Here is a 63,006-nt window from a genome sequence, read left to right as displayed (position 1 = left end):
AGTCCCTCCTGCAGAAAAGCACCTCCACAACATGATGCTGCCACCCCCGTGCTTCACGGTTGGGATGGTGTTCGTCGGCTTGCAAGCATCCCCCTTTTTCCTCCAAACATAACGATGATCAGTTCTATTTTTGTTTCATCAGACCAGAGGACATTTCTCCAAAAAGTACGATCTTTGTCCCCATGTGCAGTTGCAAACCGTAGTCTGGCTTTTTTATGGCGGTTTTGGAGCAGTGTCTTCTTCTTTGCTGAGCGGCCTTTCAGGTTATGACGATATAGGACTCGTTTTACTGTGGATATAGATACTTTTGTACCTGTTTCCAGCATCTTCACAAGGTCATTTGCTGTTGATTTGCACTTTTCGCACCAAAGTACGTTCATCTCTAGGAGACAACTCCTTCCTGAGCGGTATGACGGCTGCGTGGTCCAATGCTATTTATACTTGCGTACTATTGTGTGAACGTGGTACCTTCAGGCATTTGGAAATTGCTCCCAAGGATGAACCAGACATGTGGAGGTCTACAATTTTTGTCCTGAGGTCTTGGCTGATTTCTTTTGATTTTCCCATGATGTCAAGTAAAGAGGCACTGAGGTTGAAGGTAGGCCTTGAAATACATCCAAATACATCCACAGGTACACCTCCAATTGACTAAAATGATGTCATTTAGCCTGTCAGAAGCTGTCAACTTAGTGTATGTAAACTTCTGACCCACTGGAATTGTGATACAGTGAATTATAATAATCTGTCTGTAAACAATTGTTGGAAAAATGACTTGTGTCATGCACAAAGTAGATGTCCTAACCGACTTGCCAAAACTATAGTTTGTTATTAACAAGACATTTGTGGAGTGGTTGAAAAACGGGTTTTAATGACTCCAACCTAAGTGTATTTAAACTTCCGACTTCAACTGTATAAGTCTTTAGGCAGTCAGAGGGCTGCCAACCTCATWAAGGGAACAGTGCTCATCTGGAGCTTGTTCCCCTAGCCCTGCTGCACCACAATGACAAAGATATAAAGTCAGGACTTTTGCTTGGCAAGTCCCACCTAAGAAGTATGTCAAAGTTTTGAAGTGGGGACTCTAAGTTCGCAAGCCTCGTTAATTACTTTTTTTGCAGCGTAGGTGCTAGCTGTCTATTGGAACAACATGTAACAGGGTTGGTTATGTTTCCACTTGCCACTGCAAAAATATGTATTCAATGTTTATGTATCCCTACTGGTTGGTTGAATTTACATACTCTATCATTAAGGTGTGCCATTGGTCATGCTTGCGAAGGTCAATTCTTCCCAGTCTGATATTGACTTGCAAGCTACGAATCCCGAATCTACAKCCATTAACATACTGTTGTCCTGCACATCTACTATGCTTCCTTGTGTCTATCTTCAGAATAAACACCATTCAACTGGGACCGCTGGCTGGGCATTCTCTTCTTTAAAATCACAATGCAAGAGAGTTACGAAGTACTTCTTGTCATCGCTGGATATCTGTTACATACACTACTTTTTTGACAAAAATAAAATAYGGGTGAATTAGGCCATTTCTTTTCCTTTTTGGCATCAGACCTGCCTAATTCTCACTTAACTCTTTTTGTGTTTAATAGACTAAATTATATATTATGTTAACATACAGATGTARGATCTTAATTTGATCAGCGTGTTGCAGGAGAACATTCCTGCAATGCAGGTTTTAAAAGGGCTTCTGAAATGAGTAATTTCCRCTTTGAAATGTCAGACTTGATTTTTCCTCACAAAAAATGTATCAACCCCTACAAAAATGTTAATTAATTATAATTCTCATTCCCTGTTGTTGCATGATTATACTCAAATTAAGATCCTACATCTATGACCCCAAAGTGATGACATTTCAGATTTACATATGATAATTYATCGCGAAGTAGTTTGGATGTAGTGAATTACTTTTTCAAAGYAATCTAGAGGCGAAAGAAACGCACACCTATTTAGGCGARGTGCTRGCTAGCGGAATAGAAYACTTAAAACATAAAGGAGAGCCGCACACTCTAGGAGCTCAGATGCAAAAATATTTATGTCCAACGTTTCGACAGACAAGCTGTCTTCATCAGGGTATAATGACAAACACTGCGAGATGACTCATTTATATAGTGTCAAAAGACACACACAGGTGTCTGTAATCACGGCCAGTTGTGGCCTGATATCATTGGATAATTCTCAAATATTAAAATAACATACAAAAAACATAGATGGATAACATACAATCATAGATACAATTTGGCTACATAAGCCTACAAACATTTACAATAGCAAAATCACAATAATCACAAGAATGGCTTCAGATCAAAGTCTATGTTGAGACCGAAGGGAGCAAGGGTCTTTAAATTAAAGATCCAGGCAGCCTCTCGTTTTATCAATAAATTGTCGAGGTCACCCCCTCTCCCAGGGAGGGTGACATGTTCCATGCCAGTATAACGTAGAGACGAAATCGAGTGATTTTCTTCCAAAAAGTGGGCCGCAACTGGGTAAGTCGAGTTTTTGCACCTAATGGTGCTACGATGCTCTGAGATACGTACTTTTAATTGSCGCTTTGTTTTACCCACATCATTTTTACCACAAGGACAAGTTATAAGATAAATAACTGCCTTAGTGGAGCATGTGATAACACCTTTGATTGGGATCTGTTTCCCTGTTTGGGGGTGTTTGAAGGATCTACATTTATGAGTGCCGTTCCATTGAGCACAGCCGTTCCATTTGTAGTTTCCATCCATCAAAGTAACTTTAGTTAAGAAATGTATATTTTGCGAGGGTAGTTTTAGTGTAGTTTAACTTCTTCCAGAGTGAAGTAAATGGTAACTTAATAAACTATTCTTCCAGAGTAGCTTCTCCACACTGCATTTCATGGGTGCACRATCCATTGGTCAGGCTGTGCAGTTCAATATGAATKTTCAATACACACAATATACTGACTGGGATGGTGATTTYCCACAGTTAAAGTCTTGCAATAAGAGCTAAAACACTAATATTTTTGTAAATTCTACATAGTTGTGTTCTGTGGGTGTCACTGAGTGGTTGATATCCCATTTCATGGGTGAACAATCCATAGGTTAGTCTGTACAGTGCATATAAGTATGCCCCCAATGAAATTCTGAATTCAAATACATCCCCAGTGTGATTTCAACTGATTTCTACYTTTTGGGGGTTCAAATGAACTAATAATTGTATCTTGTTCATTTGTATATAATTATAGTCCAATTGTGGCATGTTTTGACTTTTTATCCGTTTGCATCAGTTTCAATTGAATACTTTTATTTTGAAGGCGAACCGCCGATTCCACTATATGCTAATGTTGCTCACGACACACACGTGCTGCGGATGGTTAGTGTGAACCTTAACGTTGCCCCTCTGTGAACCAATACGAAATGTTTCAATTATGTGCGGAAGAGGATAAAGACAGTTACTGTAACAAATTAGGTGAGTAAGGACTTTWTACATTATGATGTTCAGAGAAAAATTTCGACTCCTGTGTATGACATCGTAACAGCGTCACCGGGGTGTTGTTTGGAAATCCAACAAAGACTGTCGGTGATAACGTAATTCTACCTTTGTTATAGACACGAAACGACTTTATATATAAACTTAAACTGTATTTTGTGGCTTATTGCTTCATTATCAGCTTGTGCATTTTGTTGGAGCCAAAACACGTGCCATTCAACCGGCACCTAGCACACGCATTTAGACTGTTAGTCTTTTTATGATTTCACAGCGATTTAATTTTACACCAGTCTAGGTAGGCAATTGTATATCACTTTCCTATAAATCGTTGCAATGTGGATAAATTGTTAGTGACGATAAATAATGATTTCTGGATATACACTTGTTAATTAATGTCAAGGGATGATATTTCAATATGGAATGAATATTTGGAAARATGTAAAGTAGGCCTTACAACATGTATTGTAAAAAAAGCTAATAACAGGTCATTTGAGGGAGCTCAAACAATGGCACACAGAAGCACATATTGTGGGCCTTCAAATGCTCACCTGTCTTGGATTATCTGCAGTCTGTAATAACACATCAGTTGGCAACATGTCATTCTATGCAATTGCATTTCTACAAATAATGGATTTTGATAGTGACGGGGGAAGAATGTATATAGTTACATTTCGCGATATTATTTTGGACGACATATCCATACTTTGACTCCAAGTATCGATTTCGAAAAAAATGTTTTGCTAGTTAGCGTTAGTTGGCTCTAGTGCCAAAAWCAATATTCTTCTGTCTGTTGGCATTTTACCTGCCCTGGGGGAACCTCAGGTAGGCTACTGTCCAGAACATCATATAGGACTGCCAGCCAGGCCACTTAACATTGTCCACTGAACCTCATGGAGAAAATTATAAATTAAATGTACACATCACATTGATGCCATCAGAACCCTGTATGTGAGTTGGACAACAAGGCTAAATTGGAGTGTTTTTATTTCAGAGAGGTGAAACTGTTCACAAAATTGCTATTTTTTTCCAAAAGTAAMGGCCACCACTACATGTCTCCCCCCTCCACCCAATTATAACACCTGAGCATGGATGCCCTGACATAAAATGATGACATCATCTTGTCTCTCTGTGACACTGTCTGTCCCCGGGGCTGGACATCGGTGAGGTCACTGGTATGTTCTGCAAAGTGTTATTTTTGAAGTTACTCACCAGATCATAACAAACACAAATAGCCCTCATGCTAATCCTATGCTAAGACTGTTCTACTGTCTTAGCCTTGGTCTACTTTCAAAACATTGTTGAAGAAAGTCAACATCTCTTACAAGGCTGACRTAAAGAGGGACACGTAATGTAATTACCCTGTGTGTAAAAATGTTGCAAACAACTTGACCTCTAACTTCTTTGTCGAGTACTTGGTGTTGATTAGGGTGCTAACAAATGCTTGTTTGTCTGCTACGCACCACCATGTTTGTAAATCAAATGTCATTTTTTTAAATGTTGAGTGTCTCAACTGTCCTTGGATCCTCTGGCAGCGCAAATCACCCTCTGATGAATTTCAGATACATCACTCAACGTCTTAATGCTCTTTTAAAGAGGGATGGTATTTGTTCCCAATTTTTACAGGGACCATTCTTTGATATTTTCTCTAAGAATGACTCCCTGTAGTTCCAGGTAAAGAGCGGTAATGCCCTTGGAGGAGGTTATTTGGCCTTGACTCAGGGATATAAGTTTGGCTCAGGTTTGGCCGCATAGAAATATAATTATTAGAACTAGCATCTCCAATTTAGTGTACCCATCATGGTACATACAAATCGCAGTGGTGACGGGCCTTCTAGTAATTATATTTCTATGTTTGGCCCTTTTTCTAATGTATGCCAGTCAACACTGCCTGGACAACGCAGCCCTGCMTGGACAATGGTAGCTTTGTCTTCAGAAGGTGGGAGCACTGACTCACTGTACCTACATAAGGCTGAGGGTAGGATCTGAAAACCATCTAGAAGAAAAAGAAACGCACACCTTTTTAGGCGAGGTGCTGGCTAGCGGAGTAGAAAACTTGAAAATAAAGGAGAGCCGCACACTGTAGGAGCTCAGATGCAAAAATTTAATTACCAACGTTTCGACAGCCACGCTGTCTTCATCAGGGTATAATCACAAACACACAATCATGGCCAAGAGTGGCCTAATATCATTGGTTAATTCTCAAATATTAAAATGACATACAAAAAACAAATGGATAGCATACGATCATAGACTCATTTTAGACTACACAAGCTTACAAACAATTACAATGGCAAAGTCACAATAATCACAAGAATGGCTTCAGATCAAAGTCTACGTTGAGACCGAAGGGAGCAAAGGTCTTTAAGTTAAAGATCCAGACAGCTTCTCGTTTTAACAATAAATTATCAAGGTCACCYCCTCTCCTAGGGAGGGTGACATGTTCGATACCAATATAACGCGGAGACGAAATCGAGTGGCCTGCCTCCAAAAAGTGGGCCGCAACTGGGTAAGTCAAGTTTTTGCACCTAATGGTGCTACGATGCTCTGAGATACGTACTTTTAATTCGCGCTTTGTTTTACCCACATAWTTTTTACCACAAGGACAAGTTATAAGATAAATAACTGCCTTAGTGGAGCACGTAATAACACCTTTGATTGGGATCGATTTCCCTGTTTGTTGGTGTTTGAAGGATCTGCATTTATAAGTGCCATTGCATTGAGCACAGCCATTACACTTGTAATTTCCATCCAGTAGGGACGCAAATAGACGTTGTTCAGGAATCGGCCACCAAATTCTCTTATTTTACTCCTCTCCTCAAAGCCTTACATTAAACTAGCCATACTATTTAACAGACTGGTCATCATCTTTGCTTGTTCTGGAGGGAGACCTAAAACAGACTCTGGTAATCTCTTACTGAAATGCATTACCGTCCAGTGTTCAGCTGGGCATTACTATTCTCCCGTACCCCCATTTCTACACAAGGACTGTTCTGTTAGTGGTATGCTTTCAGATTTCTGCAGCCCAGACGATCAGACTAAGTTGATCAATCTACCTGGGGAATAACATAAATTAAGATTCAGGAGGGGTGGCAGGTAAGCCTAAAGCTCTCTACCTGCCTACTTTAATACTATGTCAGGCAACTGTCAGGGAAACACTTTGATGTGGTAAAGTTATGTTGCAGTTCATTCAGGCAATGCTTCACCATGTGATTATAATTCTGTCTGACATTTTTGGAGATTATGTTTATATATAGATATAGATATACACACACACACACAGTGGCAAGAAAAAATATGTGAACCCTTTGGAATTACCTGGATTTCTGCATAAATTGGTTATAAAATTTGATCTGACCTTCATCAAAGACACAACAATAGGCACACACAGTGTGCTTAAACCAATAACACACAAATGATTGTATTTTTCTAGTCTATATTGAATACATAATTTAAAAATTCACAGTGTAGATTGGAAAAAGTATGTGAACCCCTAGGCCAATGACTTCTCCAAAAGATAATTGGAGAAAGGAGTCCACTAACCTGGAGTCCAATCAATGAGATAAGATTGGAGATGTTGGTTAGAGTTGCCCTGCCCTATACACAACACTCACAAAATTTGAGTTTGCTATTCACAAGAAGCATTGCCTGATGTGAACCATGCCTGAATCAAGAGATCTCAGAAGACCTAAGATTAAGAATTGTTGACTTGCATAAAGCTGGAAAGGGTTACAAAAGTATCTCTAAAAGCCTTGATGTYCATCAGTCCACGGTAAGACAAATTGTCTATAAATGGAGAAAGTTCAGCACTGTTGCTACTCTCCCTAGGACTGGCCGTCCTGCAAAGATGACTGCAAGAGCACAGCGCAGAATGCTCAATGAGGTTAAGAAGAATCCTAGAGTGTCAGCTAAAGACTTACAGAAATCTCTGGTACATGTTTACATCTCTTTTGACGAGTCTACGATATGTAAAACACTAAACAAGAATGGTGTTCATGGGAGGACACCACGGTAGAAGCCACTGCTGTCCAAAAAAAACATTGCTGCACATCTGAAGTTCGCAAAAGAGCAYCTGGATGTTCCACAGCGCTACTGGCAAAATATTCTGTGGATAGATGAAACTACAGTTGAGTTGTTTGGAAGGAACACACAACACTGTGTGGAGAAAAAAAGGCACAGCACACCAACATCAAAACCTCATCCRAACTGTAAAGTATGGTGGAGGGAGCATCATGGTTTGRGGCTGCTTTGCTGCCTCAGGGCCTGGACAGCTTGCTATCATCGACAGAAAAATACATTCCCAAGTTTATCAATGCTTTTTGCAGGAGAATGTAAGGCTATCTGTTCGTCAATTGAAGGTCAACAGAAGTTGGGTGACGCAACGGGACAACGACCCATAACACAGAAGTAAATCAACAGAAKGGCTTCAACATAAGAAAATACGCCTTCTGGAATGGCCCAGTCAGAGTCCTGACCTCAACCCGATTGAGATGCTGTGGCATTACCTCAAGAGCAGTTCACACATCACAAGAATATTGCTGAACTAAAACAAGGGTTCACATACTTTTCCCACCCTGCACTATGAATGTTTACACGGYGTGTTCAATAAAGACATAACTCATAATTGCTTGTGTGTTATTTGTTTAAGCAGACTGTGTTTGTCTATTGTTGTGAGTAGATGAAGATCAGATCAAATTGTATGACCAATTTAAGCAGACATCCAGATAATTCCAAAGTGTTCACGTACTTTTTCTTGCCACTGTACACTACCGGTCAAAAGTTTTAGAACACCTACTCGTTCAGGGTTTTTCTTTATTTTTACTATTTTCTACATTGTTGTCACGTGCGTCGTATGAATCAGACCAAGGCGCAGAGTGGTATGCGTACATTCTAATTTATTAAAAGAATGAACACTGAACAAACTAACCAAAAGCTATACAAATGAGTGCTGACAGGCAACTACACATAGACARGAACCCACGAACACCAAAGGGAAAATGGCTACCTAAGTATGATCCCCAATCAGAGACAACGATAAACAGCTGCCTCTGATTGGGAACCATATCAGGCCACCATAKACATACAAATCACCTAGACCTACAAAAACCCTAGACAATAAAAAAAACTAGCGTACCCACCCGAGTCACACCCTGACCTAACCAAAATATAAAGAAAACAGAGATATCTCAGGTCAGGGCGTGACAAGAAYAATAGTGTAGAATAATAGTGAAGACATCAAAACTATGAAAGAACACATATGGAATCATGTAGTAACCAAAAAAGTGTTAAACATATCAAAATATATTTTATATTTGAGATTCTTCAAATAGCCGCCCTTTGCTTTGATGACAGATTTGCAAACTCTTGGCATTCTCTCAACCAGCTTCACCTGGAGTTCCCACATATGCTGAGCACTTGTTGGCTGCTTTTCCTTCACTCTGTGGTCCGACTCATCCCAAACCATCTCAATTTGGTTGAGGTCGGGGGATTGTGGATGCCATGTCATCTGATGCAGCATTCCATCACTCTCCTTCTTGGTCAAATARCCCTTACACAGCCTGGAGATGTGTTGGGTCATTGTCCTGTTGAAAAACAAATGATAGTCCCACTAAGCCCAAACCAGATGGGATGGCGTATGGCTGCAGAATGGTGTGGTAGCCATGCTGGTTAAGTGTGCCTTGAATTTTAAACAAATCACAGACCGTGTCACCAGCAAAGCACCCCCATACCATCACACCTTCACATCCATGCTTCACAGTGGGAACCACACATGCGGAGATCATCCGTTTACCTACTCTGCATCTCACAAAGACATGGCGGTTGGAACCAAAAAATCTAATTTGGACTCATCAGACCMAAGSACAGATTTCCACTGGTCTAATGTCCATTGCAAGTGTTTCTTGGCCGAAGCGWCTTTCTTCTTATTATTGGTGTCATTTAGTAGTGGTTTCTTGGCAGCAATTCGACCATGAAGGTCTGATTCATCAGTCTCCACTGAACAGTTGATGTTGAGATGTGTCTGTTACTCTGAAGCATTTATTTGGGSTGCAATTTCTGAGGCCTCTAACTCTAATGAACGTATACTCTGCAGCAGAGGTAACTCTGGGTCTTCCATTCCTGTGRCGGTTCTCATGAGAGCCAGTTTCATCATAGTGCTTGATGGTTGTGAAAGCTGGCGCCGACAGAGAGTGCTGCCTCACTTCTAGTTCTTAGGAAACTTTGCAGTATTTCGTTTTTTTTATGTATTATTTCTTACATTGTTAGCCTAGAAAATCTTAAGTGTTATTGCATACATCCAGGAAGAACTATTGGATATCAGAGCGATGTCAACTTACCAGCACTACGACCAGGAATACGACTTTCCCGACGCAGATCCTTTGTCCGCTCCAGCCAAGGGCGTTTGAACTGATTCCAGGGGCCAACCCAAAACAACGCCGCCGGAAAARAGGGAGACTGGAGCGGTCTTCTAGTCAGACTTCGGAGGTGCACACACCACCCACCACTTTCGAGTATATTACTCGCTAATGTTCAATAAKGTCGACAAAATCAGGACACGGGTTGCTTTCTAGATTGACATCAGGGATTTTAACATACTCTGTTTCACGGAAGCATGGCTCTTTCTGCATATGCTGTCGGAGTCGGTACAGCCACCTGGATTCTCAGTGCTCCGCGCCGACAGGAATAAACATCTCTCCGGGAAGAAGAAGGGCGGGGTGTATGTTTCATGATTAACGACTCATGRTGTAATTGTAAAAACATACAGAAACTCAAGTCCTTTTTGTTCACCTGACCTACAGTTCCTCACAATCAAATGCCGACCGTATTATCTCCCAAGMGAATTCTCTTYGGYTATTGTAACAGCTGTGTATATCCCCCCTCAAGCCGATACCACAACGGCCCTCAAGGAACTTMACTGGACTTTATGCAAACTGGAAACCATATATCCTCAGRCTGCATTTATTGTAGCTGGGGATTTTAACAAAGCAAATTTGAGAACAAGGCTACCTAAAATCTATCAGCATGTCGACTGTAGCACTCGCCCTGGGAAAAACACGAACACTGTTACTCTGACTTCCACAATGCTCACCCGCCCTCGTTTCGGAAAATCTGACCGTTTTGCTCCTCCCTTCCTATAGGTTGAAACTCAAACARGAAGTACCCGTGCTAAGGACTATTCAACGCTAGTCTGACCAGTCRGAATCCACGCTTCAAGATTGTTTTGATCACGCGGACTAGGATATGTTCCAGGTAGCCTCAGAGAATAATATYGACGTATACGCTGATTCGGTGAGTGAGTTTATAAGGAAGTGTATAGGAGTTGTTGTACTATTATTAAAACCTACCCTAACCAGAAACCGTGGATAGATGGTAGCATTCGCACAAAACTGAAAGCACGTACCACTGCATTTAACCATGGCAAGGCGACTGGGAATATGGCCAAACTGTGTAGTTATTCCCTCTGCAAGGCAAGCAAACAAGCAAAATGTCAGTATAGAGACAAAGTGTAGTCACAATTCAACTGCTCAGACACGACTTATGTGGCAGGGTCTACAGACAATCACGGACCACAAAAGGACACTGACGTCTTGTTTCCAGACAAACTAAACACCTTCTTTGCCCGCTTTGAGGATAATACAGTGCCACCGACRCGGCCCTCTACCAAGRACTGTGGGCTCTCCTTCTCTGTGGCCGTTGTGATTAAGACATTTAAACATGTTAACCCTCGCAAGGCTTCCGGCCCWGMCKRCMTCCCTATCCAYGTCCTCMGAGYATGCACAGACCAGCTGGCTGGTGTGTTTACGGACATATTCAATCTCCACCTATCCCAGTCTGCTGTCCCCACATGCTTCAAGATGGCCMCCATTGTTCTGTACCCAAGAATGCAAAGGTAATTGAACTAAATKACTATCACCCCATAGCACTCACTTCTGTCATCATGAAGTGCTTTGAGAGACTAGTCAAGGATCATATCACTTCCATCTTACCTGTCACCCTAGACCCACTTCAATTGGCTTACCGCSCAAATAGGTCCACAGACAACGCAATCGCCATCACACTGCACACTGCCCTATCCCATTTGGACAAGAGGAATACCTATGCAAGAATGATGTTCATTGACTACAGCATTCAACACCATAGTACCCTCCAAGATCATCGTTGAGCTTGAGGCCCTGCGTCTCAACTAGGGATGCACGATATATTTCTAAAAAGGCCAGCGTCGGCCCAATGTCTAGTTTAACACCAATGTGCAAAACCAATGTCAAAGCTGACGTGCATACCTATATAAACGTAGGTAGATGACGTAATGACGCCACAAAAATACAGCGCTACACAGAACAAAAGCAGAAAAATACTAAGGGCACACTTCCAACAACTAAACAAGTTCAAGTCGAGCAGTCACTTGAAAGAGTAAGACATTTTCAGCGAGACAACTCAAAGGCGACATCCATTAATGCCGAGATAATGGAGTTCATTGACCTTGACAATCAACCGTTCTCTGTCATGGATGATGTTGGCTTTTTCCGACTGGTCAAGCACCTCGAGCCCCCGGTACACACTACCAAGTAGGCGCTATTTTTCAGATTTTTCAAGAATGTGCTGGTTCTCATACCGCTGCTGCCATTTCAATGGCATTTGAGAACATGTTTGAAACTTGGAAACATGAACATACCCCTAGCTCCATTCGAACAGCTGACTCGAGAAATAAGCTAATCACATGCGTCTACAGCAGACATTGGCATTGAAATGCCTGCTCAACAAAACTGCCGACACAGACAGTAGGGTTAAAACTTCCAAAAGTTCTCAAGGCTGTGAACAAGTGATTCGTGCCATTCTCTCTGAGCCTCTTTACTGTGTCGCCACCATGCTCGATGCTAGGTACAAGGACCTCTACTTCAATGCACACAAGGTACGGGGTTTACGTGACATGTTAGACACAGCTGGACAAGATGGAAACGGACACAGTGACAGTGCGCACCGAGGAAGAAAGGCCATGGACAGACAGACAGCTGAAACTTCACTGCTTGACATGTATAATGAAATCCTGGTTGAGACTGAACAAATGAACAACAAAACAGCACAGCAAGTAAGTGAAAGAAATAGGTTTTGATTATGCTTTACTGGTAATGGGGACACGTAAATGCCAACAAAATAACTTTTTGGTCAGTGTGTGTGTGTGTGTGTGTGTTTCAACTATTTGATTGTAATAGAATGCTTAAATGGCCGATAAAATGTTAAATATCGGTATCGGTTTTTATTTGGCAAGGAATATATCAGATATCGGTACCGGCAAAAAATGTCATCGGTGCATCCCTAGTCTCAACCCCACCCTGTGCAATTGGRTCCTGGACTTCCTGACGGGCTGCCCCCAGGTGGTGAAGGTAGGAAACAACATCTTCACTTCGCTGATCCTGGGGCCCCAACAGGGTGCATGCTCAGCCCCCTTCTGTACTCCCTGTTCACCCATGACTGCGTGGCCATGCACGCCTGCAACTCAATCATCAAGTTTGCAGACGACACAACAGTAGTAGGCTTGATTACCAACAACGACGAGAMAGCCTACAGGGAGGAGGTGAGGGTTCTCGGAGTGTGGTGTCAGGAATTTTACCTCACTCAATGTCAGAAAAACGAAAGAGATGATTGTGGACTTCAGGAAACAGCAGAGGGAGCATCCCCCTATCCACATCGACAGGACAGCAGTGGAGAAGGTGGAACGTTTTTTTTTTTTTATTCCTCGGTGCACACATCACTGACAAACTGAATTGGTCCACCCATACAGACCGTGTGGTGAAGAACTGCGCCTCTTTAACCTCAGGAGGCTGAAGAAGTTTGGCATGTCACCTAAAACCCTCACAAACTTTAACAGATGCACATTTGAGAGCATCCTGTCGGGCTGTATCACCGCCTGGTAYGGCAACTGCAYYGCCCACAACCGCAGGGCTCTCTWGAGAATGGTGTGGTCTGCACAACGCATCACCGGGGGCAAACTACCTGCCCTCCAGGACACCTACAGCACCCGATGTCACAGGAAGGCCAAAAAGATCATCAAGGACAACAACCACCTGAGCCATTGCCTGTTCACCCCGCTACCATCCAGAAGGCGAGGTCAGTACAGGTGCATCAAAGCTGAGACCGAGAGACTGAAAAACAGCTTCTATCTCAAGGCCATCAGATGTGTTAAWTAGCCATCRCTAGCACAGAGAGGCTGATGCCTACATACAGACTTTAAATCATTAGCCACTTTAACACTAGTCACTTTAATAATGCCACTTTAATGTTTACATATCTTGCATTACTCATCTCATATGTATRTACTGTATTCTTTACTATCTATTGCATCTTAGCCTATTCCGCTCGTTCATTKCTCATCCATATATTTATATATTCTTATTCCATTCCTTTACTTAGATCTRTGTGTATTAGGTATTTGTTGTGGAATTGTTAGAAATTACTTGTTAGATAATGCTGCACTGTCMGAAGTAGAAGCACAAGCAATTTGCTACACTCGCAATAACATCTGATAACCATGTGTATGTGACCAATAAAATTAGATTTGGTTTTTGYGACTGCACTTGAAACTTTCAAAGTTCTTGACATTTTTGGAATTGACTGATCTTCATGTCTTAATGTAATGATGGACTGTCGTTTCTCTTTGCTTATTTGAGCTGTTTTGCCATAATATGGACTTGGTCTTTTACCAAATAGGGCTATCTTCTGTATCCCCCGACCTTGTCACAACACAACTGATTGGCTCAAACGCATTAAGAAGGAAAGAAATTCCACAAATTAACTTTTTAAGAAGGCACACCTGTTAATTGAAATGCATTCCAGGTGACCACCTCATGACGCTGGTTGAGAGAATTCCAAGTGTGCAAAGCTGTCATCAATGTAAAGAGTGGCTATTTGAAATCTCAAATATAAAATATATTTTGATTTGTTCAACACTTTTTTTGGTTACTACACGATTCCTTATGTGTTATTTCATAGTTTTGATGTCTTCACTATTATTCTACAATGTAGAAAATAGTAAAAATAAAGAAAAACCCTTGAATGACTAGGTATTCTAAAACTTTTGACCGGTAGTGTAACTCCAGCAGGAAGAGAGAAAGTATGTTGTGTGTACTGTTGTTGGATGGATCTCCATATGTTTAATACCCCAGGGGCAAACGGGAATGATTTATCAAGCTGCCGTACAGTGATCCATGTGAACTGCCCTTAGTGCCCTTACATCGTTAGATCTGCCAGATAGTGCTCAGTGCGCAGCTTGGTGCACTGTGAACTGAGCAGCTGTATAACGGGCTGTTTGAGTCACCCAGTAGGCTGGCACACATTATTCATTATTTATGCGCTCAGACGGAATTGTAGAAGTCATGCCACCACGACTTGAAATTTGTGCAAACAAAGACTTCATTTGATAGGTTACTTGGTTCGTGCTACAGAGRGRAGGGGGGATGGAGGGAGGGGGGAATGGACAGCGTAGAGAGAGAGAAAAAATATTTTTTTGTTCGGYCTCAGTCGGAGTGTTTAAACTAGACTTCTGACAAACCGGGAGCTACTGTAAGAGAGGGCAGCGATCCATAGAAATAGAGCGACTTAAGATGGCTTCGTCTGACTGGTTTGGACTGGATGAGGCTCTTTTGTGAGCTTCCATTGACCACACTCCCTTATTCTCTTCCTGTTAGTTCCTGCAGGTAGAAGGGGAGGTGCACATGGAGAGAGGGAGCTAGAAACTAAAGTCTACACCCAGTCCACCCCAACTGACCTCACACATATAAAAAGGAAACAGGAAATCTCTTTCAACTGATTAGATGGCTGATATCTGAAATTTGTCTGTGATACTGGAAGGGGTTGTTCTGCTGGAGGTAGGCACTCTAAGCTTCACTGTGATCTCAGTTTGAGATGTTTTCATTAAGTAGCGTGTCTGGGTTAAACAGTCCAAATGCGGAGGACTTGTGTACCTGAATAATGATTTCATTTCTTGAAGAATGTCCTACGGTCTACTGGTTTCCCCAGTAGACCGTAGTAGTAGTATTAATGTTTCAGGACAAAGGTGTTTCTGACCTCTTGTCCTGACCAGGGTAGAGATTATTTTCCCTAATCAGGTCATGTGATCAGTAAAAACTCCTGGTCCTAATAAATGGGTCGTTCTCTTTCAATTATTAATTTTGATATCTCACATGTGGGGGTTCGCTACGACCGCCTATTCTCATGGAAGTACCTATCAAAAGCGTCTGTTGGAGACAGAGGTAGAGTAGCGAATGTGGTGAGACCCTCACTTCTATAAAAGGAGCCACTCTCCCACCCTCTGGTTATTCTTGCTTCTCTTYCTCATGAATGGTCGCACTACTCTAGCTCGCCTCATATCGACTGGATACCCAGAAATGAACCCTGAAGGATAAGTTCCGACTTCAACTGTAGGTCTTCATACCCTGTCGAGAGGTTGAGTACTAACCGGAAGGTTTAGTTTTGAAATCCTTTTCTACTTCTCAGTCTCCGCTAGCTACTGAGACTCAGTTAGCCCACTCTGCAAGGMTAACTTGGCTACCTTGCTGAGAGRCAAGCTAACCTTGCTACCATACCCTACCTGCAACACGGTAGCGTTGTGAGCACCCTTTTATCGTCTACATTCACCTATTGTGTTTACTAGACTGACCATCTCAGCCTTCACGGCACCTTCGGTTGCGGAAGCGYTCTTTCTGAAGGCTAACTTGGCCAGCACTGAGCTAGCCACGGCACACCTTCACCACAAGGTAGCTTCTAGCTAGCTAACGCCCCACTAGCCTCGACTCTCTCCCCTCAATGGCTGACGACATAGTGTCAGGGGAAGGCGAGTTGGGGGATCTCGATGGGATTAATATCWTGGAGATCCTTGAGATAGTGCAGGAGATGGGGACTGACGACCCCGTTCTCCCACCCTTTCAGGCCCACAGACCACCTCCAGTGAAGTTTGGGCTCTTTTATGTCTGAAAGCGGCTGCGGCCAGAYTGGACATCGAGTGGCCATCCCCTGTAGTGGCTCAGCGCCCGTCAATGGATCTATACAACGGGAAAAGACTCAAGCCCTGATTTTTATTTTATTTTTATTAACAGCTCCCCGCAGTACCAGTTTGCCCTTGCCTCAGGGAAGCTAAGAGCCCCTCACTAGCAGGATTCTTGCTAAGGGTACCCCAAGCCTGGACATGCACAATCAGTTATTCCTTACTTTACTTTCTGGATCTTAGGGAAAAGGGTGGGGGCGGGGGACTAGGCTATATTGCCTGATGTCTTACATCATGGTGCTGGTTGCTCTGTCCCGAGACAGCCTGCTTCCCGCATCTATCCAGACTGACTTACTGCAGCGATAACACGATAGGGCCCGAGGAAACCCCATCCCAAAGAGATGGAAGAGCTGACACCCAGGAGAAGTGGGTGATGCCTTATTCTTATCTTCTTCATCTTTGAGCTCCTCGATGACCAGTGATTTATTTTTTTTGGTCGGCTGTTACAACTGTGCTTACGATCAGTCCTGGCAGCTATCGTCTGGGTTGGGTAGGTTACTTTCTAAATGTAATCCGTTACTAGTTACATGTCAAATTGTAATCAGTGATGTAACTTTTGGACTACCCAAACTCAGTAATGTAATCTCATTTACTYTCCGTTACTTTTGTATTAAGATGCATTAGAAGAAGACAAAAAGRATACGTGATCTCTGACTTGTGGTCAGACTCACTCAGGTGAAACAAACTTCAAATTGTGCCTTTTTTCCAATGCTGAATTGAATGTCATTGAGAACAGAAAGGTGTCTTTTTTTYGCGACCATCCTTTCTGAATTTAAAAGTAATTTTTTGTAATCAGAACACATGAATCAGTTACTCCCCAACCCTGGCTATCGTCATGCAGGGTTTATACCCTAGCGAACGAAGCAATTCTCCATCCTCACCCAGATTCTTTTAGGAAAAAAGGGAAAGAGACAGGCCTGCAACTCTTGGAAAAGAGTGGCAGCCACTTATGCAAGCTTCCTGTTTTCACAGTTGGTGTGTGTTTTTTTGTGGAGAAGTGGTGCGACTAGACAGATTGTTATTCACTACACTCTGTTTTCCATGGTCCTATGCTCCTTGCAGGATTTGTTGGAGTGCGAGAAGGTTMATCTTTGTTATGGCCCTTTAGCCACTTTTTCGGCCTTCCAAGGCRTAAGGTTTTCTAGCGGCAGGGACTGGGAGACTAGTCAGGATCAAGGCTAAGATGAATGGAGCAAAGTTCAGAGATGGTTGAAACAGATTATCCATAACTGTTGTGTAGTCTCTAAGCAGGGCGCTTTGCTTAAGCCCAGTCTCTGAGCTGTTGTGCTTAAAATCCTTTCACAGCAGCTATTAGCCACTGGAAAGTGTGGAGATGTAATATCCCTCCTTCTTTCACTTTACTAAGGCCTTTGCCATCACTAAGCGTATGTGTGGACTGTGCTTAACCAGTCACTGTTCGCGCCCACAGTCTGCCCTGGGGTTTTTCAGGTCAATGTACCTAACCCTGTCTTTGGCCCGGGTCGACTTTTTCCCATTGTCGCACCTTGGAGCCGATGGCTTTTCACCTGTTGGCTTCTCTARAAGGGCGTCCCTGTTGTCCATTACGTGCGGTTCGCATCTACTTGGATTGTAGGAGAGCTCGGGCAAGGGTGTTCTGCGCATCACTTATTGGGCCCTTCTCTTTTCGACGATATCCTGCCGGATCATGGGWACCATTATAATGGGGCGATAATCTTTGGAGGTGCCTGGAAGGTCCCTCTCCTACAAAGGAGTTTACCTCTTGGGCACTGTTTTTTTTAAACTGAGATTGTATGCATCTTATATTGGGCTTCCCCTCACTTTATGAAGTTTTTCCCCTGTTGGGTTGTCTCTGCACCCCTTCGGTACGTACTCCATTAATTTCGGGACCTCTGAGGGTTGCTGATGTTGGGACTTCCCTGGCTTTGGAGAGCATGTTTTGCAATAYGGGAGTTGGCCATATCCCCATGTGAGATATCAAAACAAATAATTGAAAGAGAASTWAAGATTACTTTCATAACCCTGGTTCTCTGATATTATGGTATGAGATATCTAACCGCATTCCCCTGCTCGCAGGAGCATGAGGAAGAAAAGCATGCTTGAGAATAACCAGAAGGCGGGARAGTTGTTCCTTTTATGGAAGTGTGAGGGTTTCACCTCATTCGCCACTCTTACCTGTCTGTCTCCAACAAACACTTTTGATAGGCACTTCCGAGAGGGTGGGCAGTCTTAGTGAAGAGAACTCACTCATAATATCAGAGAACCAGGGTTAYGCAAGTAACCTTACATTTTTCCACGTCTGTGCTGTCTGGGAGATAAAATATCACTGGTGGAGAGGATACAGTTTGCCTATAGCTGAGCTAGACATAACAGATGGAACACCATGAGGATGTGAGCCTTTTYGGGCAAAAACACATTCCAGCCACGTTAATGGATTCAGCATTGGTTTTATTATAATCAGACAGGCTGTCTATGACATTTAGCTGTTGGCCCATAAATACCGTCCTTAAATCTCCCGCATTGAGTAATATGTCCTCAGAAAGTAAACCGTAAGAAACATGTTCACTCTTGCAGCCAGTCCCTGTTTTCTTMATTCTCAAAAAAAATATTTAAAAARTAAACAACATCTCAAAAGCTCGCCTTCCTTACAATGTCAAGTTTGCCTACCTGATGGGCTTGTCCTTTATATAACTTTGTGTTTTTAAAGTACGAGTCACAATGATTACTMATTTTTGTGCAGGGTCTTGTAACAATACATGTATTACATTTATTGCTTACTTTAGCATCTGTGTGCGGTGTCAGTTTCTGTTCCCCTCTGCATCCAGCTTCCTCTGTGTTCTTGGAGCCACATAGTGTTCTCTGTCTGCTCACAGGATGTCTGGGATGTCCCTGACATGGAGTAGACCCCCCCCCACACACACCACTCTGGCAACCCACACACTGGCTTGACCTGAAAATAGCTGACTGGGCTGTAGGCCTATTGTAAAACGCATCATAAAGACGACTTCCTAATTGTTTGAACTAACTTGGTGGTGAAGCTTAGCCTAAACATTTGGCTGTAGCAGGGGTTCCCAACATTTTTTTCCCCAACTTTTGGACATTTGAAAATGTTGTTTTGAAGCTAATTTCCTGAAATTGTACGTAGTTTAAAAAGACTGACAAATTTTAGGCAGGCTATTTAATGATGATGATGATAATAATGGATAAGGAAAATGAAGTCTAGACCTGATTTCCCCAAATGTTATTCTGCTACCAAATATATGTTTTATGACAATTTATATGAACYCTTAATTTAATTATACATATTCTCTTTTACATAGTGATTCGATCAATTGATAGTGACAGTATGAGATTAGGGTTAGGCAAAGTCCAATTTCCAAGCAAAGTCCAATTTCTTTGACTCCGAGTTTAGAAGGTCGTAACTCAGCTTCTGAATGTTAGACAAACCAAAGATATTCCCATGTGCATCAGAGTCGCTTGTTTCCAGCCTAAAGTACAGCAGATGTATGTGTTGTTTTAGATATAAAGAATCGCAAATTGTAATAAAAAAAGACCTAATCATCTAGGTTGGGAACCCCTGGGCTGTAGGGATTATTATAACTAATGAAATTAGTTTACAAGTAGGATTACGTCCAAAATATGTTTTGTATTCCTGAACAAACTGATCKGTCATGATGGTATCATTAGTATGATGGAATTTCCCATAATAAGCATTCAAATTGGTCTTCATGGGGTTTGCATGCTGATATAAATATGTGGGGTTACGAATGAGAATAGTGTTTATTATTATTTATTTATTTGTACCTTTTATTTAACTAGGCAAGTCAGTTAAGAACAAATTCTTATTTACAATGATGACCTATCCTGGCCAAACCCGGACAAAGCTGGGCCAATTGTGCGCCGCCCTATAGGACTTCCAATCACGGCACTGAGATGCAGATGACCTGGCCTCCACAATCCCCCGACCTCAACCCAATTGAGATGGTTTGGGATGAGTTGGACCGCAGACTGAATAAAAATCAGCCAGCAAGTGCTCTACATATGTGGGAACTCCTTCAAGACTGTTGGAAAAGCATTCCAGGTTAAGCTGGTTGAGAGAATGCCAAGACTGTGCAAAGCTGTCAAGTCAAAGGGTGGCTACTTTGAAGAATCTCAAATCTCAAATATATTTTGATTTAACACTTTTGTTTACTGCATGATTCCATATGTGTTATTTAATAGTTTCACTATTATTCTACAATGTAGGAAATGGTACACATAAAGAAAAATCCTTGAATGAATAGGTGTGTCAACTTTTGGCTGGTACTGTAGGTCTACACCATCACTGTTATTATCAGGCTGTATAGCTAGTTACGTTTGCTCTGACTCAGTACATTTATTAGCTAGTTAGCGATTAGCATTAGCRGGTAACAAGATTCAGGCCCAATTTGCTAAGAAAAGACAATCTAGCTGTTTGCAGRTATAAGAAACACAAACTAATAGAAYACTAGTGGATTTATWTTAAGAAGCAAAGTGAAAACAGCATCTTTGTCTTCAACATTGTTTAATGTGCTGCATTAATCATGCAGAGACTGAATGCAAGTATCTCGTGGTTGAAGAACAACATCCGCTCCTTGAGTGACGGGRCGGGGCTAGGTCTGTGTGGAAAGAGGCATGGAGAGAGAGCAGAGAGAGATGACTTAAGTAGCGAAGTAAACCATWAAARTGCACGTTACACATGGYGTATCACATTTAACAAACCAAACATTCAAATACGGTTATAGAAGGTAAAGTAAAAACCCAAACCGGTCCGTGTATCAATACCGGTATATGGCCCAGCCCTAACTCATGCTGACATGACGTATTTCACCACAACGGAAATAATTCTCTGACTTTATTGTGCAATCCTGTTCGATTTGATGAGCTATGTTTGTAGTTCAAGCATGTTGGAGCCAACCTTTTGAAGMTTTTACTCTAATGAACTYTGAAGTATAYGAKTGGCATTGTAAATGTCTTGCATTAMATTTYTTCTCTCTCCCTTTCTATAGGTAAACCATCATGATCCCCATCACAGAGCTCCGGTACTTTGCCGACACACAGCCGGCGTACCGCATCCTGAAGCCATGGTGGGACGTCTTCACAGACTACATCTCCATCGTCATGCTCATGATTGCCGTGTTTGGGGGCACGCTACAGGTAACCCAGGACAAGATGATCTGCCTCCCCTGCAAGTGGGTGGTCAACAAATCCTGCGAGTACCTCAATATGAGYTTCCGTGACCCCTTTGACCCAGAGCCAAAAGGCATCCAGTATGAACTGGACCGGCACCAGTACAACTACATTGACGCGGTCTGCTATGAGAACAAGCTGCACTGGTTTGCCAAGTACTTCCCCTACCTGGTGCTACTGCACACCCTCATCTTCCTGGCCTGCAGTAACTTCTGGTTCAAGTTCCCCCGGACTAGCTCCAAACTGGAGCACTTTGTGTCCATCCTGCTCAAGTGTTTTGACTCACCATGGACCACCAGGGCTCTGTCTGAGACTGTAGTGGAGGAGAGCGACCCCAAGCCTCTGGGGAAGATGAACGGTACCATGGACAAGAAGGCATCATGCATCAGCGAGGACGTGGAGGCCAGCGTGCCCATGCTCCAAAGGACCAAGTCCCTCATCGAGCAGGGCATTGTTGACCGCTCCGACACRGGTGTCCTGGACAAGAAGGAAGGCGAGCAGGCCAAAGCTCTTTTCGAGAAGGTCAAGAAGTTCCGGATCCACGTCGAAGAAGGGGACATTGTCTACCGGCTCTACATCCGCCAGACCATCATCAAAGTCATCAAGTTCATCCTGATCATCTGCTACACGGCCTACTATGTGCACTACATCAAGTTCAGTGTGATCTGCACGGTGGACATTGAGAAGCTGACGGGCTATAGGATGTACCACTGTGCTCACCCCCTGGCCACACTCTTCAAGATTCTGGCATGTTTCTATATCAGCCTGGTGGGGATTTACGGTCTCATCTGCATGTACACCCTCTGCTGGATGCTCAGCCGCTCGCTTAAGCGCTACTCCTTTGAGTCAATCCGCGAGGAGAGCAGATACAGTGACATACCAGACGTGAAAAACGACTTTGCCTTCATGTTGCACATGATAGACCAGTATGACCCGCTCTACTCCAAACGCTTTGCGGTCTTCCTGTCGGAGGTTAGCGAGAACAAACTGCGTCAGCTGAACCTCAACAATGAGTGGACGCTGGACAAGCTGCGGCAACGCATCACCAAGAACTCCCAGGAGAAACTGGAGCTGCACTTGTTCATGCTTAACGGAATCCCTGAAACAGTGTTTGACCTAATAGAACTGGAGGTGCTCAAGCTGGAGCTCATCCCTGATGTCACCATCCCCCCCATCATTGCCCAGCTAGTCAGCCTGAGAGAGATGTGGCTCTACCACACACCGGCAAAAATTGAGGCCCCAGCTTTGGCCTTTCTGAGGGAGAACCTCAAGTCCCTCCACATCAAGTTCACTGACATCAAGGAGATCCCTCTATGGATCTACAGCCTGAAGAACCTGAGCGAGCTGCACCTYACAGGGAACCTGAGCGCAGAGAACAACCGYTACATTGTCATCGAYGGGCTACGAGAGCTCAAGAGGCTCAAAGTGCTCCGTCTGAAGAGTAACCTGACCAAGCTGCCTCAGGTGGTGACAGACGTTGGGGTCCACCTCCAGAAGCTGTCAATCAACAATGAGGGCACCAAGCTGATGGTGCTCAACAGCCTGAAGAAGATGGTGAACCTGACAGAGYTGGAGCTGTTGCGCTGCGACCTGGAACGTATCCCGCACTCCATCTTCAGCCTGCACAACCTGCAGGAGATTGACCTGAAGGACAACAACCTTAAGACCATCGAGGAGATCATCAGCTTCCAGCACCTGCACCGTCTGGTAAACTTGAAGCTGTGGTACAACCAGATCGCCTATATCCCCATCCAGATCGGCACCTTGACGAACATGGAGAGGCTCTACCTAAACCGCAACAAGATCGAGAACATCCCGGGCCAGCTGTTCTTCTGCCGCAAACTGCGCTTTCTGGACCTGAGTCACAACAACCTGACCAGTATACATGCCGACGTGGGCTTCCTCCAGAACCTGCAGTACTTTGCTGTGACAGCCAACAGGGTGAGTACAGATCTAGTCTTTGAGCGTCCCAGAGAAAATATTTGATACACACTTGGAACTAACTCTATAACCAACAGTTTTTCTTCTATCTTTTTCTAGCTRTCTTTGTTAGGGCCCAGATTATTTCCTGGTCAGGTCAAATGGGCAAAAAAGACTTGTCTTTGCAGTTATCTGTGTGTCACAGGAAAATGTTAGACATTTGTTCTTGAAAAGCCCTACTCCCTTCTACCTGCCTCTTTCACATGTGARTGGGCTCATAGGAAGGTAGGGCTTAGCATAATGATGAAGACCGGTACGTGGTTATGTTAGGGATAATTTGCCCTAATGATCTTGTGCACATATTGTAGAGTACACATTGTAGAGTTTTGTGTAGTAGACCGAGATGTCTCCATAGTTCCATTGAGGTAAAATGATCGCTTCAATAGTTAATTTGCCCAATATTCTGAGAAAGTAACAGCCTACCCTGTTAGTGCTAATAATATGTTTCAAATGAGTTCAAGTAAAGTAACTGTCTGATGTGATGCAATGTGCCAGAGTTTTAAAAGTACACAGATGAGGGGGGGCGATAGTGAGCACCATGGAGTAGMCGCTTCTCCGACTACCTCCTCACCMTTGCTTAAATTTGATTTAAATTCTACTTTTGCCCGACCAAACTGCTACAATGAGCAACTCTATGAGAAACACGGCCATGGGGAAACTAATTAATCCAAAAACAACCGGAAAGAAAGATGGTAAAGTCCCCACCACAGCACAAGACGAGGATGGCGATGCTTGCGTTAGCCTGGCCGTAATGGCTAGCATGGCTAAGCCTGACTCGGAGCCCTCACCGACTATTATATTAGCAGCTATCAAGAAAATGGAAGAGGACATGAACGCTCGRTTTAATCATCTCGACTCATCCTTACAAYCAGTGCAAACCTCCCTGGCTGAACATACAACCCACATTATTGATCTGGAAGGAAACGCAGGTGACCACGAGACATGCATCGCCACCCTCGAGGGACAGTATAAAGAGCTACTAAATCTTTATTCTAAAGTTGCAATACTTGCACTTAACGCACCAGAAATCATTAAATGAGTTTGGTCTGGGCGAGGGTTTTAGTCTCTCGGCTTCAAATACTATATGTGTGCCCGACGGCTTCAGTTCTCACTAATTACAATAAATCCCCTCCTTTTCACTTTAACGTTCYTGCCACCAGGGATGCCCCTTGAGTCCGTTGCTATTTACCATTGCTATGGAACCCCTAGCTATCAGTATCAGAAGCCATCMTGCCATTGCTTCAGCTAAACATAGGCATTTCCACTGCTGTTGGASCTCATCGAATCATTTGGAGAACTCTCTGGGTATACCATAAACTGGGATAAAAGCGAATTCATGCCTCTTAAAGGGGACTTAAACCCAGAGTTCCTTAAACATATACCTTTTAAATTCACAGGAGACAAAATTAAATATTTAGGGGTTGTCATCCCCAAGGACCCTAAATTGAACTACCACGACGTGATAGAGAAGTTGAAACGCAACATTGAGATCTGGAGAGTGTTGCCTCTATCGATGATAGGCCGTGTTAACGCTATTAAAATGGTTACACTCCCCAGATTCCTTTATCTCTTTCAGAATCTGGCTATATTTTTAAGTAAATCTTTTTTCAAATCCTTGGATTCTATTATCTTGCCTTTTTGTGTGGGGATACAAAGTACACCGGATCTCTAAAAAACATATAATCAAGCCCAAAGAATTAGGTGGCCTGAGCCTACCAAATTTTCAACATTGTTATTGGGCAGCAAATGCTAGGTTTATTGGCAGGATGCATACCCTGGCATGGTAGATCCAAGATATACACAACACCTCTCTTCCAGCACTTTTATTTTCATCAACTAAATCCCCTACAGGTATTACTGGCAATAACTTTATGCAAATAAAATGGTATCATAAGAAAAACACTTGGTCTCCCGGAGACCTCTGTTTGTACTCCTATTTGCCATAACCATGCCCCCCCCCACCAACTGACAACACTCTTTTTTTATTCTGGAAGAGAAAGGGCATTACTACTATTGCAGACCTTTACATCAATATTTTTGCCATATTCGCACAGTTGAGGGAAATGTACGATCTCCCCGCATCTAACTTCTTCCGATATCTTCAGATAAGAAACTACGTTTGCTTAAATATACCACATTTTGAGGCAATTACACCTGGCCGCGAGTTGTATATTTTCCCCTGGCTCCAAGAGCTTAATCTCCAGCTTTGTAGATAACTTTACAGCATATTACTCTGTAACATTTGAAGGAGACCTGGGAGGAAGACCTTGTTATGGAGATGACTGATGACTGTTGGGTTAATTGCTTCAAGATATTCACTTGTGCTCAATAAACTCCCGACACCAACTTATTAGTTTACAATTGGCTCATTCATCCCCCTCCTCTCCCCTGTAACTATTCCCCAGGTCGTTGCTGCAAATGAGAACGTGTTCTCAGTCAACTTACCTGGTAAAATAACGGTAAAATAAAAATAAAATAAAATAAATAAAAATTCAATACAAAGTGATTCATAGACTACACTATTCCTGTACCAAATTACACTCGTTCTACCCCTCGGTCTCTCCGATATGCCCTCAGTGCAAATCTGCAAAGGGTACCCTGGGTCACCTCTTCTGGTCATGCCCCAAACTGCACACATTCTGGCAGGATATTTTTACGTGTTTCTCAGAAGTACACAGCTGTAACCTCATACCAGCCCCGGATACTGCTGTTTTAGGCAGGTCACAGCACCTAATGACTTTAACCCACTGGAAACAAAAAATATTACAATATGGCATGGTTATTGCAAAAATAAACATTTTAAGCCTTTGGAATAAGGAGACTGTACCTGTTTTTAAAACCTGGTTAGCTGAAGTCACCAGCTTGCTACATATAGAAAGGATTCAACATGATATCTCTGGCAGATCTAATACATTTGTTAAGATATGGCAGCCCTTTATCACGTATCTTTCACGTGATGATGGGAAACAACATACAACCTGCAACCAACCCTGATCCACAGTCATTATTTTTAATGCCGAGCATAGTCCTTATACTGTACGGTATGTCAAATATCATTGAAGCAAGGTGCCAATTCCTTAAGAGCAATGTTGTGTTCTGTTGTTTTTGAATATTTTTTTTTGTCTCCAGTTGAGGGGTGGGGGTATTCTGAATGTATTGTTTGCTGTMATTATCTGTCTGTTTTGTAAAGCAGAAAATTCATAAATAAATAAAACATATTTTTTTAAGTACACGGATGAACAGTTGTATTATGCTAATGACTTTGTCACGCTTCTGGCTGCAGATAAAGAGAACTTGTCTCTGGGGTGATGTTCACTATTTTGGTACTGTACTTATTTTTTTAGTAACTGCAAATGTAAGCATCTTCAAGCCAATATGAAGTCAAAATGTCTAGTGAATAAATTTTTAGGACTATTTAGTATAGTCAAGCTCCTCTAAAACAGTCATTCTTTGAACACCCTATTAGATTCAACTCAGCCTTGTTAAGCAGTTTTTTTTTCATTTTATTTAACCTTTTACTTAACTAGGCAAGTCAGTTAAGAACAAATTCTTATTTACAATGACGGCCTAACRGTGGGTTAACTGCCTTGTTCAGGGGCACAACGACATATTTTTTTTACCTTGTCAGCTTGGGGATTTGATCTAGCAACCTTTCAGTTACTGGCCCAACACTCTAACCATTAGGCTACCTGCCGCCCCAATAATAGCTGGAAAAGGTTTACTGTCTTCTGTACAGAACACCTCAGGGTGATGCTGTCTTAGACTCATTCAGGAGTTTTGTGAATTGTTTAAGAAAATCATTTGCATGAACTTTGATTTATGCGAATTCTTGTCTAACTAATTTCTGACTTTTAGAGAGTTTTGAGAATAATATTAGTGTAGGCTAGCTCTTGTAAGTTACACTTGTAAGTGAAATTGTAACACTAACTAAATGTAATATATCATGTAAATATACATAATGTATAATGTAAACACATTACATAATTTAATATCTTTTAAATTATATAAATGTGAGGTGACTTAGCCATAGCTCTGGTCATTTGTGTTTTTGCATGGGCCAATTTGTGAATTTTGCATGAACAACACTCGTATCACCTGATAAGCTGACCTCAGACTCTTTACAACCAATTTGCCTGTAATGTCTAATGTGAGCCAGTGCATTACCATGGGGTTAAACACGCCGTTCATCCAATTGATTTATTTAGGAATCGAGTTCACAGTGAGAAACATGCTGAGGGCTTGCAAGGAATTCTGGGAGGTTATACAACATTCTCCCTGTTGTGTTCTGGTGGGCATCTGCTGTGTGTGGGATCGGATGGTTACTCTAAACGATACTATTATCATGGTTTTAAGGCGATTCCGCTCCAGCGGGAGCAAAAAATATTTTTGGTATCTTAGATTGTTCTGGCAATTCTCACATAGAAACTTCATTGGGAGGAAGGATGTTTAACCCATAAGAGTCTAAGCTATACCCATACAAATGCATTGAATAACAGATTCACTACATTGAACAACAGATAGTCCAACCAAAAAATCTAAAGGAAGTTTGTTCTGAAGAGTCTGTCCTATATCTGAGAGATATAAGAAAGAACAAGAAACACTACATTTTTTACATGTACGTATTTAACCCCTTATTTTTGTTACTAAACAGTCTCCATATGTGACCAACCGCCTCAATTCGGTCTTATGTAGCAAAATTTGAAATTGTGTTTTTTATATTGGATAAAGTAGAGAAAATTGTATATCACACACTGTATTTTTTTATATAACTAGGCAAGTCGGTTAAGAACAAATTCTTATTTACAATGACGGCCTACCCCTGCCAAACCCGGACGACGCTGGGCCAATTGTGCGCCTCCCTATGGGACTCCCAATCACGGCCGGATGTGATACAACCTGGACTCGAACCAGGGACTGTAGTGATGTCTCTTGCACTGAGATGCATTGCCTTAGACCGCTGTGCCACTCAGGAGCGTGGAGGAACAGTGGGAAAGTAATTCTGCATTTAAAGTTGATAAACTTATAACCCCACTTTTCAGAGGGTAACAAACTAGGTTCCATGTTAACTAGCTAACATTAGGCTATAACTAAAATGGCCCTTGAATGTTTTGGTACACCTACTGGAGAGCTCATCTTTGTCTACACCCATTCAGCATCGTTCACACCCTCTTAAGGGTTCACATGTGAGGCCATGTGGTAAACCCACACTATATCAAATAAAATCTAAGTTTATTTGTCACATGCACAGGATACAGAAGGTGTAAACGGTACAGGGATAGTACTTGCATAGGAGCAATATCAAAAACAAAGTGTCCAGATTAAACATTTTACCGTTATTAGATGACGCTTACCCGACACACTTGTCTAAATTGATGGGTCATGTAAAGGAAATACTATAACCACCCCTCACCCACATCTAGCTAAGTGGATGGGTCACTATTGTCTAGACGTACACATTTTCATAAAATACAATCGATGGCCGTAATCACMCCCAGACACACCTACTAATTTGATGGGTCATGTAATAATCGGGCCAAAGTGGAGTCTTTTTTGTTTAGACATGTAACTAGCTAGCTAAACAATGAACCGGCATAACCCCAACTCATACTACTACCAATACAAATTGTCTTAGCTATAGTATGAATATGTAGGTAGCTAAAGCTAACAAACTAGGTTCAATGTTAACTAGCTAACATTATCCTATAACTAGCCATGCAAATGGGTTTCTGATTTTAATAATATTACTACACAGATCATACAGGTAACATTAGCTAGGGAGCCAGCGAGCTAACAGTATGCTTTAACTTGCAATAAAAATGACTTTCTGACAAAATTAGAAACTTATCTGGAAAATGTAGCTAGACTTTTACCTGTATACGTGGATGAACGCTTCACGGCAGACTGGAACCATTTAACTTTTGTTTTTAGAACCATTTAACRTTTTGTTTTTAGCTTCAACTTGTTTGGCCAGCTTTGTGTCAAGTCACTCCGGTTCACACTGACCGTGGCGTGTGCAGAAAGTAGCCCATCACTTTGTCTACTGATCTGTCAGTAGCACCTGCTAAATTCAGGACAACGTTGTTGAGAAAAGTAACAAAACTTTTGTAGTTCTCGATGGCTAACGTTATGTCTTTCCAAAACGGCGCCGTAGAAAGGACTGGCAACACATACTGAACAGCTCACGTTATAGACAGAAGCGAGSTACATGGCAGACCAATCCAAACTCAACTCCCGGCATGTCCAGCCCATACATTCTCAGCTAATCATGGCTAGTGGGAAGGTTCCTGTCTTCTTCCATGGCTAAACCAACTAAGCTCGTAATTTGAACAATTTTATTCATATTTATGGAAGGAATACAACTTTGTTATTAAGGCACATGAACGTTCACATGTTCAAAAAGGCATTTCTGCCMAAAAAACGCATTTTGATTAAAAAAAATTCTTCAAATGCTGCTCCTGTGAAGTAGTGACGTGTGACATATGCCTAGTTTCCTGAAACAAGTCATATATATATATTTTGAAGGAATGAGCGTTACACCGAGGCCTGTACTCTGGAGTGGGATCGATTTGGAGGTGGAAGACATCCTCCTCCCTCATGTGGTACCCGTCCTGCAGGCTCATCCCTCCAGCATGACAATGCCACCAGCCATACTGCTCGTTCTGTGCGTGATTTCCTGCAAGACAGGAATGTCAGTGTTCTGCCATGGCCAGCGAAGAGCCCGAATCTCAATCCCATTGAGCACGTCTGGAACCTGTTGGATCGGTGGGTAAGGGCTAGGGCCATTCCCCCCAGAAATGTCCGGGAACTTGCAGGTGCCTTGGGGGAAGAACTGGCTAATCTGGTGCAGTCCATGAGGAGGAGATGCACTGCAGTATTTAATGCAGCTGGTGGCCACACCAGATACTGACTGGTACTTTTGATTTTGACCCCCCCCCCCTTTGTTCAGGGACACATTATTCCATTTCTGTTAGTCACATGTCTGTGGAACTTGTTCAGTTTATGTCTCAGTTGTTGAATCTTATGTTCATACAAATATTTACACATGATAAGTTTGCTGAAAATAAACAGTTGACAGTGAGAGGACGTTTCTTTTTTAGCTGAGTTTATATATATACAGTATATATATACTTTCATGAATTTTTTCAACTTGTACCGGGGGACCTTCAGACAAGTCTTGTGAGGTACAGTGGGGAGAACAAGTATTTGATATACTGCCAATTTTGCAGGTGTTCCTACTTACAAAGCATGTAGAGGTCTGTATCATTTATCATAGGTACACTTCAACTGTGAGAGACGGAATCTAAAAAAAAAAATCCAGAAAATCACATTGTATGATTTTTAAGTAATTAATTTGCATTTTATTGCATGACATAAGTATTTGATCACCTACCAACCAGTAAGAATTCCGGCTCTCACAGACCTGTTAGTTTTTATTTAGTGTTCTCCACTCATTACCTGTATTAACTGCACCTGTTTGAACTCGTTACCTGTATAAAAGACACCTGTCCACACACTCAATCAAACAGACTCCAACCTCTCCACAATGGCCAAGACCAGAGAGCTGTATAAGGACATCRGGGATAAAAATTGTAGACCTGCACAAGGCTGGGATGGGCTACAGGACAATAGRCAAGCAGCTTGCTGAGAAGGCAACAACTGTTGGCGCAATTATTAGAAAATGGAAGAAGTTCAAGATGACGGTCAATCACCCTCGGTCTGGGGCTCCATGCAAGATCTCACCTCGTGGGGCATCAATGATCATGAGGAAGGTGAGGGATCAGCCCAGAACTACACGGCAGGACCTGGTCAATGACCTGAAGCTGTCTCTTATACACATCTAGATGTGTATAAGAGACAGGATTAAAATCCTGCAGCGCACGCAAGTTCCCCCTGCTCAAGCCAGCGCATGTCCAGGCCCGTCTGAAGTTTGCCAATGACCATCTGGATGATCCAGAGGAGGAATGGGAGAAGGTCATGTGGTCTGATGAGACAAAAATAGAGCTTTTTGGTCTAAACTCCACTCGCCGTGTTTGGAGGAAGAAGAAGGATGAGTACAACCCCAAGAACACCATCCCAACCGTGAAGCATGGAGGTGGAAACATCATTCTTTGGGGATGCTTTTCTGCAAAGGGGACAGGACGACTGCACCGTATTGAGGGGAGGATGGATGGGGCCATGTATCGCGAGATCTTGGCCAACAACCTCCTTCCCTCAGTAAGAGCATTGAAGATGGGTCATGACTGGGTCTTCCAGCATGACAACGACCCGAAACACTCAGCCAGGGCAACTAAGGAGTGGCTCCGTAAGAAGCATCTCAAGGTCCTGGAGTGGCCTAGCCAGTCTCCAGACCTGAACCCAATAGAAAATCTTTGGAGGGAGCTGAAAGTCCGTATTGCCCAGCGACAGCCCCGAAATCTGAAGGATCTGGAGGTCTGTAGGGAGGAGTGGGCCAAAATCCCTGCTGCAGTGTGTGCAAACATGGTCAAGAACTACAGGAAACGTATGATCTCTGTAATTGCAAACAAAGGTTTCTGTACCAAATATTAAGTTCTGCTTTTCTGATGTATCAAATACTTATAATACTTGTAATGCAATAAAATGCAAATTAATTACTTAAAAATCATACAATGTGATTTTCTGGAATTTTGTTTTAGATTCCGTCTCTCACAGTTGAAGTGTACCTATGATAAAAAATTACAGACCTCTACATGCTTTGTAAGTAGGAAAACCTTCAAAATCGGCAGTGTATCAAATACTTCTTCTCCCCACTGTATGTGGGCATCCTAGAACAAAGCCAACATGTACGTGTTCGTTAGAGTCTCATCTCTCCATAGAGGGGTCATAATAATTTGGATGCTACAGACGATTTTGTGAGAAAACAGATTTTCAGGATATCTCATGGTCTGACAAACACTGCTCTAACTCTGTCACCTTTCACTACAGATGCGTTGTGTGTGTTACATAGGAGGTGGATTAGGACGCATCCAATGCAACAACAAAAAACATCTCTAGCTAAAACTGACTGATTTGTATGGGATGTTTTTTATTATGCTAATTTGATTTCTGTGTGGGCGCAGACATCGACCTTAGGAGGTTAACCAATCACAGACCCCATTTAGGATTGCACATTCAGCAAGTCACCAGCAGAGGGAATTCCCTTTGAATCCATTTTTTCATTGTTGGTGGTGCTCGCAGAATTAGCAGAGAGCCCACTCTGGAAATGTGATGCACTTGTGGAGTATATTGTTCCAAACAATATGTCTTAAAATAAACAAATTCAAAAAGGGTAGTTTAATAAATGAATGTGAAAATTGTATTTTAGAATCAAGACATACTCCATATTTTATAGCACAGTATAAGTAGTATAATGGCACCAATATGTTGTCTTTATCACGTTCACAGGTCATATGGTTTTACAGAAGGCATGTATAGGTCTAAAAAATGCCATTTTTATCATGATTTGTTTTTTAAAGTGATAAAAATGTCAAAAGAATTTCAAACATCATTCCTCCCAATGAAGTTCGAAAACTATTTTACACCATTTGCTGCACTCCCTTGTCCACACTGAAAATAGTCCTCGAACAGAGTGTGATGCATCTCAAATTAGCCCCGTTTACAAGGAACCCCTCTGGTGTGTTCTGTTTTTACGACCCTCTCCGGAGTCTTCTCTTTGCGATTTGCACATTATCGACTTAAATGAGTTGTGTAATTTGTAAAACGTCGTTCCCAGGTGGGCCCTAACGAGGACCCGATGCTCACAGCTGGACACCAATGTGCTACGTTTTGTTTTTTGCTCGAAGAACAATGCCTAAGTAGCCCCAGCCATCTCACATCTTCAGCGCATGAAGCTAAGAAAAGCATTTGTAATTTGATAAGGCTATTTTTAGGCTCGTAAATCGTCTTACTCTGATCGTAATTGGCTTAAATTAACAATCTATATAGGATGCACTCATTGTGCTGTTGTCCCAACAGATGGCAGCCATTAATAACAGGTGTTAGTGTGGGCACGATGCATAAATGATTATAGAATATGTACATGTACAGTGCATTCGGAAAGTATTCAGACCCCTTGACCTTTTCCACATTTTATGTTACAGCCTTTTCTAAAATGGATGAAAGTAATTTTTCCTCATCAATCTACACACACTAGCCCATAATGACAAAGCAAAAACTGATTTTTTGAATTTTTTGCAAATGTATAAAAAAAAATCAAAACAGAGCTTATTTACAGAACTACTCAGACCCTTTGCTATGCGACTTGAAATTTAGCTCAGGTGCATCCTGTTTCCATTGATCAACTTTGAAACATTTCTCCAACTTGATTGGAGTCCACCTGTGGTAAATTCAATTGATTGGACATGATTTGGAAAGGCACACACCTCTCTATATAAGGTCCCACAGTTAACAGTGCAACGGAATTGTCCGTAGAGCTCCGAGACAGGATTGTGTTGAGGAGCAGATACTAAAAAATGAGGAGCAGGTACTAAAAATGAGGAGCAGGAGCAGGTACTAAAAAATTTTGCATTGAAGGTCCCCAAGAACAGGGTGGCCTCCATCATTCTGAAATGGAAGAAGTTTGGAACCACCAAGCCTCTTCCTAGAGCTGGCCGCCCAGCCAAACCAAGCAATCGGGGGAGAAGGACCTTGGTCAGGGAGGTGAGCAAGAACCTGATGATCACTCTGACAGAGCTCCAGAGTTCCTCTGGGGACATGGGAAAACCTTCCAGAAGGACAACCATCTCAGTAGCACTCCACCAATCAGGCCTTTATGGTAGAGTGGCCAGGTGGAAGCCACTCCTCAGTAAAAGGCACATGACAGCCCACTTGGAGTTTGCCAAAATGCACCTAAAGGACTCCGACCATGAGAAACAAGATTCTCTGGTCTGATAAAACCAAGATTGGCCTGAATGCCAAACGACACGTCTGGAGGAAACCTGGCATCATCCCTATGGTGAAGCAGGGAAAGATTAACAGAGCAAAGTACAGAGAGATCCTTGATGAAATCCTGCTACAGAGTGCTCAGGACCTCAGACTGGGGTGAAGGTTCACCTCCCAACAGGACAACGACCCTAAGCACACAGCCAAGACAACGCAGGAGTGGCTTCAAGACAAGTCTCTGAATGTCCTTGAGTGGCACAGGCAGAGCCCGGACTTGAACCCGATCGAACATCTCTTGAGAGACCTGAAAATAGCTGTGCAGCGACGCTCCCCATCCAACCTGACAGAGATTGAGAGGATCTGCAGAGAAGAATGGGAGTAACTCCCCAAATATATGTGCCAATCTTGTAGTGTCATACACAAGAAGACTCAAGACGCAAGAAGACTGTAATCGATGCCAAAGGTACTTCAACAAAGTACTGATTAAAGGGTCTGAATAGTTATGTACATGTGATTTCTGTTGTAACTTTTTTACAAATTTGCAAAAATGTCTAAAAAACTGATATTGATGTGTCATTATGGAGTGTTGTGTGTAGATTGATGAGGGGGAAAAACAATTGAATCCATTTTAGAATAAGGCTGTAATGTTACAAAATTTGGATAAAGTCAAGGGGTCTGAATACTTTCCGAATGCACGGTATGTCTGTACCTCTACCTAAATAATTGACTCTAGATTCTGGGCTAGGGTATCATGCCAGTCTTTGCTTTAGGGCAGATTGTTTTGATTTGTTTCTGATTGGTTTAAAGTTCTATGGGTTGGTGTGTGACTGGTTTTTGATTGGGTAACTACGGCGGGAACAGTGCACGGATATCTCTCTTCTCTTTTTCCAAGTCTGCTATTACAAATATAGCTGTTAACAATGGGGAGAATGTACGAATACAAKAACCTTTTTCCTATTTTTCAACATTCATCCTCTCTCTGTTCTCCCTCCTTGTCCCTGTCAGATCGAGTCCCTCCCGCCGGATCTGTTCCAGTGCAAGAAGCTACGCACCCTTAACCTGGGCAACAACTGCCTGCAGACTCTGCCCTCGCGCTTCGGCGAGCTGACGGGCCTGACCCAGCTGGAGCTGCGGGGGAACCGTCTGGAGTGCCTGCCCGTGGAGCTGGGAGAATGCAGGCTGCTGAAGAGGTGCGGCCTAGTGGTGGAGGAGGACCTCTTTAACACCCTGCCCCCCGAGGTCAAAGAGCAGCTGTGGAGGGCCGACAAAGAGCCGGTCTGAGGAGAGATTCCAGAAAGCCAAAGGAGAGGAGTAAAGCGGGAGAGAGAAGGGGTATTGGGCAGTGGAGGATGATGTCATTTTAAATCAGAAGCCATCCTCCAATTTCTCCCTCCACCAGCCTCCACTGGTATCGGGAAGGAGAAAGGGGTGAGAGGTGTCAATATTTCTGGACGTACGTTTAGAGAAGGATGGTTGGTTGGTGTCTTGGTTTTACTGGCTGAATTTGTTTTTTTAGGTCCACAAGATGCTCTTTAACAGACTAACCAGACATAAACCTCTCTGAGATCGAGGCTCTTTTTTAGTACTGAGTCGTCTCCGTATAGACAGAGACCACAAAGGGACAAGGGGTTACAAAGCTAAGCAGTACCCCCACGGTTCGCCCATGTGGTGAAAATAAAAACACACACACTCCTAGAACTCAGAAAAATAGTATCTTCTGCCTAACTGATCCACTGCTAGAAAGCCAGCGGTCAACATGAAAGAGACGCTGTATGGGAGTGGAAGGCTCATGTAGCCTACCAAGCAATGTGTGTGTGTGCTCCGTTTTCCATCATCTTCACTTTAAAGTATACAGTCCACAAATACCAGCAGTATGTGTTTATCCAAACGGCAGTGAGAGGACACAGGATCCGACTGGCTTAAGGGAACACATCTCGACGGCCAATACATCCAAAGCAGGGCCCTGTTCATTAGCCACCAAATGGAAGAAAATGGTCTGAAACAGAGGGACTATCAATAAGAAACACACATTTTTGTTTTCTGTTGCTAAATGTTTTGAAACGTTTGATACTGTGCCCTAATGAAAATGATGGCTTATACAGTACACGTTATTGTGCAATATATTCTGCCGGGAAATCAARGAAGAGACACTTTTATCGATGGGACTTGGAGTAAACAACATAATTTGGAGGGAAATTGCCACCTCAGCTGATTCCTTCAAGACCAGCCAGGCAACTCTTGTTACTAATATGGCCTTACCTTTTGGGTCCTGTGCTGTACGTCCCACATTGTCTATGATTAAAACCATAATGTTCATGATTTTGCTAAATATGCAGACAAATGTATAGCTGTTGTAAAATTGTTTCGAGCATAGGCATCGATGGTTTTATTTTTCTCACCAACTGTCCCAAGTTATTTTAGGAGAGGAAAGCCTAACTTTGGAGGAAAGGGAGATTAATTCATCTTTGTTCACACAATTATTTTCATTTTATGTATTAACATATGCCATTTCCCTTTTTTCGCAATGTTACTTACCGATGAAAACTTTCCAGCTAGGTGTTTTGAATCTAGCTCTGTTCTGAAAAGTTAGCGGTTTTGGATTTGTTAGTAAAGGCGAGGGCCCAGATGTGAATGAATGGAGAGTAGGAGTGCATCAGAAAGGAGCAAACGATCCCAGAGCAAAGGCTCGCTGGTCGAGACCAATGATGTATATTAACCCTGGATTGCTGATGCTAAACATGCACCAACAAATATGTTTTTGTATGTTTAGCTCAAATAATATCATTTAAAAGTATGCACTAAGGTGTACCAAGATGGAGGCATGGTGGTTCCAACACAGCATCCCCAATTAGTAATCAAGTGTGTATATAAATCATTGGTTGAGACCAATGATCTATATAAACCCTGGATTGCTGATGCTATGTATTGGCCATTGAGAGGCCACCGGTCGGTCATATTGGCACTCCCCAGTAGGAGCAGTCCTCTATAGGAATGCATGGAATTTCTTTCGTAAACTCAGCAAAAAAAGAAACATCCTTTCACTCAACTGTGTTTATTTTCAGCAAACTTAACATGTGTAAATATTTGTATGAACATAAGATTCAACAACTGAGACATAAACTGAAGTTCCACAGACATGTGACTAACAGAAATTGAATACTGTGTCCCTGAACAAAGGGGGGGGGGGTMAAAATCAAAAGTAACAGTCAGTATCTGGTGTGGCCACCAGCTGCATTAAGTACTGCAGTATATCTCCTCATGGACTGCACCAGATTTGCCAGTTCTTGCTGTGAGATGTTACCCCACTCTTCCACCAATGCATCTTCCCGGACATTTCTGGGGGGGGAATGGCCCTAGCCCTCACCCTCCGATCCAACAGGTCCCAGACGTGCTCAATTGGATTGAGATCCGGGCTCTTCGCTGGCCATTGCAAAACACTGACATTCCTGTCTTGCAGGAAATCACACACAGAACAAGCAATATGGCTGGTGGCATTGTCATGCTGGAGGGTCATGTCAGGATGAGCCTGCAGGACGGGTACCACATGAGGGAGGAGKATGTYTTCCCTGTAACGCACAGCGTTGAGATTGCCTGCAATGACAACAAGCTCAGTCCGATGATGSGGTGACACACCGCCCCAGACCATGACGGACCCTCCACCTCCAAATCGATCCTACTCCAGAGTACAGGCCTCGGTGTAACGCTCATTCCTTCGACGATAAACGCGAATCCGACCATCACCCCTGGTGAGACCAAACCACGACTCGTCAGTGAAGAGCACTTTTTGCTAGTCCTGTCTGGTCCAGGGACGGTGGGTTTGTGCCCATAGGCGACGTTGTTGCCGGTGATGTCTGGTGAGGACATGCCTTACAACAAGCCTACAAGCCCTCAGTCCAGCCTCTCTCAGCCTATTGCGGACACTCTGAGCACTGATGCAGAGATTGTGCGTTCCTTGTGTAACTCGGGCAGTTGTTGTTGCCATCCTGTACCTGTCCCGCAGGTGTGATGTTCGGATGTACCGATCCTGTGCAGGTGTTGTTACACGTGGTCTGCCACTGCGAGGACGATCAGCTGTCCGTCCTGTCTCCCTGTAGCGCTGTCTTAGGTGTCTCACAGTATGGACATTGCAATTTATTGCCCTGGCCACATCTGCAGTCCTCATCCCTCCTTGCAGCATGCTTAAGGCATGTTCATGCAGATGAGCAGGGACCCTGGGCTTTTTCAGAGTCAGTAGAAAGGCCTCTTTAGTGTCCTAAGTTTTCATAACTGTGACCTTAATTGCCTACCGTCTGTAAGCTGTTAGTGTCTTAACGACCGTTCCACAGGTGCATGTTCATTAATTGTTTATGGTTCATTGAACAAACATGGGAAACAGTGTTTAAACCCTTTACATTGAAGGTCTGTGAAGTTATTTGGATTTTTACGAATTATATTTGAAAGACAGGGTCCTGAAAAAGGGACGTTTCTTTTTTTGCTGATTTTATTTCAATTAAATGTTTCACTACAAAATTGCATGTATTTAAGAATTGTTTTGTTTGTAGTAGGGACAGTAACATTAATCCCCCCCAAAAGTGTACTTTAATATTATTAATCTCCAAAAATTATGCTTTAAGGAAAATGTTTATATATTTTTTCATTTTCTATTTGTATGTTTAACTCACATAAGTATGTATTAAGGTGTCTGTAATATAATACATGTGGCAAAAACGAATGTAGACATTAATAAATGCATTTCTATAGCTTCTAAAATATTTTTWATAACGGTGGGGGAGTACCAAGATGGAGCTACGGTGGCTTCAACATAGCGCCCCCTAACAGTCATCTAGTGTATACATATAAATCGTTGTTTGACTACAGACATACTGTAATGTCCGAGTATTCCTCTCTGACTTGTTCCAGGCTTTTTAGAACATTTGAAACTGCAAACAGGTACAGCTCTCAAACGGACTCCTGGTCATTCCTTAACAGGGCTGTTATGATTGATGACCAAAACTGATCTGAGTGCCAGAGGATTTAATCTCAGGGCTTCACTGGAGAGCTCATTGATTCACAGCTTTAGTGTGGCGCGGGCTTGAAAGGGTGAATATGATAACAGTTAGCGCTGACTGACTCAGAGTAGGTAATAGAGATTCTGCAAATAAAACTGTATAATATATATATATATAATATTTCTCTTCTTTGCTGTGGCCATATATAGATGTATATAATTAAAGTAATACTTTAACGGCCTTATAGCGTCACAAAAAATCACCCCTCTTCATGTAAGCCTCTTTATGTTCAGCTGAGGTGATGGTTACATGCTATTGTTTTGTATCACATCTAACTCTGCTTCATGTACTGTTTTTACACTGTTAAAACATTATTTTAATTAACTATTTGTATCTAACTCATCTCTCTAGCTTTTTAYGTCCTTTCCATGCCCCTCCCCCAACAAGCTAAAATTAATATCTGTTTTCTACTTGTCCTGACCTGTACTTGTCCTGACCTTCGACACAGTGGCAACACTTTCACCTTTGAATCACAAGACTGCAGACCTTCCCCCCTAAATGCACATTGAACATCTATCCCCACTCCACTCCAGCATGTCACCATAGAGGGAACAGGCGAGTTAAAGGACCGATGGTGAGGTCAGCCAAGTGTTTACAGAGCAGTGGAACCTGGAAGTGTGTGTGTGACCCGCAGAAAATATCTGGCCCCTGTAGGAACGGTATCTGGCTTTACATGTTGCCCTTAACGACAGATCTAGGGTCAGATTGCAATACCCTCAATTATGAGCTTAGTCATTAGGGAGATTAAATAGTATGTGATCTTGTATCAGTCTTTGGGGAAGACCTCTGCACCTTCCCCCACTGTGCCGGCACTTTAGGTAGGTCGTCATGCCATGGTCCCAACAGTTGATGCATATCCTGTCACTTTTTTTGTAATCTCCCATCAGCACTGTGCCAGTTTTGCATATTTTACATACAGTACCAGTCAAAAGTTTGGACACCTACGCATTCATTCAAGGTTTTTCTACATTGTAGAATAATAGTGAAGACATCAAAACTATGAAATAACACATATGGAATCATATAGTAACCAATAAAGTGTTAAAAAATCAAAACATTTGGAGATTCTTCAAAGTAGCCACCCTTTACCTTGATGACAGCTTTGCACACTTGGCATTCTCTCAACCAGCTTCACCTGGAATGTTTTTCCAACAGTCTTGAAGGAGTTCCCACATGCTGAGCACTTGTTGGCTGCGGTCCAACTCATCCCAAACCATTTCAATTGGGTATATTTTGATTTGTTTAACACTTTTTTTGCTTACTACATGATTCCATATGTGTTATTTCATAGTTTGTCTTCTATTATTCTACAATGAAGAAAATTATAAAAATAAAGAAAAACCCTTGCATGAGTAGGGGTCCAAACTTTTGACTGGCACTGTACATGTCCCCAAATTCCTTTATGTAAAAATATTTCTGCAGAATGACTGACAGCTTGCTTTCACAAGCAAAATTCTAATTCTCACAGAAATGGTCTTCATTGCTCCATGGGATGCATGCCTTGCTTCGACAATCATTTTGTGCATCCAGTGTGGGTGGAGCGCCCCCGTGTGAGCACTGGGTAGGCCTTAATTTTGTAATGTAAGAAAAAGGTTCTACGGTTGTGTATTACCATAAAAATATCATAATGTCTGGCCAATGTCTGGCCATGAAGATTAGAGAAATGAACGGCATTCTCAATCCATAATTTGGGTAGCATACCGAATTGTGGTCTTTTACATAGTCTAAGCAGCATTGATGCCTCTCATGCGTATGTATTGTACATGTTTAGGGGCATAGTTTCTCAGTTCGCAACTTATTGTTGAAATCCTAACAATGAGCATATGCATAAACAGGCACTACCTCAGCGTTTCCTAAACTCGGTTCTGGGGACCCAAAGGGGTGCACATTTTGTTTTATGCCCTAGCACTACACAGCTGATTGAAATGATCCAAGCTTGATGATTAGTTGATTATTTGAATCAGTGGTGGGCAAAAACCAAAACGTGCACCCCTCGGGGTCCCCAGGATCGAGTTTTGGAAACCCTGCACTACCGGCTAAAGTTCATGATAGAGTTAAAACCTATAGAAACATTTTAGGGAGGCTGAGATAGAAAAAATGCTTTTTACTTTCATTACATAATGTACTTGGCTTAGCTACAAAAAGTGCAGGTGCAAAAGGTTGACACGGTAAGATGGCATTAGTTAAATAATAGCTCAGCAGCATGACAAATGGACATGGACAAGGCATGCTCTCTCAGTGTTGGAAGGCCTGTGGAAATTCAGATTGTGTGTTTGTAAAAAAAAWATATATATTTCTTATAAGCCATACGTATTTGGGTGGTTGACAGGACAATGATACATATTTCAGTCAGCCAACTGAATGAGTTCATAGATGTTTTTACTCTGTTTTGTGTTCACTCTGATTCAGAGGGGTTGGGTTAAATGCGGAAGACATTTCAGTTGAGTCAACTGACTAGGTATCTCCCTTTCAATCTAGAACAGCGCTGGCTGGCATTGTAAGGCCCCGAGTGTGCTCTATGCTGGCCTTTGTTCCAGTCAGATTTTGGTTCCTTTCCATCTTCTTTGATCATTGGATGGTCATATTCATCTCAACCTACACATGGTATGCCACGCACAGTGGCATACTATAATGTTCTTGTTTCATTTAAGTGCAGAATATAACGTGGACCTGTGTGAAAAGTGAAAACAAATAACCATCTGTGTTTCTTCATCACCATTATGGTTGCCCACTTTGTTGCCAAAATGAGTGAACACTAGCTTTCGAAGTGGAGAAATGATGAATGCCCTTGTAACAGTGGGAGATTTTAGCCTTCACAACACCACGGCGGGTGTTTTACCGCTCCTTTTTTACTATTCTGATACATTATTTATTTCCTGTAACGACATGTATGGCAAACAAAAAACATTTGATTTCAAAGTGTTTTTTGCAAAATGTACACAGTATATAATAATAAAAAGATATTTGGAAAAACTGCAGTTTTTTTCCTTGTAAAATCTTCCTGAGTTTTATTCTGTTACCAAACATTATCTGCAAAGTTCTTCCAGTAGATGTTTTTGTAAAATGTTCTGTGGAAATTGTTGGAAGTAGTGATTGCACAGAGTTATGTTTAACTTTTTTTTTTACTTTGAAATCAATGTTTTTTGTTTGGTATACATTTAAAGTGAGAAATGAGTCTCAGTAATTCCATTACCATGGACTTGCCCAGATATACAGTGGGGCAAGAGAGAGGCCTGTAATTTTCATCATAGGTACACTTCTACTATGACAGACAAAATTAGAAAAAAAATCCAGAAAATCACATTGTAGGATTTTTTTAAATGCACTTTATTTGCAATTATGGTGGAAAATAAGTATTTGGTCAATAACAAAAGTTTATCTCAATACTTTGTTATATACCCTTTGTTGGCAATGACAGAGGTCAAACGTTTTCTGTAAGTCTTCACAAGGTTTTCACACACTGTTGCTGGTTTTTGGCCCATTCCTCCATGCATATCTCCTCTAGAGCAGTGATGTTTTGGGGCTGTTGCTGGGCAACACGGACTTTCAACTCCCTCCAAAGATTTTCTATGGGGTTGAGATCTGGAGACTGGCTAGGCACTCCAGGACCTTGAAATGCTTCTTCCGAAGCCACTCCTTCGTTGCCCGGCGCGTGTGTTTGGGATCATTGTCATGCTGAAAGACCCGCACGTTTCATCTTCAATGCCCTTGCTGATGGAAGGAGGTTTTCACTCAAAATCTCACGATACATGGCCCCATTCATTCTTTCCTTTACACGGATCAGTCGTCCTAGTCCTTTGCAGAAAAACAGCCCCAAAGCATGATGTTTCCACCCCCATGCTTCACAGTGGTATGGTGTTCTTTGGATGCAACTCAGCATTCTTTGTCCTCCAAACACGACGAGTTGAGTTTTTACCAAAAAGTTTATTTTGGTTTCATCTGACCATATGACATTCTCCCAATCTTCTTCTGGATCATCCAAATGCTCTCTAGCAAACTTCACGGGCCTGGACATGTACTGGCTTAAGCAGGGGACACGTCTGGCACTGCAGGATTTGAGTCCCTGGCGGCGTAGTGTGTTACTGATGGTAGGCTTTGTTACTTTGGTCCCAGCTCTCTGCAGGTCATTCACTAGGTCCCCCCGTGTGGTTCTGGGATTTTTGCTCACCGTTCTTGTGATCATTTTGACCCCACGGGGTGGAGTCTTGCGTGGAGCCCCAGATCGAGGGAGATTATCAGTGGTCTTGTATGTCTTCCATTTCCTAATAATTGCTCCCACAGTTGATTTCTTCAAACCAAGCTGCTTACCTATTGCAGATTCAGTCTTCCCAGCCTGGTGCAGGTCTACAATTTTGTTTCTGGTGTCCTTTGACAGCTCTTTGGTCTTGGCCATAGTGGAGTTTGGAGTGTGACTGAGGTTGTGGACAGGTGTCTTTTATACTGATAACAAGTTCAAACAGGTGCCATTAATACAGGTAACGAGTGGAGGACAGAGGAGCCTCTTAAAGAAGAAGTTACAGGTCTGTGAGAGCCAGAAATCTTGCTTGTTTGTAGGTGACCAAATACTTATTTTCCACCATAATTTGCTAATAAATTCATAAAAAATCCTACAATGTGATTTTCTGGAATTTTTTTTCTCATTTTGTCTGTCATAGTTGAGTGTACATATGATGAAAATTACAGGCCTCTCTCATCTTTTTAAGTGGGAGAACTTGCACAATTGGTGGCTGACTAATACTTTTTTGCCCCACTGTACTAGTCTCCATTGTCCTTTATGTCATAATTTACATGAGTGAGTGACCCCGGCCTGCTGTCACCTATGTACGTTATCAGCTGCATCTGGTTACTTGTCCCTTGTGAAATTATGGGCAGAAAGACAATTCAACTCCATCTTTCATCAATCAGATAGCTTGTTCATCACACAACCATTGATGTTGCCAATTATTTTAATGATTTCTTTAAATCAAATGTGGTCACATACGCCGAATACACAAGTGAAATGCTTACTTAAAAGCCCTTATTAACAACAATGCAGTTAAGAAAAATACCTAATAAAAAATAAAAGTAACAAATAATTATAGAGCAGCAGTAAAATAACAATAGCGAGGCTATATACAGGGGGTACCGGTATATAGTCAATGTGTGGCACTGGTTAGTCGAGGTAATTGAGGTAATATGTACGTCTAGGTAGAGTTACTACCTAGTGACTATGCATAGATGATAGAGTTGCAGAAGCGTAAAGGGGGGGGCATTTGATTAGATGTTCCGGAGTCTTATGGCTTGGGGATAAAAGCTGTTTAGAAGCCTCTTGGACCTAGACTTGGCGCTCCGGTACCGTTTGCTGTGCGGTAGCAGAAAGAACAGTCTATGTTGTCTGAACATTTTTAGGGCCTTCCTCTGACACCGCCTGGTATAGAGGTCCTGGATGGCAGGAAGCTTGGCCCAGTGATGTGCTGGGCCGTACGCACTACCCTCTGTAGTGCCTTGCGGCGAGCAGTTGCCATACCAGGCGGTGATGCAACCCGGCAGGATGCTCTCGATGGTGCAGCTATATAACCTTTTGAGGATCTGAGGACCCATGCAAATCTTTTCAGTCTCCTGAGGGGAATAGGTTTGTCGTGCCCTCTTCATGACTGTCTTGGTGTGCTTGGACCATGTTAGTTCGTTGGTGATGTGGACGCCAAGTAACTTGAGTTCTCAACCTGCTCCACTACAGAATGGGGCATGCTCTGCCCTCCTTTTCCTGTAGTCCACAATCATCTCCTTTGTCTTGATCACGTTGAGGGAGATGCTGTCCTTGCACCACATGGTCAGGTCTCTTGTCGGTGATCAGGCAAACTTAATGATGGTGTTGAGTCGTGCTGGTCGTGCAGTCATGAGTGAACAGGGAGTACAGGAGGGGACTGAGCACACACCCCTGAGGGGCCCCCGTGGTACCGATGGTACTTCATTGGCAAAGTGGGCAAACTTAGGCAGGAAATGCCAAACACGAACAGTGAGCCTTTGTACTCAAAACAAATCATTAAAGAAAATAATTACAAGTTATATTTTTTGTAAAGTTAGCTATTGATCAATAATGACAAACCTCCTGGCATTGACAACTTAGATGGAAAGCTACTGAGGATGGTAGCTGACTCTATAGCCAGTCCTAGCTGTCATATCTTTAATCTGAGCCTAGATTGAAGTCTTTGTCCTCAGGCCTGGAGGGAAGCCAAAGTCATACCAAGAGTGGTAAAGCGGCCTTTACTGGTTTTAACAGCAGACCTATCAGTTTGCTGCCAGCTCTTTGCAAACTGTTGGGAAAAAATGGTGTTTGACTAAATACAATGTTATTTCTCTGTAAACAAATTAACAGAATTTCAGCATGCAGGTAGCAGGTGGCAGGTAGCCTAGTGGTTAGAGTGTTGGACTTGTTGCAAGATCAAATCCCTGAGCTGACAAGGTAATAATCTGTCATTCTGCCCCTGAACAAGGCACTGTTCCTAGGCCGTCATTGAAAATAAGAATTTGTTCTTAACTGACTTGCCTAGTTAAATAAAGGTAAAATATCTATTTTTTTAAGAAAATGCTTATAGAGGGCACACAACATGTACTGCACTGACACAAATGACTGATGACTGGTTTAAAGATATTGATAATAAGAAGATTGTGGAAGCTGTCCTGTTAGATTTCAGTGCAGCCTTGATATTATTGACCATAACCTGTTAAGAAAACATAAGTGTTATGGCTCTTCAACGTCTGCCATATCGTGGATTCAGAGCTATCTAATAGAACTCAGAGGGCTTTAATGGAAGCTTCTCTAATGTCACATATGTAAAGTGTGGTGTACCGCAGGGCAGCTCTCTAGCCCCTCTACTCTTTTCTATTGTTACCAATGACCTGCCACTGGCATTTAAAAAAGCATATGTGTCCATGTATGCTGATGATTCAACCATATCAGGGGTGTAAAGTACTTAAAAGTTCTTCTTAAGTATTTTTGGGGGGTATCTGTACTTTACTATTGTTAACTGTCATGGTCAAAACATATAGATGAAATGGTTGTAAAGATGGGGAGAGGTCTGTCTGTAATAAAGAGATGCTCTGCTTTTTTGACACCACACTCCACAAAGCAAGTCCTGCAGGCTCTAGTTTTATCTTATTATTGTCCAGTCATACGGTCAAGTGCTGCAAAGAAAGGCATAGTTAAGCTGCAACCGGCCCAGAACAGAGCGGCACGTCTTACAGCGGCACTGTAATCAGAGGGCTAATATTAATACTATGCATGCCAGTCTCTCTTGGCTAAGAGTTGAGGAAAGACTGACTGCGTCACTTCTTGATTTTATAAGAAACAATGTGTTGGAAATTCATATTTTTTGCAGTCAACGTACACACAGCACTGACACACACACTTACCCCACCAGACATGCCAACAGGGGCCTTTTAATCGTCCCAAGGTCCAGAACAAATTCAATGAACCGTACAGTATTATACAGAGCCATGTGTGCATGGAATTCCCTTCCATCTTATACAGTGCCTTCGGAAAGTATTCAGACCCCTTGACTTTTTCCACATTTTGTTGTGTTACAGCCTTATTTTAAAATGGATGAGATTTTTTTTCTCAACAATCTACACACAATACCCCATAATGACAAAGCAAAAACTGGTTTTTAGACATTTTTGCTAATTTATTATATATAAAAACATACCTTATTTACATAACTATTCATCCCCATTGCTATGAGACTCAAAATGTAGCTCAGGTGTATCCTTGGTCCTCCTTGAGATGTTTCTACAACTTGAATGGAATTCAATTGATTTGACATGATTTGGAAAGGCACACACCTCCCTATATAAGGTCCCACAGTTGACAGTGCATGTCAGAGCAAAAACCAAGCCATAAGGTTGAAGGAATTGTCCGTAGAGCTCCGAGACAGGATTGGTGTCGAGGCATATAGATCTGGGGAAATGTCTGCAGCATTGAAGGTCCCCAAGAACACAGTGGCCTCCATCATTCTTAAATGAAAGATGGTTGGCACCACCAAGACTCTTCCTAGAGCTGGTTGCCCGGCCAAACTGAGTAGTCGGGGAGGTGAGTCAGAGAGGTGACCAAGAACCTGATGGTCACTCTAACAGAGCTCCAGAGTATGTCTGTGTAGATGGGAGAACCTTCCAAAAGGACAACCATCTCTGCAGCACTCCACCAAATCAGGCCTTTATGGTAGAGTGGCCAGACGGAAGCCACTCCTCAATAAAAAGGCACATGACAACTCGCTTGGAGTTTGCCAAAAAGGCACTGAAAGACTCTCAGACCAAACAAGATTTTCTGGTCTGATGAACTCTTTGGCCTGAATGCCAAGCATCACGTCTGGAGGAAACCTGGCACCATCCCTACGGTGAAGCATGGTGAAGGCAGCGTCATGCTGTGGGGAATTTTTTCAGCGGAAGGGACTGGGAGACTAGTCAAGATCGAGGCAAAGATGAACAGAGCAAGGTACAGAGAGATCCTTGATGAAAACCTGCTCCAGAGCGCTCAGGACCTCAGACTGGGGCGAAGGGTCACCTTCAAACAGTACAACAACCCCAAGCACACAGCCAAGACAACGCAGCAGTGGCTTCGGGATAAGTGGCCCAGCCAGAGTGGCCCAGCCAGAGCCCGGACTAGAACCCGATTGAAAATCTCTGGAGAGACCTGAAAATAGCTGTGCAGCAATGCTCCCCATCCAACTTGTGTAGATTGTTGAGCTGATTWTTTTTTTTTGAATACGGCTGTAATGTMACAAAATGTGGAAAAAGTCAAGTGGTCTGAATACTTTCCGAAAACACTGTATAGTGTAAGGGAAGACCCCCAAAAATGGATGGCATCTTATTGGCATTGGGCCAACCATATTCACAATCGCAAATAGCCTATCCATCAGCCTATCCATTTGGTGATGGTAAATTACTGTTTGAACTTATTGGAAATAGGCACTGCCCCTATGACCCCCTATGACCCAGTTGTAACCACTTCCGGTTACTCCAGGAATCTTAGAATCAACACAGCTAATTGTTATAATGGCCTGATGGATTGTCATTGAGGACAGATTGATATGGCAGTCATAACTCACATAGGCATCATGTTGAAGTTAGGGCAGCAGGCAATGTATTCCTGTGGGGAGAAATGTCAATGTCAACTGTTAGAATAAATACTCCCTGTTTTCACTGTTAAGGGTTAATTCCACATGGTCAAGGTTAGGCTGGGAGGGACCTTAGGAACGTTCCTGTGGTTGAATTGTGTTTCTAGCCTCAACGGTTCTGCCACTGTCACTGAAAAGCACCAAAAATTTAGGTCAGGCTTCATTTTGGGACTTTCTTGCACAGTCGCTGCGGTCAGACCGAGCGAGCTACGGTCAAGTGGGGCACCTCATGGAACTCGGTACGGCCTAGAGATTATGGTGATGCCATTTGTTTCCCATTCAGTGATGATTTTAGCCTGCCCAATTGTTGATTTCCGCCCTATTTGATGGTAAAGTTCATACTTCCCATTTAGGATATGAAGGGGACCATTCAATCTTTTTCATGTTGAGATCTGTAGAGGTACAGGTGACCCTGAACATGTGGCAAAAGGAATTTTGAAAATTGCTTGCACAGAAGCTGAGTTAGAGCTTAACATGTAAACCAATGTAATCATAAGGGAGAAACTCGATTGTGTCAAACTACATCAACCGGCGAGCGCAGCTAGAATAACTTTGTGGCTTATCCACCCCAACCTTCCCCCAATGACCCCAGTCGAAAACGGCGTCACTAAGTGACCCAGAGGCCGCAATATGTCAAAAGCATGCTGAAATCATTACTAGTTGGGCTTCATTCTGGGCATACCTTTTGCACAGTCGCTGCGGTCAGACCGAGCGAGCTACGGTCAAGTGGGGCACCTCATGGAACTCGGTACGGCCTAGAGATTATGGTGATGCCATTTGTTTCCCATTCAGTGATGATTTTAGCCTGCCCAATTGTTGATTTCCGCCCTATTTGATGGTAAAGTTCATACTTCCCATTTAGGATATGAAGGGGACCATTCAATCTTTTTCATGTTGAGATCTGTAGAGGTACAGGTGACCCTGAACATGTGGCAAAAGGAATTTTGAAAATTGCTTGCACAGAAGCTGAGTTAGAGCTTAACATGTAAACCAATGTAATCATAAGGGAGAAACTCGATTGTGTCAAACTACATCAACCGGCGAGCGCAGCTAGAATAACTTTGTGGCTTATCCACCCCAACCTTCCCCCAATGACCCCAGTCGAAAACGGCGTCACTAAGTGACCCAGAGGCCGCAATATGTCAAAAGCATGCTGAAATCATTACTAGTTGGGCTTCATTCTGGGCATACCTTTTGCACAGTCGCTGCGGTCAGACCGAGCGAGCTACGGTGGGGCACCTCGTTGTACTCGGCACGGCCTAGAAACTACGATGATGACAACACTTTAAGTGATGATTTCAGCTTGTCCCTTTGGTAATGGTAAATCACTGTTTAAACTTATTGGAAATGGACAATAAGTCAGGAATCCATCAGTCAATAAGATATCATACTGGCACCAAACAGATATGTACTGACACCAAACCCACTTTATCCAACTCGTTTAGAATCTAACCATCACATATTTCAGAGCCGGCCCAAAATTCACAGCCTGTTTGGGATAGGGGGCAGCATTTTCACTTTTGCATGAAATGCGTGCCCAGAGTAAACTGCCTGCTACTCTGTCCCAGATGCTAATATATGCATATTATTAGTAGTATTGGATAAAAAAGACTCAGAAGTTTCTAAAACTGTTTGAATGATGTCTGTGAGTATAAGAGAACGCATATGGCAGGTGAAAACCTGAGAAAAATCCTACCAGGAAGTTTTGTAGTTTTTCAAAGCTTGGCCTACCGAATACACAGTGTCTATGGGGTTAAGTTGCACTTCCTAAGGCTTCCACTAGATGTCAACCGTCTTTAGAAACTTGTTTYAGGMTTCTGCTATAAAGGAGGGGSKMATGRGASCTGWWTGAGTCAKKGGTCTGGCAGAGTGTCTCAKGCTCGTGAMGYRCRCTCCYRACAGAGTTAGCTCTCRTTCCAGTGCTTTGCTACAGACAATGGAATTCTCCTGTTGGAACATTATTGATGATTTATGTTAAAAACATCCTAAAGATTGATTCCATACATCGTTTGATATGTTTCTACGACCTGTAACGGAACCTTTCAAGTTTTTGTCTGGACGTAGTGCTCATGAAGATGGATTACTGGGCTGAACACGCTAACAACTAGTGGCTATTTGTACATAAATTATGGACTTTATGGAACTTTATGGAACAAATCAGTCATTTATTGTCGAACTGGGATTCCTGGGAGTGCATTTTGATGAAGATCATCAAAGGTAAGTGAATATTTATCATGTTATTTCTAACTTCTGTTGACTCCAACATGGCGGATATTTCTTTGGCTGGATTGGGCTCTGAGCGCCGTACTCAGATTATGCTTTTTCCGTAAAGTTTTTTTTAAATCTGACACAGCGGTTGCATTAAGGAGAAGTCTATCTTTAATTCTGTGAATAACACTTGTATCTTTTATCAATGTTTATTATGAGTATTTCTGGGATTTCTGTGGCTATCTGCAAAAACACCGGATGTTTTGGAATCAAAACATTACTGCTCGTAACGCGCCAATGTAAACTGAAATTTTGGAATATAAATATGCAYATTATCGAACAAAACATACATGTATTGTGTAACATGATGTCTTATGAGTGTCATCTGATGAAGATCATCAAAGGTTAGTGATTCATTTGATCTATATTTCTGCTTTTTGTTACTCCTATCTTTGGCTGGAAAAATGGCTGTGTTTTTTTGACTTGGCTCTGAACTAACATAATCATATGTTGTGCTTTCGCTGTAAAGCCTTTTTGAAATCGGACACGATGGGTAGATTAAAACTTCTTGTCAATATGGCGCTGTTTTCACTTTGTAAAAATTCGTCCCAAATTAACTGCCTCGTACTCAATTCTTGCTCGTACAAATGCATATTATTATTACTATTGGTAAAAACACTCTAGGTTTCTAAAACCGTTGAATTATATCTGTGAGTAAACAGAACTCAAGTTGCAGCTAACTTCCTGTCGAAAGTGAGAAATCTGAAATCGGGCACTCTGTTCCAGGTCAGTTTATTAATTTGCATGTAATCTATGAGTCGACATGCACTGCATACGATTTCCCTAGATGTCAGTAAGCAGTGAGAATTGGAATGGTGTTGCTAGGCAGATCTGAGGCCATATAAAGGGTCTTGGAACGTGGGTTGCACTCTTTTCAACGTTCGTCATGGCGCAAGACAGACCAGGATGGCATTCTGAAAAGCTCTCGTTATAGGCCTTAGATATATCCCTCTGATTTTATTCGATATAGGTGTTAAAGACATCATAATGTAATTATTTTAACCGAGTTATATCAGTTTATATCAGTATATTGCCGATTTTCAGAATATTCTTTGTGCTGCGTTATGAAGAGTTGGAACACGTCTGGGCACATAGCTAATGTTTGCTGCTCATTCCTAAGTTGAAGACGTCAATCTACAACGGAGCAACGATGATTCTGGACAAAGGACCACTTGCACAAGATTCTGATGGAAGCTCATAAAAAAGTAAGAACTATTTTGATGTTAATTCGTTGTTCTGTTGAAAATGTAAAACTACTATTCCGCCATTAATTTCGGTGCGGTCTCGCTTTAACGCACGCTGTATTGTCGTAGTAACGTTAATTTTAAAAATCTAACACAGCGGTTGCATTAAGAACTAATGTATCTATATTTGCTCTCCAACCTGTATTTTTAGTCAAGTTTTATGATAGTTATTGTTAGATTAGGTGCCTCTCCCAAGATTTCTCTCCGACATTTTGTTTGGCAGCTTGGCTACTATTCTCATTGTATAACCACGATTGTGCCGCTAATATGCACATTTTCGAACAAACAATATATGTATTGTGTAATATGATGTTAAAGGACTGTCATCTGATGAAGTTCTGAGAAGGTTAGTGAAAAATGTAATATCTTTTGCTGGTTTATTCGCTATCGCTAACGTGCATGAATCAATGCTGCTGTGTGGTTGGCTATTGTAGTAGCTAATATAATGCTAAATTGTGTTTTCGCTGTAAAACACTTAAAGAATCTGAAATATTGGCTGGATTCACAAGATCTTTGTCTTTCATTTGCTGTCCGCTGTGTATTTTTCATAAATGTTTTATGATGAGTATTTAGGTAATTCACGTTGCTCTCTGTAGTTATTCTCGTTGCTTTGGTGAGAGTTGATGGTGGGCATGTAAAACTATGATTTATACCTGAAATATGCAAATTTTTCGAACAAAACATATGCTATAACAATAAATATGTTATCAGACTGTCATCTGATGAAGTTGTTTCTTGGTTAGTGACTATTTATATCTTTTTGGTGAATTTGTGATAGCTACTATGCAGGAAAAAAATGGTGGGGAAAAAAAGTTGTGTCTTTTGCTATGGTGGTTAGCTAATAGAAATACATATTGTGTCTTCCCTGTAAAACATTTTAAAAATCAGAAATGATGGCTGGATTCACAAGATGTGTATCTTTCATTTGGTGTCTTGGACTTGTGATTTCATGAACATTTTATTATATGATATCCCTGTGGCTTTAGGCTAGGCTATGCTAGTCAGCTTTTTTGATGGGGGGGATCCCGGATCCGGGTTTGTGACTCGTTAGAGGCGTTTATCTTTCATTTGCTGTATTGGACTTGTTAATGTGTGAAAGTTATATATTTCAAAAAAATATTTTTGATTTTGYCGCACTGCCTTTTCAGCGGAATGTTGTCGAGGGGTTCCGCTAGCGTAATGCCTGCGCTAGAAAGGTTAAAAGCCTAAAAAAAACTTAAAACACGTAGTTACGTTCTAGCTGCAGTTTTGACATTTTGTGTTGGCCTATCTGAGGTGACCCCGAATCCAGAGTTTTGGCTCGATAGGTCATTCGAAGCCCAAGCAGCGACCTTAATTAGTGCTGAAAATCAACTTTTTCAGGGCGTTGCTACGGGGTCCCTGAAAGAGCTATCAGACAGAAGTGTGTAGGGTCCGTCTCCATGGGCTGAGGCAGTTTCAATGCACCTAGTGTTGTGATTCTGTGACTTTCTAAATGTCGTCATTTTCACGACGTTAAAAATGAATTGAAGATATTGCAAATGGACAAGACTGTTTCCGCCTTAACGGATTCACCTTAACACGCCTCAACTGGATCTATTACTTTTCTTTTTTTAAATAACGTTTGTTTTAGCATCATGAAATGGACGTTGTACGATTTCTCGTAAACTACGATAAATAAATGGCTAATTCTATTTTCCTTACACCATAGGTTTATGTACTTTGACGTGAAGCGGTCAAATTAGCGCTGTATTACCGTTTTCAATCCCACAAAATTGCATTAACTCAAAGAGTTGCCTACCTCCTCATGCCTTTCGCACACATTGTATATAGATTCTCTTTTTTTTTCTTTTTTCCCCCTACTATGTTATTGACTTGTTTATTGTTTACTCCATGTGTAACTCTGTGTTGTTGTCTGTTCACACTGCTATGCTTTATCTTGGCCAGGTCGCAGTTGCAAATGAGAACTTGTTCTCAACTAGCCTACCTGATTAAATAAAGGTGAAATAAAAATTAAAAAGAGCATTGTGGCCTCAATGCGATCTTATTTCTGGGCTAAAAGTACATTCGGCCACCCCTGTGCTCACCAAGTTTCGTCTTTGAAGTCTGTTCCGTTTACGAGAAAAGGCCATGTCCATTTGGTTATGAAATGTCCATTTGCCATATAAGGTCAGTCGCCATCTGGTGGAATTTTCCGGTACAGCAGAATTTTTTTAAACAAACAATTATATCTTGGAAATCGAGYGTCCTGGAAACTTTATTTTTTCACTTCCTGGAAGACCAGGCCTTGGGGGGCGACCTGAGGCCGTTGGCCAATTTTAATAGCACCCGCAGACGTCTAGTATGGGACTATGCCCTATGAAAATCCTCATCAATAATTAGGGGGCTGCCACATGCGTTCCTTATGTATGCAGGTGAACAGCAAACTGGTTTAAGAAACTAATAAAGCAACACCTCACGGCACAACGACTCATCCCCATGTGACCTACTTGTTGTGTGTATGTACTGATATAAATACACACACGTGTAACTGATAGATGTGCGCGCGCGCACACACACACACACACACACACATGTTCATGTTTTTACATTTATGTCAATTCTAAGGTCTTTTGTCTGTAATGTCTTGATGTGTCGGACCCCAGTAAGGCTAGCTGTCGCCATTGGCGTCAGCTAATGGGGATCATAAGAAATAAAATAAGCAGGGAAATGCTGACTTCTTCATAAGATCAGCTTCTTATTTGAAAAGGGTGTTTTGGATGATACAGGTGAGCCTTGTTATGAATTAATGTTTTTCTGTCACCTCACTGAGATGTGATGCAATATAGAATGTGATGTGCTGGTTTTATTGACTGGCAGCATGTCACTTGCTTTAGAGGAGATTTCACCATGCCAAAAGAAAGCTCTCTCAACAAATTGGACACAGTGAGTTGCAAGTCCTGATTGATTCGATTTTGTGCTTATCTTGCAGTACTTTTGATAACATTTTGACAAGACTCTATAAGATAGATCCAGTAAGTCAGCAGCAGTGGGTCATAATCTATTCATGCTCCTATTTCGTCTCCAATATCGCTCCATGCCTATGAGCCTTACACAGAACTGACACTCATTCACCTAAGATTCAGGTAAGATTTCCCATCTAGTTCGTAATCCACACAACAGATAGTCCGACTGATACAGTTTAACACTGAATAATACACACTGCTCTGTTTATGTCCCCCATCTCATATCAACCCCATGAACTGTTTCACATAATTTATGATAAAAAGGGCAGTCCTTATTTACAATCACAGTTCAGTGAGTGTACATAGAGCCAATGCAACAACAAACAAAAAAACAAGGGGTCAATGCAAATTGTCAGAGTAGCCATTTGATTAACTGTTCAGCAGTCTTATGGCATGTGGGTAGAAGCAGTTCAGTAGCCTTTTGGAGCATTTATTGGTGCCAAGACCCGGGACTGGTGATTTAAGCATATCTCAGCTGCTCCTCTTTTGAGATTTCTAAACAACTTCAAGAAAATTGAGAACGACTGACTTTGTCTCAAACTGATTTTGAATTACAAGAGTTAGTATGTAATTCAAACCATGGTCTCAGTTGTATCAACTTGACTCCCCCTTCCCCCTATTAGGTGGTATCACCTGACGTATGGAGCGGACCCCTGAAGGCACCTATCTCCTGCAAGACTTTGTTGGGAGAGAGCCGACCTACGATGATGTCACGACTTCCGCCGAAGTCGATCCTTCTCCTTGTTCGGGTGGCGGTCGACGTCACCGGCCTTCTAGCCATCGCCGATCCACTTTTCATTTTCCATTTGTTTTGTCTTTGTTTTACACACCTGGTTTCAATTCCCCAATTACTTGTTCATTATTTAACCCTCTGTTCCCCCATGGTTTTTGGGAGTGATTGTTTGTATGAATACGGTCCGTTATTGTGGGCTAGTTTATTGTGTTGTATTTATTTATTCCTTGAGTAAATTACATTCCTTACTCATATCTGCTGTCCTGCGCCTGACTCCTCCACACCAGCTACACACAGGCCGATTTACAGAATCACTCACCCGAACGAATGGAGTCAGCAGGAGCAGACGCCTTCCCTGTGGCGGTAGAAGAGCGCGTCCAGCAGCACGTGGCCATGTTGCAACGTCTGGGCACCACCATGGATCGCGTGCTGCAGATGATGGATCGTTGGGAGAGAGGAGGAGGATTTCCAGCGCCTCCACCAGCCCCACTACCGTCGACCCCACTGTCCACCCCTCCTTCACCCTGTCCCAGCGGGATTCGGCTCGCGCTCCGAGGGAGTATGAAGGGACGGCTGCCGGATGCCAGGGATTCCTACTACAGCTGGAGCTCTACCTGGCGACTTTCCACCCGGCTCCTTCGGGACGTGTGTCCGCCCTTGTCTCCTGCCTCTCAGGCAAAGCGCTGGAGTGTGCCAACGCCGTATGGAGTGACGAAGACGGACCATTACGCAGAGTTTGGGTGAATGACTGATCCACCTGAGACAGGGGACGAGGAGCGCGCAGGATTTTGCATTGGACTTCCGGACCCTGGCCGCCAGCGCAGGATGTATCGGTGCAGTCTGCGCGAGGACGTACGTCGGGAGTTGGCCTGCCGAGACACCACCCTCACGTTGGACCAGCTGGCTGGACAACCTACTGACTGCCCGCGGACGTCCGGATTGGGGCCTGTCAGTTCCATCCCCCAGCACATCCACTCCGACGTCCATGGAGCTGGGAGGTGCTGCTCTTAGGGTGACCAGAGGGGCCATTCTCTGCACCATCTGTGGCCGCAGAGGGCACACTGCTGGTCGGTGCTGGGGGGGGGGGATCCTCAGGGAGTCGAGGCTACAGGCAGGGCACTATCGTGTCACCCCAAGTGAGTCGGCACCAGGCTCACCCAGAGCTCCCTGCTCACCCAGAGCTCCCAGGCTCACATGTATGTGGTTATCAAATTTCCTGAGTTTTCCCCGCATTTCCAGCATAAGGCGCTCGTAGATTCAGGTGCAGCTGGGAATTTTATTGACCGTTCTTTTGCCCATAATTTAGGGATTCCCCTTGTTCCTGTGGACATGTCCTTCCCTGTGCACACCCTAGATAGTCAACCATTAGGGTCAGGGCTGATTAGAGAGGCCACCGCTCCACTAGACATGGTTACGCAGGAGGGTCACAAGGAGAGAATCAGTCTCTTCCTTAATGATTCTCCTGCGTTTCCCGTAGTGCTGGGCCTACTCTGGTTGGCCTGTCACGAACCCACTATTTTGTTGCAACAGAGGGCTCTCAAAGGGTGGTCACGAGAGTGCTCAGGGAGGTGTGTAGGGGTTTCCATCGGTGCAACTATGGTGGAAATTTCAGACCAGGTCTCCACCGTGCGCATCCAATCAGAATATGCCGATTTGGCTTCTTCTGTAAGAAGAAGGCGACTCAATTACCACCCCATCGATGGGGGGATTGTGCGATAAATCTCCTGGTAGATGCAGCACTTCCCAGGAGTCACGTGTATACTCTGTCACAGGAGGAGACGGCGGCTATGGAAACATATGTCTCCGAATCTCTGGGGCAGGGATACATTCGGCCCTCCTCTTCACCTGCCTCCTCGAGTTTCTTTTTTATGAAGAAGAAGGATGGAGGTCTGCGCCCGTGTATTGTCTATCGGGGTATCAAACAGATCATTGTGAGGTACAGCTACCCGCTGCCTCTTATCGCCAGTGCGATCGAGTCAATGCACGGGGCTCGCTTCTTCACCAAATTGGATCTCAGGAGCGTTTACAACCTGGTGCGTATCCGGGCGGGGGACAAGTGGAAGACGGCATTTAATACCACCTCAGGGTACCTCGTCATGCCGTACCGGTTGATGAATGCTCCATCAGTCTTCCAGGCCTTTGTTGACGAGATTTTCCGGGACCTGCACGGACAGGGTGTAGTGGTCTATATCAACGACATTCTGATATACTCCACTACATGCGCCGAGCATGTGTCCCTGGTGCGCAGGGTGCTTGGTCGACTGTTGGAGCATGACCTGTACGTCAAGGCTGAGAAATGTCTGTTCTTCCAACAGTCCGTCTCCTTCCTAGGGTACCGCATTTCCACTTCAGGGGTGGAGATGGAGAGTGACCGCATTTCAGCCGTGCGTAATTGGCCGACTCCCACCACGGTAAAGGAAGTGCAGCGTTACTTCTAGGGTTACTACTGGAGGTTTATCCGGGGTTTTGGTCAGGTAGCGGCTCCCATTACCTCACTGCTGAAGGGGGGACCGGTGCGTTTGCAGTGGTCAGCTGAGGCGGACAGGGCTTTTGGTCACCTGAAGGCTCTGTTTACCTCGGCTCCCGTGCTGGCTCATCCGGATCCCTCTTTGGCGTTCACCTCGCCAGGCAAGGTAGGCCATGTTCTTTATCCATTTTGTTTTCACTCTGTCCTACAGATCAGGTTCCCAGAACACTAAGGCTGACGCACTGTCCCGGATGTATGACACAGATGAGCGGTGCCTGGTGGCACCGGTGGTGTGGGAGTTGCACGCGGACATCGAGCAGGCGTTACGCACAGAGCCCACTCCTCCCCAGTGTCCAGCTGGGCATCTGTACGTTCTGTCTGCTGTCCGCGACCGTTTGATCTATTGGGCCCACACGTTACCCTCCTCGGGTCATCCTGGCATCGGTCGGACGGTGCGTTGCCTTAGTGGGAAGTACTGGTGGTCCACCTTGGCCAAGGCTCCCAGGCACCTGCCCAAGGGAAGTTACAACCCCTCCCCGTTCCACAATGGCTGTGGTTGCACCTGTCGGTGGACTTCCTGACGGATCTTCCTCCCTCACAGGGCAACACCACGATCCTGGTCGTTGTGGATCGGTTTTCTAAGTCCTGCTGTCTCCTCCCTTTGCCCGGTCTCCCTACGGCCCTACAGACTGCGGAGGCCCTGTTCACTCACATCTTCCGGCACTACGGGGTGCCTGAGGACACAGTCTCTGATCAGGGTCCCCAGTTCATGTCCAGAGTATGGAGGGCGTTCATGGAACGTCTGGGGGTCTCGGTCAGCCTCACCTTAGGTTTTTACCTCGAGAGTAACGGGCAGGTGGAGAGAGTAAACCAGGATGTGGGTAGGTTTCTGCGGTCATATTGCCAGGACTGGCCGGGGGATTGGGCGGTGTTCATTCCCTGGGCAGAGATGGCCCAAAACTCACTCCGCCACTCCTCCACTAACGTCTCCCCTTTCCAGTGCGTACTGGGGTATCAGCCGGTTCTGGCACCTTGGCTAAGGTGTCTGTAAACTTCCGACTTCAACTGTATCTACAGTACTAAATCCATGTGTATGTATGTTATTGTTGTGTGTGTGTATGCATGTGTCTATGCCAATGTTTGTTTTGCTTCACAGTACCCGCTGTTCCATAAGTTTACATTTTTTATTTAAAAAAAAAAGGTTTTTTTAAATCTAATTTTACTGCTTACGTCAGTTACTTGATGTGGAATAGAGTTCCAAGTAGTCATGGCTCTATGTAGTACTGTGTGCCTCCCATAGTCTGTTCTGGACTTGGGGACTGTGAAGAGACCTCTTGTGGCATGTCTTGTTGGATATGTATGTGTGTCCGAACTGTGTGCCAGTAGTTTAGACAGACAGCTCGGTGCATTCAACATGTCAATACCTCTCATAAATAAAGTAGTGATGAAGTCAATCTCTCCTCCACTTTCAGCCAGGAGAGATTGACTTGCATATTATTAATATTAGCTGTCTGTGTACATCGAAGGGCCAAGCCGTGCTGCCTGTAACGCTTGTCTAATTCCTCCTCCTCGGAAGAGGAGGAGGAGTAGGGATTGGACCAAAGCGCAGCGTGGGAATTAGACATAATGTATTTATTTAAATGATAGACGAACACGAAACAACACTTGAGAATTTACAAAATAACAAACGCAGTCAACAGACCTGAACAAACGAACTTACATGACACGAAGAACGCACKAACAGGAAATAGACTACACAAACGAACGAACAAACGAAACAGTCCCGTGTGGTGCAACATACACAGACACGGAAGACAATCACCCAGAAACTAACAGTGTCAAACAGCCTACCTATATATGATTCTCAATCAGAGGAAATGAATAACACCTGTCCCTGATTGAGAACCATATAAGGCTAATTAACAATCACACTCCCACATAGAACAAACAACACAGACTGCCCATCCCAACTCACGCCCTGACCAACTAAACACAAACAAAAACAAGAGAAAACAGGTCAGGAACGTGACACTGCCCTGTTCTGAGCCAATTGCAATATTGTTAAGTCCTTTTTTGTGGCACCTGACCACACGACTGAACAGTAGTCAAGGTGCGACAAAACTAGGGCCTGTAGGACCTGCTTTGTTGATAGTGTTGTTAACCTGTTATGGCTGCAGCCCGACGTCAGCCCGACGCCGGTACACCTATGACAACATCCAGCTCAAGTGCAGGGCGCGAAATTCAAAATCTATTTTTTTTTTATATTTAACTTTCACACATTAACAAGTCCAATACAGCATTTGAAAGATAAACATCTTGTCAATCCAGCCAACATGTCCGATTTTTTTAATGTTTTACAGAGAAAACACCACATATATTTATGTTAGCTCACCACCAAATAAAAAAGGAGGACAGACATTTTTCACAGCACAAGTAGGATGCAGTAGCATGCACAAGCCAACCTAACTAACCTAGAACCAACCTAAATAACCTAGAAAAAATACTACTCAGATGACAGTCCTATAACATGTTACACAATAAATCTATGTTTTGTTCAAAAAAATTGCATATTTTAGCTATAAATCAGTTTTACATTACTGCTACCATCATAGCTACAGTCAGAAATCGCACGGGAGTAGCCAGAGAAAATACAGACACCAACGTAACTACTAATTACACATCAAAAACATTTCAGAGAAAATATATGGTGGATAGCTAATGAAAGAGAAAGATCTTGTGAATAGAGCCAATATTTCCGATTTTTCAAGTGTTTTACAGCGAAAACACAATATATCGTCATATTAGCTTACTACAATAGCTAACATCACAACACAGCATTGACTCAAGGCAAACGGTAGCATAGCACAGTTCGACAGATATATGAAAAAGCATCCCAAATTGGTCCTTATCTTTGTTGATCTTCCATCAGAATGTTCTCCAAGGGGTCCTTTGTTCAGAAATGTCTTTATTTCGATCCAGAACGAACAATTTCCCTCTTGAATTAGCAAGCACACTGGCAGTGCGACGCTAACCTCTCCATCTTGAAAAAATTCTTGCGTCGCATCACGTCTAAAGTCCAGAATACATTTCAATAATATAATTAAACTATATTGAAATAACATACTTTAGGATGATATTGTGACATGTATCAAATAAAATCGAAGCCAGAGATCATATTCACCTTTACAGAGTGTTTTCCAGGAGCCGAGTCCAGGCCTCACTTCGCGCCCAGAAGAAAAAAAAACTGCGCAACACTCACTCCAAGAGGTTGTGTTCAACCCCAGGAAGAGATAATCAAGTGATTTCTTCTCTCACTTCCGCATGACACCCAGAGGAAGGCGTATGACGTGTTTCTACAGTCCTAAGTGACATGCCCTTTTATAGACAAGGGCTTGAAGAGCGACATCGATTTTGGAAATCTCACTTCCGGATAGGAAATGGTCTGTTAAAATAGTTCTGTTCCACTTAGAGAAATAATTAAAACGGTTTTAGAAACTAGAGACTGTTTTCTATCCAATAGTAATAATAATATGCATATTGTAAGCGCAAAAATTGATTAAGAGGCCGTTTGAAAATTTGCACATATTTTCCAGTTTTTCAATACGCCCCCTGCAGCCATAACAAGTTAAGAAGGCAGAGCATCTATTGATTATAGACAGACTTCTCCCCATCTTAGATACTACTGCATCGATATGTTTTGACCATGACAGTTTACAATCTAGTGTTACTCCAAGCAGTTTAGTCATCTCAACTTGCTCAGTTTCCACATCATTTATTACAAGATTTAGTTGAGGTTTAGTGAGTGTTTTGTTCCAAATACACAGCTTTTATTTTTAGAAATATTTAGGGATAACTTGTTCCTTGCCACCCACTCTGAAACTAACTGCAACTCTTTGTTGAATGTTGCAGTCATTTCAGTCGCTGTAGTAGCTGACGTATATAGTGTTGAGTCATCCATATACATAGATACTCTGACTTTACTCAAAGTCAGTGGCATGTCGTTAGTAAAATTGAAAAAAGCGAGGGGTCTAAACAGCTACCCTGGGGAATTCCTGATTCTAACTGAATTATATTTGATAGGCTTCCATTAAAGAACAACCTCTGTGTTCAGTTAGACAAGTAACTCTTTATTCACATTATAGCAGGGGGTGTAAAGCCATAACACCAGTTTTTCCAGCAGCAGACTATGATCGATAATGTTTAAAGCTGCACTGAAGTTGAACAAGACAACCCCCACAATCATTTTATCATAAATTTCACCAATCATCAGTGATTTGTGTAAGTGCTTGTTGAGTGTCCTTCCCTATAAGCGTGCTGAAATTCTGTTGTCAATTTGTTTACTGTAAAATAGCATTGTATCTGGTCAAACACAATTTTTTTCAGAAGTTTACTAAGGGTTGGTAACAGCCTGATTGGTCGGCTATTTGAGCCAGTAAAGGGGGCTTTACTATTCTTGGGTAGCGGAATTACTTTAGCTTCCCTCCTGGCCTGAGGGAACACACTCTCTAGTAGGCTTAAACTGAAGATGTGGCAAATAGGAGTGGCAATATCGTCTGCTATTATCCTCAGT

General features: G+C 42.8%; 1 protein-coding gene across 1 annotated transcript; it reads left to right on the top strand.

Annotated features, from left to right (window-relative positions):
* The first annotated feature begins 3,328 nt into the window (after window positions 1-3,328).
* On the top strand, window positions 3,329-39,279 carry LOC111963786 (volume-regulated anion channel subunit LRRC8A-like). Its single transcript, XM_023987299.2, has 3 exons — window positions 3,329-3,441; window positions 21,502-23,623; window positions 35,546-39,279. Exons 2-3 carry the CDS (start codon window positions 21,512-21,514, stop codon window positions 35,819-35,821), a joined length of 2,388 nt encoding a protein of 795 aa, XP_023843067.1. The 5' UTR covers window positions 3,329-3,441; window positions 21,502-21,511; the 3' UTR covers window positions 35,822-39,279.
* The last annotated feature ends 23,727 nt before the right edge of the window (window positions 39,280-63,006 follow it).

Source organism: Salvelinus sp. IW2-2015, linkage group LG5 (assembly GCF_002910315.2).
Source record: "Salvelinus sp. IW2-2015 linkage group LG5, ASM291031v2, whole genome shotgun sequence".
In the NCBI taxonomy this organism is placed as follows: Eukaryota; Metazoa; Chordata; class Actinopteri; order Salmoniformes; family Salmonidae; genus Salvelinus; species Salvelinus sp. IW2-2015.
The sequence above is the reverse complement of the archived record's forward strand: the minus strand, read 5'-3'. Positions and strand labels throughout refer to the sequence as shown.